The sequence below is a fragment of the Amblyomma americanum genome, chromosome 3 (genome assembly GCF_052857255.1).
Source record: "Amblyomma americanum isolate KBUSLIRL-KWMA chromosome 3, ASM5285725v1, whole genome shotgun sequence".
Classification (NCBI taxonomy): Eukaryota; Metazoa; Arthropoda; class Arachnida; order Ixodida; family Ixodidae; genus Amblyomma; species Amblyomma americanum.
Genome location: NC_135499.1, coordinates 110,431,095 through 110,503,183, shown reverse-complemented (window position 1 = coordinate 110,503,183; position 72,089 = coordinate 110,431,095). Strand labels below are relative to the sequence as shown.

The 72,089-nt window shown below is 46.2% G+C and overlaps 1 protein-coding gene across 2 annotated transcripts; it reads right to left on the bottom strand.

Annotated features, from left to right (window-relative positions):
• Nucleotides 1-31,360: 31,360 nt before the first annotated feature.
• Nucleotides 31,361-68,544, bottom strand: LOC144124811 (carbohydrate sulfotransferase 5-like). 2 transcript variants are annotated; one of them, XM_077657707.1, is made up of 4 exons: nucleotides 68,360-68,544; nucleotides 45,629-45,735; nucleotides 44,327-44,886; nucleotides 31,361-32,387 (listed from the first exon to the last, which is right to left on the bottom strand). In XM_077657707.1, the coding sequence occupies exons 1-4, from the start codon at nucleotides 68,413-68,415 to the stop codon at nucleotides 31,890-31,892; spliced, it is 1,221 nt and encodes a 406-aa protein (XP_077513833.1). In that variant the 5' UTR covers nucleotides 68,416-68,544; the 3' UTR covers nucleotides 31,361-31,889. The 2 variants fall into 2 exon arrangements, with proteins under 2 accessions (XP_077513833.1, XP_077513834.1); XM_077657708.1 differs by lacking the exon at nucleotides 68,360-68,544 and adding an exon at nucleotides 47,275-47,470.
• Nucleotides 68,545-72,089: the final 3,545 nt, after the last annotated feature.

The window sequence follows — 72,089 nt, the reverse complement described above, 5'->3', positions numbered from 1 at the left end:
AGGAGGGAGTGAAAGAAGAAAGAGAGAAATAGGTGCCGTAGTGGAGGGCTCCGGAATAATTTCGACCACCTGGGGATCTTTAACGTGCACCGACATCGCACAGCACACGGGCGCCTTAGCGTTTTTCCTCCATAAAAACGCAGCCGCCGTGGTCGGGTTCGAACCCGGGAACTCCGGATCAGTAGCCGAGCGCCCTAACCACTGAGCCACCGCGGCGGGTAGCCTCCACTTCTCTCCGGTCAATTCTCGATAAATTGGCCGGATGGGACGGCTGTTGCAGTGCTGGCAGGTCTTCGCAGGAGGATGTCACCGCCGTGTTCGGAAGGCGGACGAAACGGGGGGAAATGCGACGGTGTTTGGCTTGCTCACACTGCCGGCATACCTGGGGGTCGAAATCCACCGTTGCGCAGTCATTGCAGAGGAGAAGGTTAAAAGCGTCATCAGGGATTCCCTTGGACGACCTCTGCGGAGGTCCAGGCAGTGGTGTAGTATCTCGAACACACGCACACACGCGCACACACGCGCACACACGCGCACACACGCGCACACACACGCACACACGCGCACGCACGCGCACGCACGCACACGCACGCACACACGCACGCACGCGCACGCGCGCGCACACACACACACACACACACACACACACACACACACACACACACACACACACACACACACACACACACACACACACACACACACACACACACACACACACACACACACACACACACACACACACACACACACACACACACGCACGCACGCACGCGCGCACGCACGCACGCACGCACGCACACACACATATATATATATATATGCATGAAGCCATCAATCACCGAAACAAGGTGCACAGGGGAATGCTTTGTTTAAATTTGTAGTGTTGATATATATATATATATATATATATATATATATATATATATATATATATATATATATATATATATATATATATATATATATATATATATAGATTTAAGAGAAGTGGGCACTTCTACAAAGACACTTTTATTTATCAACGTTTCGACCGCGGTGCGGTGTTCTTCAGGACTGTAGTGGTCTCGCGTCAGATGGACGTTTTAAGTTTGTGAGCTCAAGAGGAGGGAGAAAGGAGTGTAACACGCAAATAGCAACAACGGTTCAAAAAATTGAAAAAAAAATAATAAATAATAAAAAAAATAAAGATGGGGGTGCGGGGAGCAGACCGGGACAATATTGGGGGAGGAAGCAAAAAAATAGAAATAAAAGAAAAAAAAGGGGGAAAACTAGTATAGTAAGGAAGGGTGGGGTACAAAAGGAGATGGCGAAACGAGAGAAAGGGAGAGGAAGACGGTGCGGGGGACATGGGCAGCACGGCAACCGCAGGCGTACGAAAGCAAAACGTGCAAACAAAACACACAAACAAAATGCACAAACACAAAGGGCGCCGCTGCAGATGCCTGACCAAAGAGGAGCCGCTGCGCAAATGACACTGGCAGTGACGAACAGGCCAAACCAGGCGCCTTTTGGGGTCTCACTAGTTTTCGGTGAGCAGACGGCTAGAACGTTAAGGAAGGAGTGGGCTACGTTAACGAGCACATGTCTAAGAACTTACTCACGGGGTCTGGGTTTCACTGAACGGTGCACCTCTCTCCGTGGGTGGGTCGTTGAACCGACCTCGCCGGGAAAACTTGTTTGTAGGGGAGGAGGGCTGGGCTAGCTGTGTGCAAAGATTTCAAATTGTCGGAAAATGTAAGGAAAGAACGTCAAAAGCTTATCAATACTGCACGAGGCAGGATAGTGTAAGTAAGGAGGGGTATGATTGCCTGGGATATACACTAGGAGTGATAAAAGGTATATCTGAGTTAGCCAATTAACGAGAAGTGTAGTATTATTTTGTTTGGAGGTCGTGAATAAAAGAAAGGGTACCAGGCTTTTCGTTAAGACCTTCTTGAATAGTATTAAACTTGTGGATAAAATAGGATTCACGCTGTTCACGTTCTCGCCTGTTTTTGAAGCCCCCTTGAATAATTGTTACTTTTAGTTGGTCAAATGGGTGTCCTTCTGCGTTTACATGCTTGGATAGGGGAAGGTTTGGAAGAGACTTGGCGTGTGCCCGGTGATTGTTAAATCGAATGCGGAATGCAGTGTTTGTCTGTCCTATGTATTGCTGGTTACACAAAGTGCATTCAAGAAGGTAAATAATGTTTGATGAGTCGCAGTCAAAGTTACCGTTGATTGAATGCTGGAAAACTGACCTCGTACTAGTTGCGGAACACGTAGTGTGCATGTGCTTGCAAACTTTGCAGCGACCCTTACCACAGGGCTGGCATCCATATTTTGGGGTTTTGTGTTCCTTGGAGTGGACTAGGTGGTTCTGAATGTTTTTGGCACGCCTGTAAATCACGCGGGGTGCGCATGTAAATATTTTCGATAGTCGTTCACTTTGCTGGAGAATGTTAAAGTGCTTATTAAGAATTCTGTTTATGTTCGGTGCGTTACTGTTAAATGTGAGGATAAGGTTGGTAGTGTAATCATTTCGGTTATCTAATTGGTGCCCCTGGAGTATTTGACTACGGTTAAGATTTGAAGCTCTGCTTATGGCGTCATCAATAAGGGAACGTGGATAGCGCTGCGTTAAGAGCACGTTGCGCATGTGTTCGGAGTTTTCATGAAAGTCTAGGTCGTTAGAGCAGATTCTTCGAAAACGATGGGCCTGCGAATAAGGGATGCTGGTTTTGCAGTGACGGGGGTGGGCGCTTGGAAAATGTAGATATTTTTGTGAGTCGGTTGGTTTTCTATAAACGGTTGTACGAACTGACCCCTTGTCCACCAGGATGTCAACATCAAGAAAATTGATTTGACTGGCTGAGTAGGTGTGCGTAAACTTTATGTTTGGGTGCACGGAGTTGAAACTGTCAATGAAATGGATAAGTTGTTGTTCTGTGTTTGTCCATATTATAAAAATATCATCCAAATAGCGCTTGTAAAAGTACGGCTGAATTGTACAAGAAGAAAGAAATTTTGACTCTATATGATGCATGAAGATATTGGCATAATTTGGGGCCATTCTTGTTCCCATAGCGGTGCCACTTACTTGCAGATAATATTGAAGATCAAATTCGAAGCTATTATATTCTAACACAATTTTGGCTAGTGTTCCTAACACGTTTGGGCTTGGAGATTCATGAGGTTTCTGCTGTTCATAAGATTCTAAAAGGGCTGCAATGCCGTCGGCATGGGGAATGTTTGTGTATAAAGATTTTACATCCATGGTCACAAGAAAGGCTCCTTCTGGTAATGTTATATTGTCTATCTGGCGGAGAAAGTGGTTTGTATCTTTGATGTAGGATGGATGTGTGGCTGGAATGTGGCTAATTAGAGAGTCAATGTACTTTGATATTGGTTCTGTGAGAGTGCCGATTCCTGAAATTATTGGCCGTCCAGGAATACCGGCTTTATGTAATTTAGGGAGCATGTAGAAACGCCCAGGAGAAGGATGGGTAGCCGTGAGTGCCTTGCATAGTTTCGGGGAGATTTCATTGTGTTTTATGAGGTCGAGGAGAATGTCAGATATAGCTTTTGAGTGCTCGTCGGTGGGGTCGCCATGCAGTTGTTTATAAAAATGGTTGTCAGAAAGCTGTCGGATGCCTTCTGCTATATAGTCATCCCTGTTCAAGATAACAATGCCTCCGCCCTTATCAGCTGGCTTTATGACGATGTCGGTACGGTTGCTGAGCGCCTCGAGAGCAGTACGTTCTCTTTTAGAAAGATTGTCTGTTCCTAACCTGCGGTTCTTAAAATTTTCAACAATGTCATTTTGAACTGCCTTAATATAGATATCCAAGTGTTTTTCCCGCCCGATGTAGGGAGTCCAATTTTGGTTTGCTGGGTGGAAGTCCGTGTTTTGGTGGGGGTTTTCGGGCTTATCAAAAAAGTATTCTCTCAGGCGAAGTTTTCTGGCGAAGTCGTCAAGATCTTTCAGGAGTTGGAATATATATATATATATATATATATATATATATATATATATATATATATATATATATATATATATATATATATATATATATATATATATATATATATATAATACGGACAGCGTAAAAAATACCACAGGCTTGGTATGGGGTTGTTTAGTGTTTCTCAACGCGCCCCAGACGAGACCGAAAAATCTCTGTAAATGCATTTAAGTCTCCAGTAGAAAATCTTCAACCGGCTGGCGCCTCTGTTTTTCGGAATTCTGTCTAGCGGCCATAATACCAAGTAGGAATACTTTTCTTAAGAGAACGGCTCCGGAAAAGTAAAACGTTTTGCGAAGGCGGCTAGTGAGCTACCTGGGCCAAGATATTTGACGTGTTCGAGGAACGAGGTGAACAGCAGCCGTTATTGCTTTCATTATCAACAGTTATAATGTGGGTCTTTTTGTTTCCTCCTTTTTGTCCCCTAATTCCTTTTCCCCAGTGCAGGGTAGCCAACCGGAACCTCTTTCTGGTTATATCCCTGCCTTTCCCTCTTTCTCTTTATCTATTCTCTATCAACAGTCATGAAATTATTGCTTTTATCCAATCTTTGCTGCTCCAATCACTGGCTAAATTTGGCAAACCAGTGTCTGGGGTGTTGTTACGAAGATGATGGGCGCGTTTGTTTTCTTTTTTTTTTACTTGAGTGGGATTGATAAAAACCACAGGTGTTGAGTCTGATCAAACCACTGCGACACGATTGCGGTACGGCTCAGCCTGTGACCACACTTTCAATGTTTTCCCGTGGCACCAGTATATGAAAGCGTTGTTTTGTTGTTTGCGCTTAGGATCAAGAGGCCATGTCATAAGGTCAATGATGCGTGTGCAATCTGGGTTGAAAACAGCGTGAGAACATTGCTACAAGATTTACGAACAGAAAAAAAAGTGGCGCTGTCAATGCCATTTTGTCGCACAGACAGGAGGGTATTTTTTTTATATTTTCACAGAAATCACTTCTAAGGTGGAGCAAGATTTCTTCTTAGCATTCAAATAATTGTTTACACACTTATAAAACAACATAATGTCATTGCAAAGGAAATTCCCTGTTCTAGCATTTCCTGGAAGAAAATTGAGTTCTGTGCTAAAGCAAGAATAGCTAGGTTGTCCACAGTCGATATCGGGTTCCACAAAGCTCGAAGGAACCACTCTATGTGAATGACCATCTGACACCTGAACGAAAACGACTTTTTGGTCGTGCACGCGATCTCAAAAAGGAAAAGCAGTGGAAGTACCTGTGGACTGGTAACTGCACAACCAAATTCAGGAAAGCTGTTGAGAGCACGGTCTATCGTATCTCGTATGTTGCGGACCTTGCCATCTTCACGTAGGCGCTAACAGCGGTTCGGTCATCTGTCATATTCACATGAGCATTTATTCTTACCATCAAGCACAATCTATCTTCCAAGACACACAGGTTTCGGTATCATTAATGCACATTAACATCCGCAGCGTACGCAAACATCATGATGACCTTCTAACATTACTTACTTTATTACACCACTCCTTTTCCTTCACCTGTCTGTCTGAGACATGGTTTTCGCAAAATGATGGAAATTTTAATAAGATGAGAAACTATGTCTCAGAATACTGCGATCGTGACAGTTGTCGAGGTGGTGGTGTTTCTGCCATGTTTATCAGATGTGATTTCAGTTATGCCCGTGGCCGCGATATTTCATTTAACGGACTTCGCTGCGAATCCATTTGGCTTGAATTTGATCACTCTGTGCTGGTATTGAACAACCGCAAAACTATAGTTGCCTGCGTTTATCGTTCACTGTCATCTTCTTATATCGAATTTTGTTCGCAGTTGCAAATAATCTTTAATACCTTAGCCTATGCAAAAAAGAATATAATAGTGTGTGGCGGCATAACTATCAATATTCTCAACCCTACCAGCTAATGCTGTTCTGAATATGTACAATGTATGCTGAAGTTTGGCAATTCTTCTCTAATTCTTTCTCCTACTCGATCTGACATAGCTGGCTCGAATACATTAATTGATCACATAATGACAAATACGGATGTTGATTACATAGCAGTAGTAATTGACTACTTAATTACTGATCATAATCTCATTTTTGTATGCCTAGGTTCAAAAAACAGAAAAACTGTGAATAATTATAACAAACCATTATTTAACTACGAACAATTTGTCGAATTTATTCGCTGGATCGATTGGAATTTTGAGTTGGAGGAGGAATGCCCAAGTAAAGCGTTTGAACAATTCTCAAGTAAAATTGCTACATGCACTGAAGAATGCACCACATATACCCCTGCTGTTCGGTGGTTCCTAACACCGAGGAATCCTTGGATTACTAACTGGTTGATCCGTTCCATTAATAAAAAAAATAATTTCCGCAAAAAGCTAAAACCCACCCTTTTAACAACGCTTTGAGATCTCGGTTTAAAAATTATTCCAGTATACTTTCGGCGGTACTGAAACTTGCAAGGCGTAATTATTATCAAGATCGCATTATTAAAATAAACGGAAATGACACTAGACGAAATTGGGAACTTATTAAGCAATTTCTTAACAATGATATTAGTGAAACGTGTCGCACATAGATAAGATGTGAAAATGCAACATATAATAATCCAAGTTACATTGCCAGTGCCTTTAGCCAGCACTTTAATTTTTTCCCAGTGTTTACAGGACGTAACCTCTTAACTTTCCTTGCGACGACGCTCTCGCTTTTTTTACTTACGTCCTACCTCCGCAGAAGAAGTCCATGAAGTCATTAAATCGCTCAAAACAACCGGTGCAGGATTATATTCGAATCATCCTTCTAAAGTTAAGCTTATTTCAGAAGACATATCCCCCGTTCTGGCCATTATAATTAACAAAATGTTCAAGGCAGGAGTCTTTCCATGTTGTCTTAAGACTGGTAAAATTATCCCGATCTTTAAGCCGGGCGATCGTAACTACATCAATAATTACCGTCCCATCTGCATTCTCTTTTTCAGCAATGTAATTGAGAAGCTTTTTCGCACGCGGATAATGAACTACCTTACTACATTTAAACTTTCATCTTCTCAACAGTTTTGCTTTATACCCGGTTATTCAACCGCACTAGCACTAATATATTTCATTGAAAATGTCAGACAAGCCATTGATAATAGTTCAATTATTGGAGCAACCTTCATAGATCTAACAAAAGCTTTTGACTCAATTAACCACAGCATACTTGTTCATAAACTAGAATCTTTTGGTATTTCCGGCCCACCTCTTCAGTTCATACGCAGTTATTTAAGTAACCGATAAAAAGTTATTGCTATAAATGACACTTTTTCTACCCCTCAGGCTGTAAAGTAGAGTGTCACGGAAGCATCAATACTAGGCCGGTTACTGTTCTTAATGTTCATTGATGACCTACCTGTCGCACAAAATCACACAAAATGCTTGTTACATGCGGATGATACAACCATTTACACTTCAGACAAATCCACCACCACACTTCGGCATAAACTTTACATAGACCTAAATAATTTTAGCCAGTGGTGCAAAAACAACATGTTGCAAATGAACCCCAAGAAAAACAACTTCCTTGAAATTTCACTCTCCTCTCAGGATCATAAATATTCCACCATCACTAACACTCGATAACTATGCACTGCCAATTTCCGAAACTTTCAGATTCCTTGGAGTCACTTTAGACAAGCACTTTAAATTTCATCTCCATAGTCAATCACTAATGTCTATGGTTTCCTTCGGCATTCATATCATAATTGGAACACGTGCGTATATTCAACCGCACATCATACGTTCATTATATTATGCATACGTCCACAGTCACCTTCGTTACTGTTTTTATCCTGCTGGGGAAACGCAAATTTCACTCACTTCGTAAGGCTTCAGAGCCTTCAGAATCAGGCCATCAGGCTCATGTCATTCAGTTCATTCCAAACACACAATTTACCAATTTATCACATTATTATTATTATTATTATTATAGCTTGCGCATACTTACACTTCAACAATTATTCACTGTGAAATATCTATCCATATGTGCAAGCTAATTAATCATCACACTCATGTTGATGGCTGTTCTGATCAGCTTATAAGTACTAATCCTACCAGGTTTCAACACTGTAATAATCTTTTTTTGCTAAAGTGAGGACTAATTATCGAAAATTTACTGAAATATTTTCCGGCATATACTGCTGGAATAGTTTATCATGGGAAATTAAAGCGTCGTTTTCTGTTCACTGATTTCATCATCGCATTAGAGAGTATTTAATTCATTTACTTTATACTTCACAAGCCTAAACAGTAGTAATCCTTCTTTATATAGTTTCATTTTCTTTGCATTGCGTTTCAGAGTTGTTACTGCATACAATTTTTGTTCCGTTTTTCACACATAATATTGTTTACGCGTCGCTTTTTTGTAGGTTGTATATTTATGCTAATTTATACCCTGACTTCCATTTTTTGCGATTTTACGCCACTTTCTTTGCTCTAGGAGGTCCCCCCGACAGTCGTGTACTACAGGAACTCCTTCTGTGCTGATTTTATTGTATTCACTATTACTCTGTGCATCACTCAATAAACTTGAAACTTGAACACGCAACGTTAGCTGCATCTCATAACGCCGCTGTCATGCACCTTCATTGAAGCGTAAACGCTTTGTTTGGTTTAAGCAATCGTTAGTAAATATTGTTACGTAGTAAATAGGCACTTCCATGCAATAATAGAGGCAACGCGTGGAAGTCCCCGACATGCGGCCATTCCTCCTGTTCTCGGTGCTGCGTGCTCGCTCGCACTTCGTCTCCTTTCGTGAGTCCCGCCGCCTTCGCCTTTAGCCGTTCATCACCATCACATCTTCGACACGTGATGATGCCTAGCACAAAATCAAGTTCCGTTCCTGAGGTGAGACTGGGTCCCTAATTCCCAGTGGCTCACCTCGGAGAGCTCGATGTCTTTGCCTGGAAGGGACCGCCGCGCAATATGCCATTACCGCACGGAGCTCCTCGTACCCATGGAGAGACGTCCACTCCTTCAATGGACGCCGGGTCGAGGGGAACTGGCTCAGCTAGTCCACACGCTTCTCCGCCGCAAGAGTCCTCGTCTCCCTCGCTGTATCGGTGTCGAGAGCGATGGACCTGGGATGCAATTACTTGAGCAAAAACTGACTGTCTGTCGGCCGCCCCGGATATAGAATCGGATTCGGTCTGTCCTGCTTGAGTGCACACGAACTGAACGTCCTGTATGAACTTCTCAGCGATTCTCCTGCCCACCTTCTCCGCCCTTCTGTAGAAACTTGTAACGGTTAAAGACGAAGGGGGCCCGCCGTACTAAAAACGAACACTAAGTGCGAGTGATCGCGCAGGCCGGAGAACAGGCAAAATGGCCGCCGCTCGGGGACTTAGCCGTGTGCCTCGTGTTTTGAGTGACAGTGCTCATTTACCCCGTAACATTATGTGCTTCCCACTGCGATGTGGTCTTCTAATTGCCGCAGACACCACAGTTGGTAATAGCACAGTCACCAGTTCACCAGTGCAGGTTTTGACGTGATAGCTTTAGGGATACAGTTGCGCAGAAATTCCAGCGTTGTCGGGGGCAGGGTGTCCCAGAGTGCCACCCTGTCCACCCGGGCTGGCCAACTTGCGGCCAACCTGAGGTTTAAGATTCTGCTAAGCCTCTAGCAACTCGGAGAAGCAACTAATGTGGACCACCTAGGTCACGCGACCTCGTGGCGTCATCACAACCTATTCATCTAAATACGGCGCACAAAAAAACAAGAAAAACAGAGGCAGAACTGGGCGGACAAGAGCGCACTAGCAACTGATGCGTGGTCGAAGAAACATGTCTCACTCAGTGAGCTTGGTTAGCGACTACCCCTCCTTTCTGCTTTACTGATTATCGCAGCCTGCCTTCTGGATATTGAGCAGTGGCCTTTAGGGTAAATTAATGACTTACTGGACGCGAGAGCTTGCTCAGGAAGAGCAACTTTGGTTGCATAAACCCAACCGGAGGCAGCACCTGCCGTCGCTGGTCAGTGCTCATCCCTTAACCGCTGCACCATTGCGCAAGAAGTAGAGCGAGGACTCCCAGGGACTAATGAATTTAAAGCTGAAATGACCAATTTCGAACATATGGGCATTAACTCAATAACGCTATCGCGTCATATCTTTAAGGTAGAGCTTAAGGGTCCCCTACAATTTTTCTGCAATGATTGTTCGCAGATTTTTCTTACAAAAGCTGTTCCGATCACTACCGCTGGACTACAATCTCTCGTGGTGCATATTTCCTGCCGCTCATTTCACTCACCTTTTTATAGCATATAACTCAGTGAGAAGCGCCCCGCAGTCTGAGTATGCAGTCGATCTGTTGGAGAGCACCAGCGTAAGGAGTCGCACTCTTGTATCCAATCCCGCTCGCTTCCGTTCACTCAAAATGCTCGGCAGTTCTCAGTTTTACGCTGTACATGCAGTTCGAGCATCGAAATCGCTGCGCACATGCGAGGCTAATTTTTTTGTTTTTGCCTGAGTTCTGCGTGACGTACGCGCATTGTTTCCAGCACATTGATCAAGAGGAACAGGCCATAAGCCGTTGCGAAGCACGATCTAGTCAAGGCAGTTAGGAGGCGGTTTCGACGACTACAGACTGACATTATACTAACATCTCTTGGGTAAATTATGAGACCGGTTGGAAGCCCGCTGTGCTGTGTCGCAAATTCCACCCCAGGCTGAAAGGTACGCGCTGGACGTACGCAAAAAAGCGACGCTGTGTTGCTTGTTTCGACAATTAAAGAAGTCGGTCTAAATAAGTCAAACCAGGTTATACCTAATTCAAAGGGAATCGTGAAACAGCTCGATTTATCGATAATTCGATGTAGCAGGTGTTTCAGGGAAGACTTTCTTAAATAGTCAATGACTGGCTTTTTGGGATTAAAATATGGCTTTTGCGGCATAATATTACCAGTTTTAGCGGACACCGGAATGCCAATGAATTGTCTTAAGAAGTAAGCTAGTTAACTTGTTTCTGATGACTAAAGTTTTATCTACCACAGATAGGCTACTGGTTACAATTAAAGATTTGCTGCCGGTCGTTAGTATTAGTCATATACTCTTTTTCCTGGTGCTTTCTTCTTGGGATATTTTGCCTAACTCATGTGTGTGTTTTGTAAAAGTGTTCTTTCTTAGCCGCCCGCTTCTATGCTGCCCCGTGTGCTAGGGGGTCAGGGCTCCCCAAACTGTTTCGCACAGCTTTTGCTTGTCCTGCTTGTAACTTTTTTGTTGCGGAATAAAATTTGATTTGATTTGATTTGATATCTGTTTTTTAGAATTTCGGAAACGCGATTTCTCTCACGGTTGTAACTGGACAAACTTTGGTTGCATCGTGCAGAAATACATGCACTTTCGAAAGCATGCAGGCAAAGCAACCCTTCATAGCACGTAGCTAGTCGAAAAAGCCAAATTTTGTCGAGCCACAACGCCAAGGGTTTTCGCGTTTTCGAAATTATAAAAACTGATTTGGCTATTACTATCGACCGGTTACAAATCTCTAATTGAAACTAGGCGCCCAACTCTATTTTATAAAAAGTTACTTATTAAAAATTAGTTAACCACCTTACAACTTAAGACCATTCCCTGGTTTTCTGGTGTGCGTCAACACTGGTAGTACTGCGCCGCAAAATCCTATTTTTGAAAAGTTTTGACTGTGTTCGCTGAAACAAACACCCAGTTTAAAAACGTGGCAGTGGGTAAGCTTATGTGCAACCTACAAGCAAGAGTACATTGTGCCGAGGATAGTGGCACGCTCCTTGCACTGCGTGTCGCCTTCCCGAGTGACATGCCGCCTGCCGCATGTCGGTTCATACATATTTTCGGAATTGAGGTGCTTGCGCTGCGGCTAACAGCGCTATTTATGCAGCGCTTCAGCCGAATTCGTCTGCGCAGCCATCTTCGTTTTCCATCCTTCGTGTGAAGGAATTGAGCCGGCAGATGGTCTACGAATTGGTGTGACGTACCGTTTTCGTGCCTGACCTCGTCCGCTGTCAAGGGCACACCCACGTTTAAGTGTCAGCGAAGGCGGAAGCCATCGTTGGGTGGGATCGGTTGGTGTGTTTGTGCATACTACCAGAGCGCGCCAGTTCTGCTGCTAAAGGGGTGGACGCCAGACACCTGCAAATAGTTCGGAACGAGTCAATTTGTCAGATAGCCCATGTGCCGGTGCCCCAGCATAGACTGGAACCCACTAAATAGTGTGGGCGATGCGGACACCTAGGCTGTGCTGAAAGAGAGGTTATGGAATATTTTGTTGGTAAATACTTGGTTAAAACAAGCTCAAATTATGTACATAATATTTATTGCTGACCCATAAAAGTGTGGCATAGTATGGCGGAGTCTCCAGCCGGTGCCTTGAAGCGAAGAAAGATAGAAGAAAGAAAAAACTTCCAATTTAACCACGGAATCACCCGTTGCCCATTGTGCTTGGAGAGTAGGATAAAGGGAAAGCGAAGGTGAATTCAAGATCAGTTCTGGTCGCACACGGAGGAAGGTGAGACAAAGTGAACAAGGGAGGATCCTGAGGGAGCTGAATCAATGGCGATAGCTACATGGCCCTAGAATAAGCCCTGTGAGGTGAAATGATCGCTGCGCACGAACACCCGGGCACATTCTTTACAAATCTATATCTTAAAATCGATCGCCTGAGTTGTTTCTTATCTTTATGCAACATCAGAAGACTTGCTTTCTCTCTTATCGCACAGCATGAACATCTTACCGTTTTTCACTTTCTTCTTGTTTGTATCTCCTTCTATAGTAGGCCAGAAGCTCACCGCGCAGGTGGTGCCTATCATCAGCATGCTGCTACGAAAGATGCCAGCACGTCAGCCTCGGGGTAGGTGCTAGGCGAACTCGTAATTAACTACGCGTCAGTCCTTTCCTCTGCATGATGCTTGATGACCCTTGTTTGTCTTTCACCTCACTGTGTATCCATTCTCACTCACTTAAATGGTGCATCTTGACATCGGTGGACACCTGTCACATGTATTTTTCCCAGCTGCAGCACATCGAAAATGAAGCCATTCGCATAAAAGCCTTCTACCAACTGCCCCTCCCCCTTTCCACTTTCTTTGGCTCTTTCTCTGCACCCGACTTCTTTTTTTCTTCCCTTAGAACTATTTCGTTCTGTCTTGCTCCACATTTGTGTTCTTCGAGTATTTCGAGGTCAGCCCAACCAGTCGTACCACGCCACCTGCCGCTGCCCGCCATATGTGGACACACATCCTTTCAAGCCCACGTTCTTAACTCCCCATTTTCCCCAGCCCCGGTATTCCTTTCTGCTGAGCTGGCGTATTTCTCTTGACAGTTTTGCAGATCAACAAGTTAATCGTCCTTAGCAGCCATCATGCCTGGACACGATCCATGCTTTTCATCCTGACAGCCTTCCCAGTTCAAGCCCTCCTCCCCCTAACCGGGGTTTCCTTCTTGGACTGAAAGCCCTATGTAAACCCAGTAATGATGAATGCTTTGGCCAGACGAAGGAAAGACCTCCTGTCGAAAAGATGAAGGGGGAGCTCACTGCTCAGGAATAATTTCCGGAGCCCTCCACTACGGCGCCTCTTTCTTCCTTTCTTCTTTCACTCTGTCCTTTATCCCTTCACTTGCGGCGCGGTTCAGGCGTCCGCCGATATATGAGACAGATAGTGCACCATTTCCTTTACGCCAAAACCAATTAAAATTATTATTATTGTTAGCTCACTGCGGCTCCCCCTTCTCTGTTCACTTGTTTTTGCAAGAAACCTGTCTACCTTCCATCTCTATACGAAGGAGGAAGAAAAACATTGGAGATGCTCCGGCTACCCGAGCTCCTGGGTTGCGTAAAACGTGGTAGAAGTTACGAGCTTTTTTGCAAAGAGCCCTGAAGTGAAGGCCAGTTCTTTTGCAGTTGCCCTCTTCTTCTTCAGACGTGCAGTATTTTGTGGAAACATGAGGCAGTATCTACAGAGCATTAACTAGGACTTGTGGCGGGCAACTTTCAAGCCGCCCCGCAGAAACTCTCCGCGGCTACTCCAGCGTGGGATATGCCACATAGCTCCAAACGAATGACCCGCGAAAAGCCGTGCGGCGGCAATTAAACAGAAAAATATCCCCCACCCTCTCCGTACAAACAAAACGTAACAGAGATGAATTCAAAGTGTTGCTGACGTTGAAAGCGGCGTCATTGTTTCTTGCTCTCCCTACAGTTGTTACCGGCGGATTGCACAACGTAACGTAGCAGACATGCCGCCCGCCGCTACTCCGGATTGCGCAGCATGGTGTAGCCCACACGCAACGTGCACGACTACGCACGTAAAGTGCTAGAAGGAACGCTGTGCATCGCCATATAACGGAAAATAAGGCTTGGGTTTCTGTCCAATCCCATGATGACCAGTTAGGAAGGAAACAAATGAAAAAAAACGACGGCATCGAACCTTACACATGGAATTGTTCGGCCTGTAGCCAAGGCAAGGGCGGCACCTACAGCATGCTCGCCCGAAAGGTTTTTCGTAGAAGTTGTGGCCTCCGAGATGCATGATTCCTGCTTCGGCGTTACTGTAGCAAAGGAGACGATAGTCCTCTTGGCTGCCTCAATGGTCGGATTGGTAGCCGAGTGCTAACACAGGCTTTCGCTTATGGCTTGAAAAAAGGGGACGCAAGCGTAACTCCAAAATTGTTCCTTTCCTTCATGAGATGGCAATAGGAAGCGCGGTTAATTTTTTCCTCACTATGGCAGCACAGTTACCTTGATAGAGTGTACCGTGTAGCACTCAAGCCTACCCTTAACTCCTCTCACCATTTCGCTGAGGCTTCCACTTAAAACACATGACGCTGCCGACCTTTGGAAATGGTTGTTCCACTGCTACTACAGTAAAAATATTGGCTTCTCATGGAGCAACAAAACGCCTATGCTTGAATGAACTGAGATGCGTAGGGTGACCGTATCATCAACGTGCAGAATACGTATTAGGGAAGCCAGCAGTCAATCGAAACTGAAGAATGCAGGCAGAAATGTCCCTAATTTTTTTTTGTCGTTTATCAATGGGAAAATTCTTCAGTATTTTTTATGGCTAAAAGATAATTGATTATCAACTAAAAACACACCCACATATCGCAGGTGATATTCGAGCCGTATGCAATATTTGGAGGGCGTGGGATCGGATCCCATTAGCAGCATGTGGTTAGTCTTTCTTCGATTTCCTCGTTAAATATGTATAAGCTAATTAATTATTCTATTGTTTCCGAGTGAGTAACAGAGAAATTAAAAAAGAACAATTTTCCATGCTTTGCTATAGAGACTATAAATGCTTACTCGAAATCAATGCCACAATCAGCCTCTCCTTTCCCCCACCTTTGTCAGCTCACATGTAGAATTGGTAGTTTTTACACAGTTATTTATTGACCACCTATCGCCATCGACAGCGAGTGTCTCTATACCGCTGCGAGGGAGAGAATTGGATCTAGGACATCACGGTACTCCCAGCCACCATGCTCTCAGCTCCCGCGCACTCGTCTCTTCTAGGAGGGAAAACCATGGAAACCTGGAGCTGGGCGAGGTTGTGTAATGTTCGCATAGATGGCGCTCGTGGAGCGATCACGTGCACACACGCGGCGCCTACAATTTTAATGGCACCTACGTCACTTCTTTCACTTCACAGACTATATCGAGGGGCCCTCGACCACATAATTTGGGAGTGCCCAAATTCTCCTAGGGCGGGCAAAAATATTGATAGTGGAGAAGCCGGGGAGACCCTGCTAAGAAGCCCGGACTCTGAGCTCCAGCGCACCACCATCCATCTGGCGGAAGAGGCCACTACCAGTCAAGAACCGCCAGCCAGCTTCTAACCGCGCACGCGCAACTCCCCCTCTCCCAGGCCTACGTGCCGCGGCGGAGAGAAGCTTCTTTTTCTGGTGGAAATTAAAGTTGTTCAATCAATTAATGACAGACTAGACAAGTTGCATCCCACGCGTCGTGATCGAGGGGTTGAACGTCAGCTCAGCACATGTGGAGCATATGCGCGCTGTGTTGTCAGAAAAATCAAGCGACGTCGCAGAAACAATCTACACAGCGCGCACACCGAGCTCAGCTTTTGCTCTGTTCAGCACATTATGCGACATGGCGTAAAAATGTCACTATTGGCGCTGAACCGCTTAAAAGCAGCTCATGATGACTGACATAACTGTGCCGGATAGCGAAAGGAATTAGCGTCACTCTAAAAACCAGATGACACGCTGGTGGACTTCAGCTCTGTAATCTTCCGATTTTGAAATTGCCTTTTAATGTACTCTTATGACCAATACCTGAACAAATTTCACATTTTGGCGGGCGAGTTCCTGTCAGCGCGTGTGCCTGTAACTTTTTAAATATAGAATCACTTCCTTCCTGGAGAACGTTTAGCAAAAGAGAAATCGCACTGGTGTTTGGCTCTAATAGCCCTTCATTTTTAGTAAAATATCCCCACATTCTTTTTATTTGCGCCCCAAATAGAGGTTCATTTTGCTGGATTTGCATGATACATTTGCTTCCTCATACTCGCATGGCTACAACCTATAGCGTCGCTACCCGTAATAGGCTGCATTAGATCACATTACGTGAAACATTGCATACCTCCAAGTGAAAAGAAAAGGTCGGTAAATTCAATACCACTTTGAATGAGTCATCGTCATCGCCACCTTGCAATGTTACAAAATTTCCTCTCCTGCTGGAATCATGAAAACCGGATTTTTCTGGCGTAGGCATCTAACCAGGTCACGGGGTTCCCCTAGGATTTTTTCCCTGGTGTGAACGTTGTTGCCGCCCACTGTGTAAGCAGAACCAGGTGATGCTGCATTTTCGTGCATTTCACCATGCACCCGCTGCAGAAATTCTGCTTACGGGCACGCCGCACAGAGACCGTTTTGACGCTTACCTGCGCTCTTCGACGAGTCTTGGCAAAATTTCATGTCTGCACCACATGTGAAATAAACATCGAGCAAAAATTGAGCACTAGCGTCTTACTGTCAAGCTACGATTAAAGATAAAATATTCTTGCGTTTGCTGATTCCCTTTCGTATCAACAAAAAGCGACCAGTACGCGCTTCATGTTTTACTCTAAAACTTGAAACTACGTGTCACTTTCGCGCAAAAGCTAAAGTAGCCCAGCATCTCGGACTCAGTATAATAAGCCTGAAAATAATAATTACTATGCCCATGTGAAGGCGAATACATTAAACATCAAGAGCACTTCATGCGAACAGCAACAGCCCACCAACTCGATGTTTCAGTTCTGACCCTCCCATCAAACTGCCACTCCTTTATCTATTTAGGATAGTTGCTTGCTGGGCTCTGGTTCTTGATCTGCGCTGAGAATCGGAACAAGTCCATTTTTTCCTCCCTCATTTTCCACTTTTCCATCTTGAACATAACGAGCCCCTAACAGGGTTGGATAACTTGCCTACGTGGCATTCGCAGTATTACACGACGTACTGCGTCCGCCACTATGGACGAGGTTGCCCCTAGTGAACACTCTCAAGGTTCGGTTGCACTGCACATAAATACTCCCGACAGCAGAAGATTGGACAGGAGTCGCCTTAGCGCAGTTTGTAGAGCACCGGACGCGAAATTCGGAGGTCGCGGGTTCGGATCTCCCGGCAGCATGTGATAGTTTTTCTTCTGCTTTATAATCGATAGTCTTTAAAAAGGAAGAATAGGAATAATTACCTTATGAATCTCCACTTGATTAACACCACCAATTAAGAATGAAAGACATCCCCTAAGCTCCTTGGTTTCGGCGACTGTTGGCTTCCGTCATGTATGTCGTAACGAGCCCCTCGTTTCCCTTCCCTTTTCTACTCATTACCAACACAGTAATCCAGCGGAAAGGAACGAGGACACAAGAATACATTGTGCTTTGTGTTTGTGCGCTTTATCTTGCGTTCGTTCCTTCGCACTGGATTAGTCCGTTGTTAGCAGTGAACCAACTACCACAGAACAAAATCCTGAATCGACGCATTGCACCTGAGCATAGATAACAGTGTTGTCTGCTCCCGACCATAGACGTGACTATCAACAAACTTTTCGCAGTTTACAGAGGCATTTTAGCACTGCTTTCGGAGCCACCACGTCTATTACACATTAGACTTCTCCATAATTGCTTACGGCAAAGCGCAGACGCCAGCAAACATGTTTGGTCTTAGTGGCAAGGGTGCATTGCCCGAACGATACAGCTGCTCGCAGCGCCTCGAATTTTAATGTTGCGCCTTGTAGCTCTTATTGTAGTCGACTACAAGACTTTGGCAGATGGTGGACAAAAGACATAGTCTTAGTTTATCGAACCGAATAAATGAGTTCCAGGCGTCTCACATGCTCTTGCGATTTGGGTATTGTTCCCGGTGTTGTTGCCATTCAGAGGAGTGGAGTGATCTAACAGCGCTTGCAGGCCGGAAAATGTGATAGCACGGAGTTGTTTCCGGCTACCTGCCCCCCAATTCCAACCCAACACCCGCTCACAAAGAGCACCGTCGCCCTCAACGGCCAATGATGGCTACTCTATAGGGCCCACCTGCCCAGGACTCTAAATGAAAAAATGACACTCTTACAGCAACATCTGGTAATGGTGTCTTATACTAGAAGCAGAGGGGAGTGACACCGCATGCGGCGCTACAGATTGCCTCGATCCAGCTTCTTTAAACTGCTTTGAGGCACCTTATAGCTGATGATTATTTATTAAATATTACGCTGTGGATTTTGGGCGTTATCTATGAGTTGCGATTTGAACTTGCGGTTTCGCCGTTTGCGTCTTGGCGCAGAGAGAGAGGGCACCACGCAATGGTACAGTGAGCGGCTCATTCAGCACCGTAAAAAGCGCTGCTCACTACAGCCGTACAGCTAGTACGACCGGTCGTAGTTAGCTAGTATAGCTAACTGCGACCGTACGGCCGTAGCTGCCATATTTACCGTATGTCGGTGCCAAAACTCTCTCATAGCTTTTGCTGCATTGCGCATTACTCAGCCGTAATCGACTGTGAGGCTTTTATGTATAGTAATAAAAGTCTTTCGTCCTTAATGTCATTTTCGCTTCCATCAGGCATATTACTTTTTAATATTTTTCGAGCTTTGACAACCAAACATTTGTGTTTTGTTCCATGGAACAAAATTTTGTCCCATACCCGATGTTGCGCAACACAAAGCGGGACTCACTGCGCGCAGGATGTGTGGAGGATAATAGAAATTCTCGTATGGGGCTGAAAGCTTCACATTCGTGCCTTTTCAACCTTTCTGGTTTAGCTATATTTAAAATACAGGACTCACTACAGGACGTACTCCGTACCCCTCTATGGACGAGGGTGGCGCTGGTGAACACTCTCAAGATTACGTTACACCATATAAATACCCCTCCCCCCCCCCCCCCCCCCCTCCTGAAAGCCGACTCCGCGGAGCCCAGTTCTTAGAGCAATGGATGCGAAATTCGGAGGTCGTCTGTTCGTATCTCACTGGCGGCAGGTGGTTGTTTTTCCTTCCGCTTTCTGAACAATTGTCTTATAAAAAAAAAACTACTCTATTAGCATTCATTGATGAAAACCCAAAATAAATAAAAATTGTCCCCTATGCTCCTTGGTTTCGGCGCTTGGTGGCTGCCGTCAATGAAATGCATAGTCGCCTTCGTAAAAAAGAAAGATGTGTATAACTTAGTGCTTGTGGGTTGTTTTCCTAAAGAGTACTTGCGAACCAAACTTAAAAATTAAGTTTTACAGTCTCTTCTGTATTTCTGTAGCACTGAAAAAACAAGCTGAAAACCGACAGTTCGAAGAATGTACTCCTTAGCGCAGTCAGGAGCCTCTTTGCCGACCGTCATTCAGAAATTTCTTGAAACCGATCCCTTGATTGTTTTGGCACGTAGCGGTGCACAACCCAAGAAAATGAGAAGACCAGCGTTGAAAGCTGTGTATTCGACTTCCTAGAATAACACTGCTACAAACTAGTTATTACTCTCGTCTCTTTAGTCGCACTCCCGACGTCCTCAACCATGCCTCTCAACTCACAGCAGCTGATTGATCATTTTATTCACCTTAAGTTTTCATCACAATACCGCACGAAACAGTTCTCGGAACCTCCCCTTCGACTGCTGACGCACAAAGTTTCAAAATGCCATGACAAAGAAGCCAAGTTTTTGCTTCTGCAGTTAGCGCAAGTGCGAAATGCACTGCAAGCCGAGCGTTTTACGAATTGAAAACTACGCAAGAAGCTGACGAGTTCTGCCGATTTTCCGGTTCCGTGCGTGGCTGATCTTGGAGCGAAAGCATTCATGCTGAAAAAATGTGACGTCGAACATTTAGCAAAACCCTTTTGATTCCGATTACGATTGTATCTGGCTAAATATATAGCATGGGCAATAACTCAAACGCTTGGTATGAGCATAAAAAGCAGGAATTTCCAGCGATAGCCGCTTACCTGCTACTTTTACCAAGCTGGATAGCACACCCGCCGTAGTATGCCATTATGAAAACGTGCAGGGCTTAACTGCTTCTTCTTGATATTGTGCGATAGTTGAACTAGACAGGCCGCGTTTTCGGAAAGTGCCTCTCCTGTCATCAGGCCTAACTAAGAATGGTTCACGTCTGTTGTGGTGCGCATGCTATGCAATAAGCTGGATTGTACAGCTTGCGCCAGGGACCTCACACAACACCGGACTCCAGCTATACTGCCCGGGCGAAGTCTCAAGCAGGCACGTCCAAGTCCGCGCAAGGCGCCACCAAGGCTTCCCTGCCATCTCTGCAAAAGGGCCCAACGGCCCTCGAGCCGGCAGCACCCAACGATTGCGCTCATCCAGGGAGGCTGAATCACGTACACCCGCGGCTTTCCCGCAGACTTTAAGCAGCTCCAGTTAAGCGATGGACACAGCCCCCGGCATATGCACGGTACAGGTGCGGCACAGTTTTCTTGAGCGTGACAACAATGTAACCGCCTATTGACAAACGCCAACCTCCCACCCAAAAAAGAACAAACTTAGGCTTCAACCACGCACTTAAAAGGCCACTATGAATGTCATTCACAACCCAAGAAAATGAGAAAATCAGCGTTGAAAGCTGTGTATTCGACTTACTGGAATACCACTGCTACAAACTAGTTTTACTCTCGTCTGTTTAGTAGCACTCCCGACATCCTCATCTAAGCCTCGAAACTCATAGCAGATGATTGATCTTTTTATCCACCTTTTAGCTGTCATCACAATACCGCACAAAACAGCTCTGAGAATCTGCTCTTCCATGGCTGACGCACGGAGTTTCAAAATGCCTTGATAAAGAATCCAATATCTTGCTTCTGCAGTTAGCGCCAGTGCGAAATGCACTGCATGCCGAGCGTTTTACGAATTGAGAACTATGCAAGAAGCAGACGAGTTCCGCCGATCTTCCGGTGCCGTGCGTCTTTGATCTTGCAGCGAAAGCATTTATGTTGGGAAAATGTCACGTCGAACATTTAGCAAAACCCTTTTGATTGCATTACATTTTCCAGTGAGGCGATGGACACAGACCCCGGCACATGCACGGTACAGGTGCGGCACAGTTGTCTTGAGCGTGACAACAATGTAACCGCCTAATGACCAACGCCAACCTCCGACCCAAAAAATAACAAACTTAGGCTTCACCACACACTTAAAAAGCCATTAAGAACCTCATTCTTAATTCATTTCAACTGCCCCATTCTGTGGAAAGAAACAAGAGCGATGTAATAGCTTTTTAAACTCTTTTGCCCTGACTTTATACAAGCAAGAAACGAAATCAGTATCTCAATACAAGGGCATTTTGACCGCAGCGGTGGCCTAGTGGTAGATTACTTGCTTCGCATGCGGGAGGTGCAAGGTTCGATTCCCAGTGCCACCGGGTACCCACTGGTGATACAATTGGTACAAGATTCCCCTGCCTGGTGCTCGGCTTCTTTAGGGTGAAATGCTTGGGAATTGGGTCTTTGACCCGAACTTGTGCAAACGAAAATACTTTGCGCCTTGGCGCTCTTTGGCCCCAGATGCCCTTTCACCATAAAAAAATACAAGGGCATTTTGAAGAAGTATAAAGTATTTTGGTTTGAGTGAGAGCATGCAAGTTGGCTATGTAGATGAGTTGCTGTTGTAGTTCAGATTGGTGTTTCAACTCGCGAAATTGAAATTCAGACTAAATATAAAGCTGCTGCACACACTGTTAATCATTATAAAATGATGAAAATATTCGCACGAATGGGACGGCCTTGTTTACAACGGAATGTTAGGAAGACCATGAAAAACGGAGCAGGAATCCAAAAGAACGTGCCTCGCACCTCTCTCTCGTCTTATTTATCCAATGCGGCCGCTGTGCGTCGTGACAGTTGCACAGGTGGCATAGAAACTTATCACCGAGCAAGGCCGGGTGGCCAGGGCTTGAGGCCACTCACATGGACTACTTGGGTGCTGCGAGAACGGCGCTTGTAGGTACTAATTCTGGCGATGACGTAACTGACGTTGCTTAACTGGCTCAGGAAAATGCATGGTTCACAGTACCTGAACCAAAATTTCTGGTGCAAACTTCGCTTGCGCATTGGGGTCCCAAGCGAAACGAACTCCGTGGAGCACCTCTTTCAAGCGAAGTCCAGAGGTAACGGTGAGTAAGCGGGCCAGTCGATCAGGTTTTTCAGCACGACATAACAACAGGGAGAGTGAAAGGTCGTCTTGAAGCGAGAACGGGAAGATAGTGTGCGGATAGTGTTTAGATAGTTAGAGCAATTGTAGAGAAGTTGATACCCGGCGACAGGAGGTTTCGCGGAGAATAGCAGCACGGCGTCCAAGTTCTGGTGGTCCGATACGACTTAAATCGACGTCACGTTGGGGAGGGTGCGCTTTGTGAGCTCAGTGAGACTGTTGGTCTCTGGGTAGCAAGACGTGCAGTTGCGGTAGTGGGACTCGCACAGTCGAAGTATTTTTTTCTACGAAGTCAGCAGTAAACTGCCGTCCACTCTCGGCGAAATAACATCTTGAGGACCATGACGGGAAAATAATTGGGTGCAGCACAGAAGTTGACACACACGGTATTGCAGAAACGACCGCTGCAGTTTTCATATATCTCATAAAATAGTCCGCATAGAGGATATCCCAGCGGTGCCCGTATGAAGACTTGTGAATTGAGCCAAGCAGGCCGACATGAACCTTTTCAAACAGCGACGATGGTGCATTTACCGGTTGCAGAAGGCCTGTAGAAGGAGTAGTGCGGGACTTTAGACACTGACATTGGTTACAACTAGCGACATATTGTCTTGTAGTCTTATGCAGTTTCGGCTAGTAGAAACAATGACGGAGTCTGCGCAGCAAACTGGAAAACCTGAGGTGACCCAATGTATTTCATCGCGCATGACTTGGAGCACATCATTGCGGACGCTTTCTACGACAGCCAAAGGAAAGCAGGCATCATCAACAGAACCGTTCGCATTGTAGAGGATCCATCTTGAACGATGAACGGCGCAAAACGTGCACCACTGTGGGCCGCATCAAGCAATTGTCGTAATGCGAGGTCGTCCTCTCGCCGAAATCCGTTATATCTGTAAAGGCAGGGAAGCGCAGGTAAACACCCCTCGAGGCTATGATCCACGCTGGCTGTAGTCGGCAATGGATGGCGCGACAAGCAGTCGGCATCACTTTGGCGGCGGCCACGTTTGTAGGAGAAAGCAAGGTCGTGTACCTGCAGGTTAATGACGAAGGAGCCAGATACTCACATGAATCACGTAGCTCAATCAGCCAGTACAGAGAATGATGATCGGCCACGTTTGTGAACAGGTGTTCCTACTGGTAGGGTAGCACTCTGTGCAGAGCGAACACAACAGTCAGGCATCTCAGTTCATGTACGGTGTAAATGCTCTCGGACTTCGTTAATATGCCGCTAGGATATAGAATACCGTAGTAGGCACCGATTTGACCTGGACGAGCACCGCCCCAAGATTAACGCCACTAGCATCGAAGTGAATCTCAGTGGGAGCGGTACGATCAAAATGGCGCTATAAAGTTGCGCCGAGGCTTAGGCAAATTTCAACTAGCTGAAGGATGACTCACATTTGGGTGCCCACACAACCAGCGAGTCCTGGTGCAGAAAGGAAGCATGTGAGCGGGTTTGCAAGCTGCGTGAAACCAGAAATGAAGCGGCGGAAATATGGGGACCGTCCCAGGAAACTGCGAAGACTGTTTAACGTGCCTGGTTTTGCAAAACCAAAAGACCGAACAGGTTTTCGTAAAGGGTACTCGGCAATAGACCACATTTACACTACAAATCAGGTGACAGAGAATTATGCAGAATATAAACAGGTTCTGTATACAGCCTTCATAGATTACGATAAAGCGTTTGCCTCAGTCGAAACCTCGGCAGTCATGCAGGCATTGCGGGAATCAGGGTGTAGAAGAGTCGTATGCAAAATTCCTGAGGATATCTATGGCGGCTGCACAGCCAGTATAGTCCTCCATAAACAAAGCAATAAAATCTCAACAACGAAGGGAGCTAGGTAGGCAAACACGACCTCCTGAGTGATATTCACCGGTTTTTTACAAGACGTATTTAGCGACTTGGATCAGAAATTGTTAGCCGTAAGAGTTAACGAAGAATACCTCAGAATCTGCGATTCACTGATGAGATTGTCTTTGCTATTAATTAAGCCAGAGTACTAACTGCAAAACATGATCAATTCTTAGACAAGTAAATCGCAACAGTGGGTTTTAAAAATATGAGGAAAAATAAATTAATGGTCGAAAGGTAACAGCACTTTGCGACAAATATCAAGGCGTTGGGAGGGGTAAAATATTGTACCTATTTAAGGCCGAGAATGACTGCAAATCCGGAGCATGAGAATTAAACAACCAGTAGAATAAGAAAGCAGAGCGTTGTTTGGAAGGTATTCTCAGATCAGGAATTAATGGCAGTGTACCAATATCCCTCAAGCGAAAAGTACATAACAGCTATATCTCACCTGATGGGCAGATACGTGGAGGCTAACGAAAAGGATTCAGCTTAATTGAAGACAACGCAGCGAGCTATGCAAAGAAAAATGATAGCTGTAACGTGAAGGTACACAAAGAAAGCAGAGTAAATCAAGCAAACAAAAAACGCGGGTCAATCGCTTCCTAGATGAAATCACGAAGAAAAGGGCATGGGCACAGGCAAGCATGTAAGTTTGCAATTGGGAAGATTTAAAGGATCCCAGAATTCAAGCCAAAAGTAGCCATGTGATTTAATCTCAGCGCCATACTTGTAGCAAAATAGAAGAGACCATGTAAAGATGACAATTTCTATTAATTAACAATAAATAACAGCATTTTTAGACAGCACAAAAAGGAGAATAAGGGGGACAAAAATTTCGCCTGTTTGTTTGGTCTTCAAGCTGCTGGTTGCAGATAAATAAATTATTAAAAGTTCAGTTTTCGTGCGCATACTTTGTGCACGTAATTTGTATGTGTAGTGTTGTTGGTCGATTATTTAGGGAAATCCCTCAATGTGGAGTAGATTGGTAATAAGGCAGTAGTTACTGATTAGCATTACCAAAGATGTGCCTTGCGGCTGAAGAAGACAGCCATGCAGCTTTCACATTAACTTCGTAGTTGAAGAAAAATTTTTTCTGGGCCGAGGTTCGAACCCGACACACCGCCTGTCTGGGGCAATCGCTCCACCAACAGCGTTAACAAGGATGGCTAGCAGATGGTAGAGCGAGAGCTAATTGATCAACAACTAGAAGTTGGAACGGTGTTGCTCCAATGTTTAGGGGGATCAGCCAAGGCGAAGTAGACTTGCAATAATTGATTATTTACTAGTTAGCATCCACCCGAGCACATTCAACGGTTACATTAGCATTTGCAGAAGTTTCTTGTCCTTTCGCCATTCTTTTTGCAAAGTGCGCTTTGCACTTGCGTGCTTTCGCTTAGGAGACGGCGTTCTCGGCACGCTGAAGGCATAACAGAGAAGCTCTGCCACCAAATAATTTCTCGCTGGTTTTGTGCACATCGTGTTCTAGCCTTACATAGCATTACGCCATTCACATGGCTGTAACAATGGCTGCACCTTCGCCCATGGCGTCTCGTGCTTCGATACGCACCATCCCCGTCGGCAAGCAGGACGCGTACACGCATCGGCCACCGTGACAGCAAAGCTCAGAAATAATGGGTCGGCTTTAAGCTTGCTTGACATCGCATATGAAATTGCAAAAAAAAATAGCTAGTAAATGCGCTAAATTAAGTTTCCAAGTAGCCAGAAAGTAGCCAAGGTTGAAATTTTCATCGCAAGGTAGATTCTTAAAGTAGCCGATTTAGCGCAATGAAGCCATCAAAGGCAACCCTCACGGCTTGTAATGCGAAGGCGAGATAAACGATGGTCGTTAAAGGTAACAGATTGGATTCCAAGAGAAGGCAGGTGTATCAGAGGGCAGCAGAAAGTGAGGTGGGCGGATGAGAATACGAAGATTTTGAGAATAAGACGGCCGCAGCTGGCATTGAGCAGGGTCAATTGAAGAGACATGGGACAGGCCGTTGCCGTGCAATGAGCCTAGTGAGGCTGATGACTATGATGATGATGATCCAAGAACGAGAGTTCGCCGCTCTCCGAAGCGGCAATTCTTATAATTTCAAATGAATCCAGCTTTTTTGGTGCTGTCGAGAACATACCGAGTCGTTCATTGTGCTCTTGAAAGATGTTTAGAAAAATAAAGACGTCATCTAAATACAGCATGTATGTATCCCAATTTAGTCCGAGAAGGACTGTATCCGTAAATAGCTCGTACATCGGAGGCGCATTGCACAATTTGAGCGGCGTTGCACTGAATTGAAAGAGACCGTTGTGGGTCACGAGATAGGTCTTCTACCAATAGATAGACGCCTCGGTACTTGCCACTATGAAGGTTGGAGATCATTGGAAGGGATGTGTGACGCCGAATGAGTACAATCGGCAGCGCATAAATGCATGGTGAGTGGTAAACGCCCCTCTTCGCGACCGCCATCAAGCGTGATAATCGACCCAAAATATCTATGAATTGTCTGCTACGTAGTTCTTGAGGCGAAAATGTGCTACTCACTTTCCTAGCTTTGTTAGAAATTATGTGAGCAAGATAGTTCTTAAGTTGTCAAGATTTGTTTTTTGGCCGGCTCTTGGTTGAGTATTCTTTCAGCGTGTTCCCACTTCGATGGACTTTCCCGTTTTACCATAGTTCGTTAAAATAGTCGGTTATGTAGGTGACCTCTTGGGATCCCAAGTTACGGTTGGTGTTCTTGCTCATTCGGTCTCCACCTATGGCTGTATATTTTGCTGTTATGGGAACTGCTGCATAGACTACTTCCTCTATGATAGGTCGGTCTTGTCTTTCATTTTCAGCTGCCTGTAAGCCGACCTCGCATCGAGTGGGTCTGAGAGTTCTGCTCTGTTCCTGCGGAACTCTTCGTCATGCCCTATAGTAGACGTGGGTGATCGGATGTAGGGTTTTGCTGATCAAGTGCTGTCCATCATGTATCGTTACATGGCCTTTTCCCTGACTTCACTGAGTCGTCATTGCTGTGAGGTGCAAGGCGTTGACTCCAATGTTGTGTTGGCCAGGGCGGCGGCGTATTTCTCGGTCTGAGTAGTTAAATGCGATATTTTGTGCTTGAACCTCTTGTTTTACTTTTGCTGCTTTCATATTTCGGTGAGACTTGTACGTGCCTTCGATAGGAATATATACGGATCGATTTTTAGAGCTTCTGCAGGTTCTTGCTTCTGTTTTGGAGTTTTGATTGTGGGCATTACGCAGCATGCCACTCCGGTCTGAGATGTTCTCTATGAGGTCTTGCGTGCATGCTCTGCGAAAGACATCTCCTAAGTTTTGTCCGACCAAGCTGCTTTCGGATGTTGACTTTGGTAACGGTTACTGATAGGATACAGTTATCGCTACTGAAGGTTTCCTCCATATTCGACCATTTTATATACTTTGCATTTTTACCTGAGGACAGGTCGGGCAGGTATCTCAGATACATAGTTGCCAATACGGGAAAGTTTGGTATGATCAGTGATTATCTGAAGCTTCATGACGGCCGCAGCTTGAGCCAAGGCCCTCCCTTATGCTGCTTCATTGTCGCCTAGCATCAAGAGAACATGTTGCTTGACTTTCTTGGTGACTTCACGAATGTGCTCAAGGAAATTTATATTTCTGCGTGTGGATGGACTGTATACACTGAGATGGATGCTCCTCCTTTGTTTCCTCTTGAGCGGGAGGATTTGCAGGCGCACGTGCTTCACTTCGGTATGAGCCATGTGGGGATGTAACGGCGTGAGCTCTTTGGATACCACAGTCACTACCTTACCCTCAGTTTAACCATGCAGCGTACCGAGCGTGTCCCCCTAATTTGAGAACACAGCTGGTCTCCTGCAGAGCGAGTGTGTATCGTACAATTAAATATCCCGATATCTATACTGTGGTAGGTTATCCTGTTTTGTTTATAGCCGCGGAAGTTTCACTACCAGATATCTAACTGTTGTGTTTAGTTGTTTCTCTGGTATTGTCTAGCCATTATGCTAAATCTGTACCACTGGCGATGGAACGTTTGCTATTGCTGCGACTACTGCTTAAGGCCGGGCAGTTGTAAGCTGTCATGCGCTGTTTCTTATGTTCCTTCGCAAATTTGTTAGCTCTGCCGTATGGCGTTTCTCTTTGGTCTCCCTTAGCTTCTTCATTTTGGTTATCCGAATGCCCATCGTGGCTTGAAGCTCGAGCGTCTGAGTGCTCATGCGTTGCATGATTTGTTGGTTTGCTGGAGGAAGAAAAACGTGGGCGTTATCTTTTTTCCGGGATCCAATCGGTCAGCTAATCTACGCCGAGATAGCTCTCAACAAAGCTTGTATTGTGGCCGTTAAAAGTCACGCTTATGGAACCGTTTTATAAGCTCTTCAACTTCCTATTCCTCAATACGACCTTCCTCCTTACGCGGGAGTTTGTCTTCCTAGCAGTGGATATAAACACACTTTATTCGTCCGAGGACCTGAATGATAGTGAAAAGTCGGTGGGGGAGGGGTCTGTGCTGAATATTCATGTTTTACCTCTCTATATCTTTAGTATATCTTTAATGACCAAAAGGAACCAAGACTACCTGTATTCTGGTGTGGCAACATATGACATTTTCTTTTTTATGTAAATTCCTTTCTCGGTCAAAAAAAAGGCAGCATCACCTGACGGGGAATGACCCATACCTTGTAACTCGAACAAGGCTTCCCAGTAACAAAATAAATGCATGAATTTGCCGCGGTCGCATTCATTTTAACCACGGCAAGACTTTACTAAAGGCGGGTGGACCCGTGTTTTGTTTAAGCTTCCTTGAAAAGGTTTACAAAGACTTCCTCTGCAATTCTAAGTTTTCTTTCGGATAATTTTTTTCTGCAATTGCGTAGAGTGTTCGAACAAAAACACAATGTAATTGTAACTGTATTAAGCACCCTGTCAGTGTCCGTATGGCGAGCGCTTCTTGGGATGCGACTGACCAATCGTGCTTAGCATTGCACCCGTATCTGTTCTCACTGCGTTGCACCTGCAACGCAGGTGCAACTGCAAGCAGGCAGAACCAGGAAAAATAATATCAGAAAGCATTTATTCAGAAGGGCAAACGCCTATCACGTGGTTATTTGCTGATGAATAGAAGCGTAAGCAAAACGGTGTTATGTTAAGGTCCTCCTTCTAACCTTCCTCTTGTTAACTGCCATGGGATTAAAAGCAATGCAGAAAATTCACAGTAAAGGAAGGATGCACGATAGGCAAGCGACGCTAGTTTTTAATTTTTTAATTGGTTTTTTGAGGAAAGGAAATGGCGCAGTGTCTGTCTCATATATCGTTGGACACCTGAACCGCACCGTAAGGAAAGGGAAAAAGGAGGGAGTTAAAGAAGAAAGGAAGAAGAGGTGCCGTAGTGGAGGGCTGCCGGAATAATTTCGACCACCTGGGGATCTTTAACGTGCACTGACATCGCACAGCACACGGGCGCCTTAGCGTTTTTCCCTCATAAAAACGCAGCCGCCGCGGTCGGGTTCGAACCCGGGAACTCCGGATCAGTAGTCGAGCGCTCTAATCACTGAGCCACCGCGGCGGGGCAGAAACGCTAGTGAAAAACACATGTTCCATTGTGTCGATATGTGCATGATGCGTCTGCGAGAAAACTGGGCACAGAGTGTGAAGTAATGTATCACATTTTAACACCAAACATGGCAGACTATGTTACACGAAGCAATGATGTTTGCGGCCGTTTATTGGCCTCTTGGCACCGAACAATCCTGGCGCTGAACACTACCTTAGGTGCGAAGTCTCTAAGCAGAGCCACCGCCACGATGCGTTCCGTACTTTCAGGGACAAAAGTAACAGACCCCCCGCCCTCTCTCCAAGTTCCGAACTTTGGGAGGGGTTAGTCACTTTTGTCCGCGATAGTACATCATGCGCCTACTTTAAAAACTTAGCAGCTATAATTTACTCAGATTTGCTACACCTCATCGCGTGCAGGTTGTATGCTCATAAACAACACTGCCACTGACATTTTTAATGTGCCATTTTGCGGCTGCATTTCGATGGAGGCGAAACGCTAAGGCGTTCGTGTGCTGTGCGATGTCAGTGCAAGTTAAAGATCCCCAGGTGTTCAAAATTATTCCGGAGCCCTCCACTGCGGCACCTCTGTCTTCCTTTCTTCTTTCCCTCTCTCCTTTATCCCTTACCTTTCAGCGCGGTTCAGGTTTCCGCCGATATGTGAGAGAGATACTGCGCCATCCCCTTTGTCCAAAACCCATTTCATTTAATTCAATCTTGCGCTGAGATATGGTCCTTCGCGTCCACAACACAACCAAAAAAACATTATTTTAGCTCTGGTTAAACCCGGAGTGACGCGATAGCTACAGCTGGCCGAGGGGTTTCGTTTATGGGGGGTTTAACGTCCCAAAGTGACTCAGGCTATGAGGGATGCCGTGGTGACCGGATCCGGAAATTTCGATCACCTGGCGTTGTTTTACGCGCGCTGACATCGCACAGCACACGGACCTCTAGAATTTCGCCTCCATCGAAATTCGACCCGAAATTCGGGATCGAACCTGCGTCTTTCGGTCTGGCAGCCGGGCGCCATAACCACTCAGCCACCGCGGCGGCCAAACTGGCCGAGTGGAACTCACTCAGTCGAATTGCAAAGTTAGTCTTTCGCCGCTCTTTTTCGCTCGGGGCCGCCGAGGTGGCTGAGTGGTTATGGCGCTCGGCTGCCGGCCCGAAATACGCGGGTTCGATCCCGGGCGCGGCGGGCGAATTTCGATAAAGGGGAAATTCTAGAGGCCCGTGTACTGTGCAATGTCAGTGAAGGTAAAGAACCCCAGGTGGTCGAAATTCCCGGAGCCCTTCACTACGACGCCTCTCATAACCTGAGTCGCTTTGGGACGTTGCACCCTCATAAACCAAACCAAACCAAACCTTCTCGCTGCGGGTTCCTTGCATCTTCGTCTCACTTGACACGGCGCATGCGCACAGGTGTTGCAGCTACTGCGCGCCGCGCCGCCGGCAGCAGCAGCAGCAGCTCCGCACCACGTGACCAACCCAGGTGACCGACTACGTGACAAACAGCCGCACCACGTTATCAACCCACGTGACGAACCACGTGACCAGCGTCACCACCCCGGTGGCCACGGCGCCACCACGCTGAAGGGTCGAAATAGTAGCGTAATGCAGCTATCGCCACAAAAGAATCCTCAGTATTGACTGCCAATAAACCGCCATTCCTATAGCATCATTGTCCTCCTCGACTTCGCAGAATATTTAAAGTGACCGCTCTTAGGCCCAACGCTTTTACTGCCACATGTTAATTTTATCCCCTAACGCCTGTTTAATTTCTTATTTATTCCTCATGATACCTCTACCTAGCGTTTCTAGTGCTTCTACGTCCTCACTCATAAGGGATAAAACTTGTAACCGAGCCTTTGCAGCACGTCACCGCACACTTCCTCTATTCTAGCTACAGTTCTCCTTGGCAGTTTCTTCATCCATTCGTTGGCCACATCGGCCGTGTTGCGTTTCGTTGAGTGAAATCTCCGGAGATCTTCCTTGGTCGCCGTTGTGTGGCTCAGCAGGTACTGGGACACAGAGGACGTGTAGTCCAATCCAAGCTTGGCGTACAGTCGCACCGTCTCGTTGGCGGCGTCGGTAGCGAGGTCTTCGAAGCGGATGCGGTGCGTCCTCTTGGGAGGCATTTGTCCCACCAACTGGTCGAAGGCGTCGAGGTCGGCTCGCATCTGTGCGCACAGTTCGCCGGCGTCCCCGCACGATTTGTCACTTCTGCACCAATAAAGTTTTTGACGCGAGGCGTACATGGCACGCGGGTCGCGCACCAGGTGAAGCACCCGAACCGAGGGTGCGACTTCTGGGTTTCTTCTGAGCCAGGCTGCAACCTGCAGAATGAATAAGATCCGGCAAGAGCTGTTGCCCATAATACTATTCGCATATATATATATATATATATATATATATATATATATATATATATATATATATATATATATATATATATATATATATATATATATATATATATATATATATTTATATATATTTATATAAGAGCTTATGCCTTAAATAACACGTTTAGGATGACATTAAAAGCACTGGGGATTCACTGCTAGTGTCTAGTGTTCTATGCAGTTAGGTAGAGCGTGTCTAAAAATAAATTCGTCTTTGAGAATTACGAACACCCAATTCTGAACATCCTACGATGGCCTAGAGGAAATTTAGCACTTCCTGCTACACCAGTATTCACACGAGTTTTTTTTATAGTTTCGACGCCATATTTCTGGGGGGGGGGGGGGGGGGGGAAGGCTCATTCGTAGCGCTCATATAAAGTTAACCTGCTTTTTTTTCAGTTCACTGCTCCTCAGCTGCTCCTCACGCAATCGAAGGTGCCATTTAACTTTTCTTGCATCGTTCATCATTGGCGAGCGTGCGCTTCCGAAGTTACTCGGCCGTTGCATTGTCAGTGAAACTCATTTTATTCGTGGTGTTGATCAAAGAGAGATTGGTAGTGTAGTAACTTTATAGACTGAACACACTACTAATTTCTCACTGATCAACATCTCATATCAAAACTAACAAGCCGCATGTGATTTTTTTTGGTTCCGGTGACTATTGGCTTCATGTCACAACGAGCCCCGCATTTCGCTACCCTTTTATGTTGAATGCCTTAATGAAGGCCTCCGTTGCGGCAGTCTTGATGCCATCGGTAGCATAATAGTGTTATTGCGCAGCTTCTGCCCTCACTGTTTGATCACGCTCCACGTAACGCTTGCGGGAATGCAGGACATTCTACGTCCGTATGCGAGTTTTGCAGAACGTGTTTATAAGCGGCGGATTCTCAGACATCAGTAAGGTGATCTGGCATGGTATGTGGGGCACAGGATTTGTTCCCAGGCGACTTAGAGGTTATCAGAGGCACCGCAATGGAATGCTCCCGATTAATTTCGACCACTTAGTGTTCCTAAGCGACCATCGACGGCATAGAACCCACGGCCATTTGATAGGTGCTTTAAAAGGTCGCTCCAACAGTAGCTGAAACTAACAGTAGGAGTCGTATGATCGCTGGAAATGAACAGGCTTGACATGAATCCATATCAATCTAAGCGCTCATTAGTAATTTACAAGTGCAGTACAGTGAAATACCACCTGAACGGAGGCCATGGGAATGAAAGTCTCATTTAAAGAACGTGAACGCCTTTCAGTGGAATCAGCTAAGCACATTGCCACTTTTTGTCGAACGAACACTAGAGGGGCATTTACATTTTGCTTTCAGGTTTTTGTTTTCAGGGATACATGGTATTGGCAAGCAGCAAATTTTCAACTCACGACTACTGACACTGAAGCTCGAAACCTTCACAGCTTCCTGAGCCTTAACAGCGCAAGATTTAACCTAAAATCACGCAGAATTGCAGATCTGCTTAACTTTGGTGTGTGTGCATAGGTAGTATGTTCATTGGGCGGGAGCTGAATGATCAGGCTAGAGATATTGGATTATATCGATTCTCCAGAAGGACGGGAGGAAAAACATTTTTTTTCCAAATCCAACAAGGTGGCCGTTTGGCCGAAGGTGACGTGACAATGCGACATTGCAACTTAGAATCTCAGCAAGAGGGGGGTATTAATGTACGTACGGAAAGCAAATGCCGATCCCATTCTGCAAGGATTCTTCACTAAAACAAGTGCATGACTGCACAGACGAAGTCGCCCAGTTTACTTACTTTTCAGTGCTGATTGCAAATCGACAGAAAATTGCGGTGCTTTACCGAAAGCGATAAGTGTCCAATAAATGCGAATATTTTCACTCTAGTGAAAATAACTACCATTCAGAACCGTTTCAATGGGTGAAATTCACTTTTGTTTATGAAGCGAGCAGCTGCGTGCTTTTTAATACACCGAACTTCAGTTAAAACGAAAAAAGGGGTGAGCTCCTTGACTCTAGTTGAATTAGCAATACAGTGTTGTCAGTATTTGGAAGAAGTCTCTACGGTAGCTCAAAGTACCATTCAGTCCTCAATGGCAGCTGCAGTGCGCTACAGTTTAGGATTTCTGCTTGTTGCGAGGCTGCGCTTTGGGTCTGGTGCTGTTAGCCTAATTCCATAGAATGACTGATGAAAAAAGCAGCACCTTTTGTATCAATTCAAGAAAACCCGCGATTGGTGAAATAATTCTCAAGTGCTACGCTGACAAGCCGCTCATGTTCAACATTCTCGAACAAAAGTTTCGAAAATTGAAAAATTGTAAGCTACTCTTATGCAAATATTGAAGGTAATGGTGCATTGTTCTCATATCTAGCAAAATCTTTCTTTTAAAGTGTTTCAATCGTTAGTATCGAACTGTTAAGACTGCCACAGAAAACCAATGTGGAACGCTTTTGACGATAGCAAAAACGTTACTAGAAAAAAGAGTGCAAGACTGCCGTCGGGTCAATTGCGGGTATATTGATTTTCGTAGTGAAATCATATATAAAAAATTGAGTTCTATCAAGGGTTGCCCACTCAAAAATTTTGTCCAGAATTGTAGGGTATGATTCCTAGGCAGTCTTCTTAAATTTGTGAGCTCAGTTATTTTCTTCATGCCGGTTTTAACGTCCCAGAGCAGCGCGTGAGCTGTGAAGAACGCCGTATTGGAGGACTCCGGAATAGTTTGTCCCCCTGGAGCTCGTTACCGTAAAGCACAAGTGCGTTCTTGCCTTCCGCCTCTGCCCTACCAAGCATTCGGTCTTGCTAGCCTAGGGTCGACAACCGAACGGCAATACCACTCAGCAACAGTCACGGGCTCTGGACGATTGATGCATACTTTATTGTTAGTTTTTCTTGGCCATCCTTATATTTTTTTCTGCTCTTCGTAATAGTTTCAACTGATCCCCTCTATGTGCTTGTGCCTTTTCTGTCAAATGGTCTCTTGTGTCTCACAAGCTTCGTCTTATTGTAAAATCGCTTATACGCGGCGTTATTTGTAACGCAATATGAATCAGTATAATACTCGTAATTCGCATTCTAAACCAGGTCACAAAACAGCAAGCCTGATCTGTATCAAAGCCTCAACTTCTTGCCGCTGTCCTGACACTTTTTTTTGGTGACGCTGTTGGACAAACGATGGTTTATAAATCAGCCATGCGGGCTAGACTACGCGATGGCTTGCTGCACAGTCTTATTGAAAATTAATTACAAGTTTTGTTTCGTGAACCGCCTTGTTGCGAATAGGCTTTCTTTAAGCTCACCCGAAAACTTGGTCCTCTGTGTTCTGTAAAAAAATGCTCAGATTACTACAGTCACTACAGAGCCTGGAGAAGTTTCCCTCAATCTGCTTCGCTCGCATTATGAGGGTGATATATAATGTCGATCAATTTCCGAGCATCAGATTTGCCGCACCCAAGCAAATACGCAGCTGAATTTGTAATTAACACTGTGCAAGACTACGTATGGCATTTCTGATTGCTCGCTGACGACTGAAGTTGAGAGCGCCGAAGTATTATCACTTAGGCATCTCCGAGTCTTGAAATGCAGCCCTGCACGAAATGTCAATGACAAAATCAATTAGTACAAGATAGCTGCCTCGCTTTGAATGCATGCTGAGAAAGAACCGACAGTCTAGACGCTCTCGTGCGTCATCTACACGTCGTGGGCACTGCTAGCGAGAGAACGGCGCGAAATACCGAGACAAGCAGTCCGTACGCGGCTACGGCGCGTCACGAAATTTCTAGAGGTATTTCGTGTGACACGTTACTAGCTTGGGTTGTCGCGTTCCGCCCTAGCAAACAAGGTCGCACGCGGTGGTAGTGTGATGTGCTCTTCGGATACGCTAAAAACTGGTCTGCCCGGCTGAATGTCGTCGGCTACGGCGCACGGGGTGGAGAATGCCACCACGCGTTCGCGGAGGTCGACGACAGCACCATTTCCCCGAATAAAATCGAGGTTGAGATTGATTACATTGAAGCTATGAGCCAACACAGCGATTCCGCGGCGAAGATTATGCCTCGAATTTGTATCTTAGCGGTGCAGACTCCAAGCAGCATCACCACAATGCCGCCAGCTGTTCGTTTTTGCGTGCCATGGCATGCAGGATGTCAGGACGGGTGCTTATTATGTTTAAGCAGCATTTCGACTTCATTTGGACCGCCGGGAAAAAAAATCATAAAGCTTGGAGCCGAGCGGACTTCAACATAAAATACGAACTACAAGACATGAGTGCATGAACAAGCTGGATATTTTTTTTATATTTCGAAGATTACTGCGAACAGCTTTGTGTGATTGACGATTAACGAATAATAATAATAATAATAATAATTGGTTTTGAGGGGGAAGGAAATGGCGAAGTCTCTGTCTCATATATCGTTGGACACCTGAACCGCGCCATAAGGGAAGGGTAAAGCAGGGAGTGAAAGAAGAAAGGAAGAGAGAGGTGCCGTAGTGGAGGGCTCCGGAATAATTTCGACCACCTGGGGATCTTTAACGTGCACTGACATCGCACAGCACACGGGCGCCTTAGCGTTTTTCCTCCATAAAAACGCAGCCGCCGCGGTCGGGTCCGAACCCGGGAACTCCGGATCAGTAGTCGAGCGCCCTTACCATTGAGCCACCGCGGCGGGGACGATTAACGAAACGCCGTTTTGCGATTCGGTATGACTCACTGCGCGTAGTTCGGTAAGGTGCCTTTATCCCCGGCTTCTTCATTTTACAGCGGCAGTAGGAGATAAACATGGCACATGTACAGGGCGAGAAGCACACGTCGCGTGAACAAAAAGGAGAAAGTTTTCTTCCGTTACCACCGTTCGTGGAGCGTGCACCGTTCGGGCACAAGATGGCGTGCATGGTTGCTACTTTCGGCGAACTTGAGCACGAGCGCACACACCACCACCGGCTCCGTCCTTGTTGCGCTGCACTTTTCCGCGTGTCCAAAGCCGCCTTACACGAGTGCATGGACGCGACCTCTTCTTGCATCACATCGTCCTGTGCGTCCAAAAATGAAGCGAGCACGGTGCGACCATCATCATAGTAACAGCGCGGGAGAGCGGACGACAACGAAAAAGTGCGCGGAAACAGCTGCTCACCCGCCCAATATCGTTCGGAGGGGAAGATTTCGGAATGCGAGTCGAAAATTTCACTCGGCTCTATACACGCTGCATGTCGCCCGTCGCCGGTCGATCAGAAGAAGCCGCGCGACCACCGTGACAAGTCAGTGTGAAATTTTGGAAAATTGGTTTTTAAGGGAAGGAAATGGCACAGTATCTGTCTCACATATCGGCGGACGCCTGAACCACGCCGTAAGGGAAGGGATAAAGGAGGTTGTGAATGACAAAAGGAAGAAACAGGAGCCGTAGTAGAGGGCTCTGGAATACTTTCGGCCACCTGGGGATCTTAACCCGCCTCGGTGTCTCAGTGGTTAGGGCCCTCGGCTCCTGATCCGAAGTTCCCGGGATTGAACCCGAACGCTGCGGCTGCGTTTCGATGGAGGCGAAACGCTAAGGCGCTCGTGTGCTGTGCGATGTCAGTGCACGTTAAAGATCCACTCAGTGTGAACGAGCGTTTCTAAGTTACGGTATGCAGAATTACAACGTTCATCAACTGATGTCCTTCAAGCTATTGCATGTCTGCCTGTTGCGGTAGCAGTAGATTTCTCTTCCGACAAAATGCCGCTGTGTATGTGTCTTTCTGGGCGTGTTTGTGTATGCGGATGTGTGAGGAGGGGGCACAAACCGGTGACACTGGCTCTCCCACTTGATGTGAGCTCCATGGCTCTGCTACAAAAACTGATTAAGCTTTTCTTTCGGAATATCTGATATCTTGTATGTACTATTTGCAAATGTTGCCTTTTTTTCTTTTTGCCAGCTCTAGGTTGAACATATATCCTGCAAACACAATTTTTTGTTCTAGAGTGCAGCATTATTTTTGAGATGACGCTGCACCGTCCTCACTCTATTTTCTTTAGCAGGAGAGAAAGCGCGTCAAGCCGATCTTTGGCCTTTTCTTTAACTCGTTTTCGCGTCATTGGCATGCAAAATAAATGCATTATTATTGCTTTTAAGATCAGTCTGTTGATTTTCAAGGCAAAATAAATCGATATTCTTTTTTAGGTTTGTGGGAGGAGTAGGTGTTTCACCCATAGTCATTGCTACTGCATCCGGCTGATTTTTTGGAAACCTAAAGAGTTGAACATATAAAAGTCGATCTCAGGAACCATGACGTAGACGAACATTGCTAAAACCTACAGTCCAACCCATACTTCACAATATTATATTGATTCGCAGTGTTACGTTACCTGAAAAGAACAGAATGCATGACGCTGACAGATGGAATAACAGAACCTGGCTAAAAGCAAGCGAAAAAACCAACAGAAGGATTTTGTTGTGCTGTTTTGCCATAGAATTCAGGAAAAAAAGTCGTTCCGCTGGTGAAGCCAGGCGCCGAGCTGATTCCCGTAGCCCAAGCGCATCTCAATGCCCTAAAAGCGCCGGGAAAAGGCCCGAACATGCCTGGGGCAGGCGCCAAACTGCGCGATGCGTTAAGTGAGTCACCCTCCCAGCCAGTGTCCCATTGAAGTGGCGGGACGTGTGATGCAACCGTCGGTAAACCTCCTAGGGCATAAAAGCGAGCCCGGAGGTCAGCGGTGAAGCAATAAAGAGAGACGCGTGCCGTGACCGGGCCTTTGCCGTTCGTTACAGGAGGTCTCGAGAAGCCATTGTGCTGTCGGCCCCTGTGCCGAACCTTTGCACTGCTATATTGTAAACATTGGAGATGAAGCCCTTTTCTTTCGCTCCGCCGTATAACCTTTCTTAGGCTAGCCGGCCCCTTCCGTGGAAGCCGCGCCGACTGGCAGGCATATCGGCCGCAATGCCGTGACGACCACAACTTCATTAACAACGGTCGCAACGGCGGGATACACATGTCACAACAGTGCTCCATTTGTTCAGTCGTCCATGAATTCTTGACTGCAGCTCAAGTGAAAATATGGCCAACAATTATACATAAACGACAGATTCAGGTGTTTAATTTGAGCGAATGTGTTTGTCGTTTATGCGCCTCTCTTTGTCGTGCTTTAATTTCCGCTAACAATAATAAAAAGATATCCACGACACTTTGCACCGACGTCATGACAAATATTTTGCGGTGTCGAGAGCGTAGCAGCAAGGGTGAGTTTCCATGAGCGAAACGAAATCGTGGCAGTCACTGAGGTTATACACGTAAGCCACAGTCCGTGCCCTTACTCAGTGCTCTTGGCTACTTGCCCTTCAACGCAGGGTAAATGTCACGACTTGACGCCACCTTTACGTGGGAAGCAATCCATGCTACTCATGTCACAGAGCAACAAAACATTCAGTCTTACTTGGCACCCCTGCTCTCCAGCTTGTAAAAGAGCACGATGTTTTGCCAGGATACGCAGCGAAAAAGTAGAACTCTCGTTTGCGAACACAGCCTTTGACCGGCGTGTTTGAAACCACGACCTGACAGACGACTGAAGGAGGTCATGAGGCGTAAAAAAGTCCCTAGAAGAAGCTGCGTAGGATATGATGTAAGACAAGGGTATGAAATATTATACTAGAGATAAAATTTCAGGAGCAGATTTGTTACTTTTTGGCGTAAAGGCTTTAATTCTACAAAAAAGTCAGTGTTTGATTTAAAAAAAAACGAAAAGTTCAAAGTATTGCAAAGGTTCCAAAGACAAGTCAGAGGACCCAGTGTGCTGTGCTGTTCCAGTGACCCCCGAGTGCCCGATAGTCACGAAATTAGAGTTGTAGTGCAAGCGCAGTGGGTCGAGCTATTTGCTGAAAACTTGAGCTTTTAATATCTCGCTTTTTTTCGATAGGTCATTTTCACTATACATTAAAGTTTTCGTTCTTACTGCCTCCCGTCTGTCGCTAAGGGGTGAGAGCAATAGTCAATGCGATCAAAGCGCATCTTAACCGTAGTTGACTAGTCGGCCTAGTTGATTGTTAGGAAGTGCAGCTTTTTTAGGCATCAATTTTAAATTTGAGGCAAGTTTGGGATATCGTAAGGTACTCATAAGGAAATATTGAAGACAGTGGTCTATTCTTCCGATGCGGAGCGAAATCTCTTATTTTGGCCTCCACCAAGTTTCTCCCCCACTCGTATTGACTAGTTAAGTCTGCGGTATGAAACCAATGAGGAAAGTTTTTGACGATAGCAAAAAACATTAACAGCAGTAAAATTCCAGTCTGCCGAGGGGAGATGTGTGGATGTATTCATCATGGAAACCGGCAGCGCGAAGCAACAAGGGCGAAGGAGAGACACGGCAACACTGGACAAGCGCTAAACTGCCAACTGAATTTTTACTGAAAACAGGACAAATTATATGCAGTCCAATGCATCATGTGCCCGGTGACGTGAGCAACCATTAATGTGCAACCGGTGCAGTCCCAGCACTCTACTTTATCTCTGGAGGCCAGATACCGGCAACCATCTCAAGGGCGTGCCACCAAACGCGGAAAGAAAGAGCCGATGTGCGTAAGTACAGAACGCGCCTTTACGTCATAGCAAAAGCAGAGTCAACAGGTCGTAGCGAAAGCAGAATCAGAACGTCAAGGAATAGCAAAAGCAGAGTCAAAGAAAGCCCTCAACGAAAACAAAATAAAATACAGGCAACAACAATAACCAGTGTGGGGGGGGTAAAACGAGAAAGGCAATTTCTTTACCGGATAAGGAAACTGATGACGTACTGTTGCCCCGCCGCGGTGGCTCAGTGGTTAGGGCGCTCGACTACTGATCCGGAGTTCCCTGGTTCGAACCCGACCGCGGCGGCTGCGTTTTTATGGCGGAAAAACGCTAAGGCGCCCGTGTGCTGTGCGATGTCAGTGCACGTTAAAGATCCCCAGGTGGTCGAAATTATTCCGGAGCCCTCCACTACGGCACCTATTCTTCCTTTCTTCTTTCACTCCCTCCTTTATCCCTTCCCTTACGGCGCGATTCAGGTGTCCAAAGATATATGAGACAGATACTGCGCTATTTCCTTTCCCCGAAAAACCAATTAAAAAAATTAAAAATGACGTACTGACGAACCATTCACCGCCCCTAGATATAAGCCAGGCCTCAATCCCTTCCAATTGACGCGTTTCTTTTTCGAACGTGCCCTTATCTCTGACTCATGCAACAACAGTTCACACTGGAAAGTGCCTTCGGGTCCACAAGCAAAAACGCAGTCACATTTCCACATCGCCATCAATTTCCTTATCCAGTAAAGAAATTGCCTTTCTGGATGTCGGCATCAAACGGTATCATAGTTTTTATTTCCTATGACCTTCTGGTTTTGATGGTATTTTTGAATTCCTTTTACCCCTTGACAATGGCTATTGTTGTTGCCTGTATTTTATTTTGTGTCCGTTGAGGTTCTCCTGTGACTCTGTTTTTGCTACGACCTGTTGACTCTGCTTTTTCTATGACGTAAAGACGCGTTCTGTTTTTATGCACTTCGACCCTCCCTTTCCGCGTTTGGTGGCGCGCCCTTGATACGGTTACCGCTATCTGGCCTCCAGTGATGAAGTTGAAGGCTGCGACGACACCGGTTGCACATTCATGGTTGCTCATGCCACCGGGCACGTGATGTATTGGATTGTATATAATTTGTCCTGTTTTCAAGAAGAATTGAGTTGGTAGTTCAGCGCTTCCCTTGTGTTCCCGTGTCTCTCATTCGCCTTGTTGCTTCGCGCTGCCGCTTTCCATAATGATTCCCCAACTAGCCCACACAAGATATTAATAGGCGGATGCATTAATTATTATAGTGAAATCTTGGGATATATGAAAAATTGCGTTCTTATACTTTTTACCGTTGAAAAATGCACTTGTCCAGCATCTCTAGCGATGGCTACATCAAGAAGGTCCGGAATGAAGGAAAAAACACGGGAAATTGCGTATTGCTGTCTTTCTGCACAGGTACACAAGGATCGTCTCCGTTTGTTTTCTTCTGTTAAAACTTCTTGCTTTTGCCGAGAGGCAGAGCTACGAACAAAGTGCCTGCTATATTGCGGACAGAAAGCCTCAGAGAGGTATTTTGCTTCTATGCACTCATGACTCACTTTAACATTGTCTCGTTCTCACCGTTTATCTTGCAAAAAACAAACACAAAGGCGCGCGTGTACGTGCGCGCACGTACGCAGAACAAAAAAATATGGCTGTGGAGTGACGCGATTAAACCTGGAGTGACGCGATAGCTACAGCTGGCCGAGTGGAACTCGTTCAGTCGAATTTTAAAGTCAGTCTTTCGCCGCTGCGTTTTGCCAGGCGTTCTTTCTTCACCTTCGTCCCTGGGCGTGGATTCACACTCTCCCCCCTCTCCACTCCTCCCCCACTCGGTTTCGCCGGCAGCTTCCACGGCGGCCACGGCACCGCCACGCTGGAGGCTAGAAATGCTAGCGTAATGTAGACGCGCGGCGCGCACACCAGATGCGTGCTCTGACGTCACTCCACGCATGCGCACAACTGACGAGGCGCCGGAGGGTCGGCTCGCAGCCGTGTAGGGACACTACGCCCTGCGAGGCACGCCACCCCTGCAGGGTGTCGTCTGATCTGGCCGCAGTCTGCGCTTGGAAGCGGCGGACGCCTCCGTAACGCCGCCGGTTTCCAGGAACAAGCCGACATGCTTCCTTATACGTGTCCACACAGTTGTCACTTTAAGGCAGCCTAGGCGGGTGCCGATTGGGTCGGCGCCGAATGCCGTGCAGCTTCATGCTCGGACACTCTGCCCTAAATGCTTAAAATATCTCAGAAGTACCGTACGCAGGCATCTCCTCGCGTTTGGCTCGCTAAAAATATAAAGAGAAGAATTGCCCAGTGCGGATCATCATGCAAGCACACGTGGTACGTGAGGTGCCGACACGCAAGGCTAGATTGTAGCATTTTTCATTCGAATTAGAGCCCTCTACAGTAAAGCTGTAGCATTACAGATAACATATGCAGTTTAATTTGTACAGCACACCCGCTTGCTCTAGATTACCGTCCAACCAGCTGATATGCGCTTTTGTCGGGATTATACGTGCATCTCTTGTGTCCGTGTATCCCGATTCTTTTCTGATTACAGCCCACAGGAAGCAGGTCATGAACGTAGAAATCGCAACGACCAAAGCAGAATCAATCACCATGCAGGGTTGATTGCCTGCGGTCATACTAGTCATACTCACTTACTGCATAGTAAACAACCACGTGATAATCCGAGAGTACGGCGTGTCATTTCATGAGCAACGCACGGGGAATTTTTCCCTCCGATGTGGCGTCGACTGGAAGACGTCAAGTTACAATTGCCCATCGCATGCTTTTGAGGATTTCTCGACGCGTACACAGCACGTGCACGGTGCACCGAAAGCAGAAGCTCGTATTGTTGGCGCCAATTTATACGGGTGAGAGCGCGATAAGCTGTTTGTTCTGCAGTCTGCTGCAGCCCTCAATAACTTCAGGTCATTGTTTTTCATTCTAACTGTCGTACGCATGCGTAGCAACGACACAGCAGAACGCGGAGCTGAGAAAGCGTCTGCACTCCGTAATCCGTGGCTGGTTTGCCGTCGTGTTGCCGGCAGACTGGTTCCGGTGGCCGCCAGCCAATGCGACCATTATGCGCTTTCCTGTCAGGGGCGAACGTTCTGGCAGCCAGTGGGCTGCCCGAGTACGGTGAATCAAAGAATCCTAGTACAGGCGATATCTGGCAGCTCCGTAATATGGAAGCTGGTGATGCCTACCGTCATCTCAATTGTCTCGTTCTGCGCAACAAGCAGAGCGCAGCGCCAATTTCAAGCACTGATTGCCCCATGCACAGTGTGCGCGCGCAGAACACAGCGGTGCGTAATGTACGATGTCACGGTGCGCAAGGTGTGTCTAACCTGAGTAATGGAAAGCCTTGTAAACTTGAACACTTGCGACGTGGCCCTTGAGCAGAGCGCCGACATATGAGGCGGGGATGAGCAGGACTGCCCGCCTCCGCAGAGGTCGGCCAAGAAGCGGTTATACTTGACGTAGACGTTGTTCTCGAACCACACTGTGTAAAGCGGCACTTTGTGCATCCGGCACCTCACCAGTTCGTCAAGAACCTCGAATGCGTGGCGTTCTCTGCCCTTGCGCAGGCGGCCGCCAACGGTGAACATTATGAGCGGCTCGAAGTGGAAAAACGTCCGGGGTCCTGACGACAGCAGCTCGCCCAGGAAAGACGAGCCTGCCCGATAGTAGGTCACCAGCAGCACTATTTTAACGTCGCCCGGTGGAACGATGGAATAGTTGTTCAGGGCAGCTTGAAAAGCGGCTGGCAGGGTTCCCTCAATGGTCGAGTCTGAGAAGTCGGTCGAGTTGAAGAGGTCGGCCTGCGTAGTCACGCTCACAGCGGTGGAGTGAGAACCGATGACTTCTGTGGTCCTACGGCTGCCTGGCTCGAACGAACACCGAAAACCTGTAAAAAGAGCAAAAAAAAAAACAGACGCAATGATGGACATATTCCCAAGCGGCCACAACACGGCATCTTCATCTCTCCCTTCACCAAACACCCGAAAGGTTTATGGTTTATGGTTTATGTGGGTTTAACGTCCCAAAGCGACTCAGGCTATGAGAGACGCCGTAGTGAAGGGCTCCGGGAATTTCGACCACCTGGGGTTCTTTAACGTGCACTGACATCGCACAGTACACGGGCCTCTATAATTCCGCCTCCATCGAAATTCGACCGCCACGGCCCGGATCGACCCCGCGTATTTCGGGCCAGCAGCCGAGCGCCATAACCACTCAGCCACCGAGGCGGCCAAACACCCGAAAGAGAAACGTTTTGGGCCAAGACAAGATTTATTTCGTGAAGCACTCATCTTCGAACATTACTACAGCACCTCCTCCCAATGCGTACAGTAGCACGCACAGAAAGTTCCGACTTATAGTTTTGTTACAGCCAAAAAGAGCGCGACTACGCAGAAAGAGGACATGATAGACGAGGCCTCTTCTTATACAGTAGAATTCTTGCACTGCCCTGACTCACCTCTCACCGTAAAGAACTTTGTGCACTGTGCATGACGAGAGAAACACAGACGCGCCTGAGCTACACTTAGTCATGTTTCTTCTAAAGTACCCAGAACAAAATGTAAGAAAACCTATCATTCATCAGCACTGATTATGTTTTGCCGGACATGTTATAAAATTTATGCACTTACCACCATTGGCCAAGATGAAGAGAGACCATGAATACGTCACGTATAGAAATAGTACGCACAGTCCGACTACCATGCAAAGCAGAACTCTCTGTCTTATCATTACAGACCTGTAAAGCAAGATTTTGTATATGCATAAATATGCATTTAAGCTCGAAACGAATATGCAGAGCAGACACTTTTTAGATTATAGCAGCATGATTATTCTATAAAAACAAAACAAAGCAGTACGTACCTACGCCAGCATATTCAACGAATAGTAAGACGACGTTCGGAAACTTCTGCGCTACTTCCAACCACCATGAAAACTTTTTCTTATTGAAAAACAGTAGTTACTTTAAAACACGAAGAGTGAACATCATGACTGTTATGTGCAATGACAGATTCCAGATAAACCACGAAAAAGGTCAGTACCGTAAATTTAGAAGTTATCCTCGATACTTTTCCTTTCCCTCGCGTATTTTGGCCCAACCAAATGTGGCGATCGTTCTTCTGGAGCGCCTATGATTTTTTTTATTTTTTTAGTGTTCAGCCAAATTTCAGAACGCGACCGTTATTCAGACCTCTAAGCCACCGTGTTGCGACCCCAGCGGTCTAAATCCTATCCGCGTTCTTGTGTTCAGTGCATGAGTGCGTTAGTTACCGAGCCACAAAGGCATCTGCGATTTTACAAAAGAAAACAAAGGCAGGCAGGGGACTTCATAGTCCTCAAGTCGACTAGAAAAGTGCCATGTAAACTCTCTTTCTAAAGTACCGCACATAACTGTAAACGAGCTAGTTGGTGGCATCAATAGCTGGCCGGCACTTCACTCTTCTGCAGAAGTAAAAAACTAAGGTAATTATTTTCCGATAACCTCGTGACTTGCTGTGAGCAGTCACTTTATCTTTTTCTTTTTACCAGTGCTGAATATTTTTGTTAGGTTCCTGTACAATGCATGCTTGCCCTTATAGCTTGTCGACGCTAGCCTGTCAACGATAACGACGCTGCAAATAGCAAACACCGCTTCGTGTAACACCAGCAAGGAAACTCGTTATTAGACTCAAATTAACCTTCGGACAAAGCAATCTGAGTTGAAGTAATCTGTGACATGCCGTCTTATCTTTATGAAACTCCCGGCGAACGTTTCGCTACCTCGTGGAAGCTCGCTGCTCTCAACCAGCTCTCTATCGCTGGCACCAAACTGTAAGCTTGTAACACTTTTCAGCTATTATATTGCAGTACATATGATAACGTACACCAAACAGCGCTGTTTAATTTTTTTTACCGCGAAATTCTAAATATTACACACTTACACGCCTGCGAACTGCTCGAACAAAAGTACTTACGATGACCTAGCATGCGCATCGATACTTCATTAGTTCGCAGCGTTACAGCAGTATATCGCCAGTAAAATTCAGTGCATTACAAAGACAAAGTTTATAATCGTCGGATTTGTCCCTTCCCAGCCGCGCGCTCTCAGTCAGGCTCACTGAGCATTTCTAAGACATTATCGCTGATCTCGTGTGCAACAGCGTAAGTTAAAGGAATATTGCTCTTCTGATTACTGGAATAATTTTTTTTCTTTTGCTGCAGTCTCCAAGAAAAAAGAACATTACAACGCTCTAGCTGGCATTCATGCACGTTTAAAGGCTAGAGAAGCAGCACTTACGTGAGTGTCATATAAAATACAGCCAGAAATTCTGTGCTCCCTTGTGGCGCGCCTTAACCACGTGCGGACATCAGCCCCTCTTGTCTCGATATTTCTCACCCTTGTATCGCGTGCAGTGTTCACGACGTGTAGAAGACGCACGAGATCGGCTAGACTGCCCGTTTATTCACAGCATGCGTTTAAAGCAAAGCAGCTGGCTTGTACTAATCGATTTGCTTCTTGACATTTTGTGCAGCGCTGCATTTCAACACTCAGGAATGCGCAAGTGAAAAGGCTTCGTTGCTCTCAGTTTCAATTGTAAGCGAGCAATTGAAGTGAGCGAATTACATTAAGAGAAACTTCTCCAGGCTCTGTGGTGACTGTAGTAATCTCAGCAGTTACAACAGAAAAAAATGGACAAGGTTTCAGGTGAGCATGAAAAAATGCACATTGGCAATAAGGCTGTTAACAAAACCAAAGTAAGGATTCCTTCTCATTGAGACTTAGTTGCCTGCCAGTGAGTAGTCTAACCCACATGGCTGATTTAAAAAGCTTCGTTTGTGCAACAGCGTCACCAAACGGAAAATTGCCATGACAGCGGTAAGGACTTGAGTCTTTGGTATAGAGCAGGCTTGCTGTTTTGTGACGAATTGTACAACGCTGGTCACAAACATTATACTGCTTCATATTGCGTTACAATTAACATCAAGATAAAGCTATTTTGCAAGATAAGACGAGGCTTGTGACACACAAGACAGCAGTTGACAGAAAAGACATAAGCACACATTGGAGATCAGTTGAAGCTATAAAAAAATTCTCAAAAACATGTCCGTGTGTTATAAGCAACGTCAGAAAGCGCCAGCCTTGTCCATAGCAGGGTACAGAGAACATTCGGTATTATCGGTAGTGTCAGTTGGAACGTGATTGAACGGTGAAGGCGGCAAGTGTGCGAGAACCGTCTTATGTTACCTGCGGCATGAAGACTACAGATTGGAAACCCTCGTTAAGCTATTGAGCAGACAACATTAGGAAACATGAGAGCGTCGCCATACCACACACAAAAAGGAAGGTAACAGCCATGGAAGCCAAGGAAAGCGTAGAGAAATTGCTTTATTTTTTCATGTATGCTATCTTCATGTATGCCATAACGTGCCACTTATTTTGTCTACACCTGTCTGCTCAACTGCCTCACCGTGTTGCACCTACAAAGTAGTAGTTAAAGGTATTTGCCGCATCAAGTTTTATCTATTCATCGCGCATTTTTAGAGACAATTACCAAACCGTCTTTGTTACTGTGCAATCTATCAAAATCTTGGTGTGGGCTAGTCATTGGTTCAACTTAACTTAGTGCAGAACAAAAAAAAGGGACAAAAGGAGAGGACACAAACAGGCCAGTCCTGTTGTTTGTGTCTCTTCTCCTTCTGTCCCTGTTTGTTTTTTGCGCTGCCCTACTCTTATTTGTTACTGTGCGTGTAAAACGTATGCAAACCATGGTTTTTCAGCGAGGCTAATCTGTCTTGAGCGAGAGCCATGCACACCGAATTCTCTTTTGTAGCAATTTTTATAATTATTTTACTTCCTTGTTAGCCTTTCTGTGCTACCACAGATACGAGACGCTGGGTGTGCGGGCTGCTACGATGTATAGGCTATGCAGGTTTTACTACAAAGTACAAAGACACAATTTCGAGGAACAAAGGAGCGAATTCGACAACTGATAATCACAAGCTTGAAGTGATGCCAGCTCCCTCCGGTTCAGCATGTGCCGCTGTATCACTGACGCTAATGGCTCTCTATTCGCCAGCTGTTTATGTAATATTATTCATTTCGTTTCACGGGGTTTAACGCCCCAATGCGACTCAGGCAATGAGGGACACCTTAGTGGAGGGCTCCGGAAATTTCGACCACTGAGGGCTCTTAAACATGCACTGAAGTCGCACAGTATAGGGGCCTCTAGAATTTCGTTCCCATCGAAATGCGACCGCCGTAGCCCAGATCGAACCCACGTCTTTCAGGTCAGAAGCTGAGCACCGTAACCACTTAGCTACCACGGCGGCTTTTTACCTAATATCTGTCTTGTTGCGAACATGTGCGTATAATTTCTCTAAAAAGTGTCTGCCGCATTCCCAGGTGCGAAGCGTTCAGTGACCAAGGCGTGTGAAAAAAAAGCTAGAAAACATGCGCCGCCATAGTTATATGTTTACGGGTGCGGACACATTAAAGCAGCGGTGATTTGCGCCCCGGAGAATTTCCACGCCACGAAGTGCGCAAAAAAAAAAAACTCCCGACAACGCTCTTCCGTGATTTTTACGTGCCTAGCAAAGCTTTAGTATCGCAGGCATGACTTTGGATATAATGAATCAGAAGTTACTGGTGGTGCCTTTGGTCATTTAAGTGCAGCATGTGCCTTTGTTTTCTTTAACCTACGCATGAGTTCTGCTCAGCAGTGTCAAGACAGAGATTTAATTATAAATCTCAGTAAATTGCAAAAACACCCTTATAATACGAGCACATCCGTAAGAAGGTGAAATCCCGCTCCAAGACAGCAATCATAAAAGCATCCCATCGTGCCACACGCCTACGACGCCAGCTGTTTCCCGAGCAGCAGACAACCTGGAAGTAGCTGTTGTTTGCCGTACAGTTAACGTCATGGAATCACGCTCCACACAAGAAAAGTTCTTTTGGGGCAGCGTCGCTCCCTGCGGTCTGTGTCTTGACCTTGCACACAAAATAAGTAAAAAGCTCACGATAACAGGTACCCGCTGCGGTGGCTCAGTGGTTAGGGTGCTCAACTACTCAGCCGAAGTTCCCGGGTCCGAACCCGACCACGGCGGCCCAGTTTCGATGGAAGTGAAACGCAAAGGCGCCCGTGTGCTGTGCTATGTCAGTGCACCTTAAAGATCCCCCCCAAGTGGGGAAATTACTGTGGAGCCGTCCACTACGGCTCCTCTTTCTTTCATCCTTCAATTCCAACTTCATTTCTTCCCTTACGGCGCGGTTCGCATGTCCGCCGACTGAGACAATTACTGAGCCATTTCCTTTCTCTAAAAACTAGTTTTCAATTACACGATAACAGGATCTTATACTCAGCATGTCAGACACATTCCATATGTGTTAGAAATGTGTCTCGCATGAACACAGACGAGATATATGTGTCGAGAACGTGCCTCTTATGAACACATGTATCATACGAGTTAATATGTGTCATAGATGTGCTTCGTATGAACTCATATAGGCTCAATACAAGTTCATACAAGTTGCGAATATCTCGGGTGGACACATATGTCTTGGATGAACATGTCTCGGGTTAACACACGTACGCGGCACACGTGCGCAGACAGGAGCTCTGGTGTGCATCTCATCAGCCTACATGTACTTCCTGGAAACATTGTATTTCCTGAATGCTTCGTATATAGTCGCGCGTGCTTCGTGAAACGCGCGAAATGTAGCGACCAAAAAGCAAATAACAAATGCCAACCCGAGCACGAAAAACGCAAAAAAAAAACGCTTGGCTTGTTTCACAAAACTTTATCTTTGTTTCTCTGTTTGTGCCCTCTATCTTGCTTTGAACACCGGTTACGCAATCTGTCTCTCGTTCGGCGTTTTCAATGTTCTTGAATACACGTTTAGTGGGCGTGTAAATATCGCATTCCCTGCTTTGTTGAGCCGCTGTAAAGCTACGCAACGAATAACAGGGTATATCCTTTGCAGAGCTCCGGGTGTAGCAAAAAATACTTGCGCAGTGAGAAAAACATGTTTCAGTCCTTATCGCAGTATACATAAATATTCACAGTATCAGAGCAATACCAGTTCTCTAGTTCCTTTCCTTAAACGAGGCAAATAACCAGTTCACCTTTCGTCTTAAACACCAATTTCAAAGTAATGGAAAGGACAGCACGAGTTTTGTCATACAAAAATATCGCAACAGTTCCATGGGGCAGTCACGGAGTAGTGGTTCACGACTGCCACATGGAACTTTTGCGCTAAAAGAAAACAAAAAGTCGTGAAGTAGTGGTCAGTGTTGTGCGCTGCGGTTGTAGAAGTTACTGGTCCTAATCCTATTGGGCACGGCGGAATGCTTGGCTTGAAGAATTCTGGCACAGGTCGGCCCGGTATTTGACTGCCTCCGGGATCGACCTGGGGCATATTAGCGCTGCACCTTTTCTTTCTATCTTTGCTCTCCTATCGTTTCACTCTTCTACTTTAAGCACGCGGCAGCGAGCGTGGCTCGGCTTGAACCAGTAGGCAGGCCCGTGCACTTTCCTTTTCTTCCTTCCTATCGGCAACAGCAGTAGCAGCAATAGCCTATTGCGCGTGGCGTTTTTGTAGCGTAAGCTACACTGGCCGAGGTTTACCAGTTTCGCATGCATTCTGGAGAGCCATGCTGCGCATGCGCGAGGAGCAGTGACTGTGTCGAGGCTGGGAACCGAACCAGGGCCATTGGCGTTTGAGGCGGAGACACAACCACTCCGCCACGACGGCTCGATGCTTAACCGTGAATAAATGCGCAAAATAAATAAGCGCAAGGTATCCGAGGTAAGGAAGTTAAATATGGAGAGAATAGAGCATGCTCTAAAGAACGGAGGTAGCCTAAAAACGATGAAGAGGAAACTTGGCATAGGGAAAACCAGATGTATGCGTTAAGAGATAAGGAGGGCAATGTCATTAGCAATATGGATAAGAATGTTAAAGTAGCCGAATAGGGTGGATTGCATATGGCAGGTACTCTCAGATTATGAATAGGAGGCTACCAATACCCCTTTGAAGAAAAGTGTACAACAGCTGTATCTTACCGGTACTCACCTACGGGGCAGAAACGTGGAGGCTAACGAAAAGGGTTCAGCTTAAGTTAAGGACAGCACAGCGAGCCATGGAAAGGAAAATGATAGGTGTAACGTTATGAGATCGGAAGTGGGCAGAGTGGGTGAGGGAATAAACGCGTGTTAGTGACATCCTAGTCGAAATAAAGAGAAAGAAATGGGCTTGGGCAGGGCATGTAATGCGAAGGCAAGATAACCGCTGGTCCTTAAGGGTAACGGAGTGGGTTCCAAGATAAAGTAAGCGTAGCAGGGGGCGGCAGAAGGTTAGGTGGGCGGATGAGATTAAGAAGTTTGCAGGCATAGGGTGGGCGCAGCTGGCAAATGACAGGGTTAATTGTAGAGACACGGGAGAGGCCTTTGCCTTGCAGTCCGTGTAGTCAGGCTGATGATGATGATGAGTGAATGCGCGGCTTTCATATATTAACTCTTCCGAACCAGATGTCGCCGCGCTTATGCTACGTATATCCTGGCCTAGAAGGACTAGGCCACCATCAATTTTTTTTTGCCTAGTAGCTTTCTTTTTCTTTCTTTATTTTCCTAAATTGTATGGCAGCTAAATTGTCGTTCCCATCTTTTGAATTCTAGCACAGCGTTTCTACCTACCATTAGCTTTACATGCGAGACACATGTGACACGTATGACATATGGGCACATGTCGCAAATGTGGGCACGTCTGACGCACATTCCATAATCTCGTAGGGGCTAGACACATGTGAAACATACATACGCGACTTTTTGATAGGGTTACGGCGTTTAAGAAAATGAAGCAGATCATAGGTGAATATAAAGCAATTACAAGTTAGAAGTCGCTCAATCTGCTTCCTCGGATTAAGTTTTCCTATTATTTTGTAGCTGGGGGCACTATGACCACCTTCCCAAGAGAGTTGCTTCGCCTAATTCATGTTCTTGCTCACAGCGCATTATTGCAACTGCCAAGTTTGCTGCGCTTCACAGTGATACTTTCTGCAATTCCGATTTACACATTTATACTGCCGCGTATGAAAGTAATGTTTGCGCCATAATAATAATAATAATAATAATAATAATAATAATAATAATATTAATTGGTTTTTGGGGAAATGAAATGGCGCAGTATCTGTCTCATATATCGTTGGACACCTGAACCGCGCCGTAAGGGAAGGGATACAGGAGGGAGTGAAAGAAGAAAGGAAGAATGGGTACCGTAGTGGAGGGCTTCGGAATAATTTCGACCACCTGGGGATCTTTAACGTGCACTGACATCGCACAGCACACGGGCGCCTTAGCGTTTTTCCTCCATAAAAACGCAGCCGCCGTGGTCGGGTTCGAACCCGGGAGCTCCGGATCAGTATTCGAGCGCCCTAACCACTGAGCCACCGCGGCGGGGCACCGCCATAAGTGGAAAACTTGCTCAGCGCCATAAGTGGCTGAGCAAGTTTTCGAAAGCATGGTGGTCAGTAGTATAAAGCATGAGAAAGATCATAGAGAAAGGACCGTCGAACCTACAACGGCAAAGATTTTGACTGTGTTCATAGGAACGCCCACCCGTACTTAAAAAATATATCTTCATAAACATTGAAAAACTCGACTTTTACTCATGTTGCCAGAGGATATAACCGAAAGAAGTGATCAGCCATGGCGCCGAGCAAGCCGGCAGTTTCTCCGCATCATATAGCGCTTAACCGTTTGGTAGTAATTTCCAAACTTTAGAGGTTGATCGCTGCATGCAATATCAATTATAGGTGCGAAGAAACGCAATTGGCTTCGGTGCTACAGCGACAGAAATTCTGTCTCTCCATACGCATTCAACGCTCTCTAATTTCTAATGCCATTTGCCGAGGAGTTTTATCGACTACAGAGAAACCCCAATTACGTGTCCCTAATTTATGCATCCACTGAGAGTTTAGTAGGAATTAGCGCGGACCCGGGGAACATCTGTGAAGCAAATTTATTAGTATTCCGAATGATGCGACGCTGTATTATACGACGGCAGCTGGCGGGTAACGCACAAAATTAAGCAAACTTGCAGGAGAGTTCTTCATGTGTAGACGCCACGTTGCCGTAAGTAATTCAGAAGATAAAGTGAGGCGGAGATATCTGCGTATAATAGCGCGATCTGATGCTCTACAGACGGAGCTATACTATTTGAACGACAGGTTGGGACAACCCTCTTCGCGTGCAGCTCTCGCGTGTCCTACTTTTCCGCTCACAACGCTGCTGAAGGTGCTGCGGAAACTATTCGTGCCTTCATTTTAGTATGACGGTATTACAAATTGTTGAAAAGACTGATAACCAGCTTATCCCTTTCACGAAAAGTGGTGGCTAGCTCCAACGCCCATCGCACTGTAGCTTCGATGCGAAGAACGCCAAGTATATGGCGAAACAAAATCAGCGATTTGCTACCAGGAAGCTGCCTCCCGACGGAATGGAAGAGCGCAGATATTCGCGAATTAAGCAATCCATGTGCCACCTGCCGGAGCAGGCAATAAACGAAGAGTGGAGGTCCAGTAGCATACGCCCCGGTCCAGCCTAATGGCAACACGCTAACACGACACTTATAGAGCCGCAAAAAACGACAAAAGGGAACGGGAAAGCAAATCTGCATTATTCCACAGTCCCTGTGAACGCAGGGACACATAGTTTCATAAATCTTCTTCGTGTCTCGGCGCCCCAGGATTGGACGTATTTCGATTCTCCGTGGGCCTGTAAGAAGTCACACCGACAGTGCTACTTTCGCCAGTTCTGGTGGTGCGATATCGTCTTTCCTGATACCTAATATCTCCTCCTAAATTTACCAAGGTGCGAAACTCCTGCGCAGCTATGTGCTCGCAGGAGCTGTGTGCTTGATATCGCCGCTTCGCCCGCTGAAACAACTGCAACAGCTGGGATCAGAGCGCACTTCCAGCCCTTGATATTCAATTAATTCTATCATTAAATGCGTGTAGGGGAGCAAACAGCGCATAAAAAGCGTCTCAGCGACAAAGCAGCACAGCGAAAAAAACAGCACGACGAAAGAAGAGCGCAGGGGAAAAACAACACATCGGAGTAGGGTGCAGCGCTGCTGGAGGGGTGAACAATCATAGCAATTAAGGAACGATAAATCACAACACATACGGCCGCAACCTTTCGAGTTAGGGACTGCTCGTTTCACAGACTCGATAAGGAAAAGGTAAAGGGTAATGTTCATGATCTCAGATATCCCCTTTTCTTCACGCTGGTAAAAGAATAAACGACGCTGAGGAAATTGTTCTGGAAGCATCGATTTCGCGGGTTGACCATGATGATGCTGAATTCTGGGATATACGCCCAACATAGGGCTGTGGGTGTACCAAAGGTTCTTATTCTTCAAAACTCTCGCTGTCGGCAATTGAATCTTCAGTAATATTGTTTGGAGCGAGCTACAGGGCCTTCATACACTGAAAATATTCAGTATGCGATGCTTACTTTACACGACGGCAGGATTGCCCGAGCGGACATTTCCAGGTTGTTTGGTGTTCTAACCCGGACGCTGCAGAGTGGCTGTCTGAGGATGACCGGGGGTTATTGTACTTTGTGAAATGGGCCACACATCCGACCTAAAATTCATGCATCAGAGTGCATTTGTTGAGTGTAATTTTATATTGAAGCTGTTTGTTTCACTTCGAAGAGAATTATCACGAAACATCCATTTTCACGACATTTGACCAAAGCTACTTTTTTCGCTTAGAAGCCAGTTGTATTAAAACCTCAATTTCCGGCTAATTTGACCCTTTTGCTCAGGAATTACAAGGCGCACCTAACACATAGACACCTAATCTCACAGTGTTAGTTCAACCCAGCTCCGCACCGTACTCCGCTGTGCTGTTTATTTGTTGTCGTGCTGTCTTTGTCGCTGCGCTATTTTGTCGCTGTGCCATTTCGAGCGGCGTGCTGTTTTGACGCGTGCTACTTTCCCGGAGCTGTTCTGTCGCTGTTTCGTGTTTTCCCCGTGCTGTTTTGAAGCTGTGCTGTGTTCTGTGCGCTGTTTTGACGCATGCTGTTTCGACGTGTGCTGTTCTTTCGTGTGCCCAATGGCAACGGGTTCGATACTGGACAGCGCGCGTTACTGCGACAAGTGTCAGTTGTGCGATCATTTGCCTGTTGGGCGCCGCTCGCTGGACAGTAAATTTATGCATTTGGAGCGTGAGCCCTGTGTTTATATTGCAAGGACTGTGAGGAAGCGACGACTAGTCGACACAGCAACGGTTAAACAAATGCTTTTATTCTGAATAAGGCCCGCGAAGTATGCGCGCCTTGCAGCGATGTCCACATACACAGCGGCGGGTAAGCGGAGACGCGCGCGGGAAGGAATGCGTTGCTCTTTCCCAAGGAGGTGCCAAGTTGGCATAGAGGAGCTCCTCTTAGACCTGACATGCGTCCACATCCATCATCCACGTGCAGAGGAGTTTCAACATTCATGCTCCGTCGCAGATGGTGTTAAAACCTGCTAAGCAATGAATAATAAGCCACACAGGCTAAGCAGCGAATTAACTGAGAAGGCTGTGAGGAATTCCTTTCAGTTGGTTTGCAGGCTCTTGTGACAAGGTACTAAGTGTCTCTTTGATAGGGACGTACTGTACATAACGATAAAATATGCGCCTGCATCCGACGTAGTTCTCTTGATATTGCTTCTTGCTCTAGTCACTTTTATTGGGGGGTTTACTCCTCCCTAAGGCTTAGCAGGCAACAGCAGCAAGTGTAGCAACGTTCGAGCTGTGCAGAATAATAAAATGGTATCGTGAAGGAAAAACAGGATATAGGAGGCTCACAAGCATGTGTTATGGCTTTCTCTACTATGGAGCTTACATGAAGTGCAAAACTTTACCTCACACAGAGACATTCTCATTAACATAGCTATTGGGTGCTGTATACCCACATAGTGTTTGCATTTCCACAGAAGCTGCACTTCATGTCTTATGCCTTCACTTCGAGTATACGCGAACTACAATATTATATTTGAATTTTCAATTTTTAGAGCAGTGTTCGCCTGCCTCAAACACAGCATCATTATGATTTGATTGCACCGAAAAGGAATTGCGTTGTTTTTTCACGAATATACATACTGAGATACGCACTATGCATCGAATATATTTATTATAAACCATTGAAGAAGTTTTCACTCCAAACAACTGTGTCAATCACATCATCGCCCTCCCCTAGTTTTCAGCAGGGAGAGAACAGTATCAGTCAGTGTCAGTGATGTCATTCGCAGGAAACACAAGTGTAGATAAACAAATAAATGACGCTAGGGTTCATGCTAGGTGCGCAGTGGTAGTTATTATTGGAAAACGACACTGCCGTCTTATGGCACTCGCCCATCTTAACCTTTCCAACCACTACTTCACAGTAATCACACACATTCACTTACAAAACATTATGACCCTTATTAAAGTCCAGCCTAGAAAATTCATACCAATCTCAAACAGTAGTATGCGCACAACACTGGTCAGTATCGACGCACTGTGAAACTTTAAGTGAATGATTTACAGAGCGCCTCACAGAAATATTGTTCATGCTGATCCTTGCAGAGCGACAGAGTACAAACAGCAACTGGTCTGAAAGCGATAATCTAAATATCTAAATGATGTATGAAATGTGGGTGGCAATAAGGTCCTATGGGCTTTCATAAACCCGCCTGAAGCGTTCTTGACAGCATAAGTCATTCTGAAGTTATGAAACCAAACCAAAGCCTACTAGACCCAATCCTTGGTTGACATGAGGTTCCAGAAAACGTTTCAAAACTGATGAATTGGCATTCGTTCTGGTGTCGTTCCGCGGTATGCTGTACAGATTTAATTTTTACGGGGAGTTTGGCCCTAATTTACTGTTTACGTACATCAGGGAAAATTTATGCATTATTCACCAGTGTGGATGTACACTCAACTAAGCTGCGGAATTGTTAGTGACGATTTAATAGTTTATGAACTACCTGTGTGAAAGCCAAAGTCAACTAGGAATGTCCAGCACCTTACTTTCTGAAGGAACTGTAACATGACTTCTGCCATGTATGTACATTTCATGCCTCGAATGCAGTGGCCCCATAATGCGCTCTAATACAGCAAGAAGAATCGCAACTCCAAAGGAGAAGTGGCCTCTTTTAGATGGTGTTAAGGCAAGCTGCGTCACCTGCATGCCGTTCAAGTCGTGTTTCATAATTTTTAAAGAAATTTTGCAGTTTCATTGGGCACATGTTCTCTAGACCACTTCTCGACCCCCATAGCATTTACATAAGGAATGGGCAATGCATTCAGAAGTGCACCATGTGAAAGAGAACTGGTCTGAAGTGACACCCGTCTTGCACGTCTCAAGTCCTAGGCTGTATTTATTGCCATTTTTGCATGAAACAGACACGTTGTTATCTTTTGTGGTTCAAACAACCAGGCCAGGGTGTATGTAGATAGATTTGCTTCGCGGAATTTGAGTAACGATTAAACCTGTTATTTGAATTTTGCATGAACAGCATTTGCACGTACTACAGATGTATAAGCAATACTTGCATACATTCCCAGGAATTGTGTTTGACTCCGCATAACTTTAAAAGTTACATCAGGTCCACTAGGCAGGGAGGTTGGTCATAAACGCACAACAGAGTGTGCAGCTTGAGTACTTTAGACGAGTGTGTGGACGACTGTACACTGGTTTACCACTTACATTTCCACTGGTATCAGCGTGGTCTTTTGATAAATCATTGCAATATTATGCCTTTTAATGTTTCACATTCATTTCAAGCTACAGTGAGCTCCAACAGTATATGCTCTCTTTGCATTAATTTGTCTTATTATTAGCTACAAATTGTGCTCTTACCACTTATTTTGATCGTTTCATGCTGTTCCTATTATTTTTTTTTTGTGAAGAAGAAGAAGGGCATTATCCTAGCCTCACTGCCATCGCTCAGAGCGAGAGACTGCGGACCTGGACAGACAAGAGACTAAGACGCCGCCGTGCTTTCGCCGCCGCTTGAACACTGACCCAAGCCCCTGTTACATTTGGTGGAGGTTCAGTTTAACATCCTCGTACCGCCCTGGACCTCCGCAGCCGCACTCTACGGACCCCCTATGCCCCTATCCCCGAAGACGCAAACCACCAAGCTGTGCGGTGGGCTCCCCAGTCCTCGGTTCCGGCTCCCTGCGGCAGCGGGACCCCGCCTTCCTCAGCGGTACTGACGATCATGACGCTGAAAACTGGTTCACATAATGAGAGCGGGTGAGCACATATATTAAGTTGGACGATACTACTTAGCTGAACAACGTCATCTTTTATTTGACCGGCATTGCCAACCTGTGATTTCGAAACCAGGAAGCAGGCACGTGGATTGCTTTCAAGGCGAACCTCACCGAAGTGTTCGGACGTCATTCTGTGTGCAAGCTGCGCTCCAAAAACCGCTTGCGCGAGAGCTCTCAGCTGGCGGGAGAGACGTTCGCCAGCTACGTTGAAGATGTGGTAAACCTTTGCTCGCGCGTCAACGCCCAGATGTCTGAAGCTGATAAGATCAAGATATTATAAAAGACATCGAAGATGCCGTCATTCAGATGCTGCTGTCGCGAGATCTCCGCACCGTTGCCGAAGCTGTCATTATCTGCCAGAGTTGCGACGAGCTGCGCAAGCTGAGGCTAATCACTCGCCAGCGCCCAGCACCTGTCGAGTCGCTTTCCGGCCTGTCGGCTGCATCCGACCACTCGCAACTCTTGGTACACATCAAAGATTTTGTGCGTGAGGTCTTTGCACGTCAACTATCGCTTCTGCCATCCCACTCCGTGCAACCTCCGTACCTGGCGCCTGATATTCGCACTGTTATCAGCGAACAAGGGGCTGAGGCCCTTCCACCGGTCCTTGTGCCCACACGAGCACAGCCGCCCGCACCTGTCGCTGCACACCTGACCTACGCTACCGCCGTCGCACGGCCGCGGCCGCCTAATTGGCGCCACATCTACACTTCACCTCAATCGTCTGTGCCTCAAGTCCCACACGCTCCGACGCCTTTTCAGACCACTTCGGCAATTCGGCAGTCTCTGGCGTACTAATGACAATCGGCCTATGTGTTACTCTTGTGGATTGCCTGGTCATGTGGCCCGGCTTTGCCGTCGTCGAGTGCAAATCTCCCAAGTTGCCGGTTGCTGGCCTCTTCCCAGTTAATACTTACCGCCAGCCCAGCTGCCACAGAGTCACCCTCTTTCACCTGGACCCACAGATCACACTACCTTCTCCATCCGGCGCTCGCCTTCTCCTCGTCGCCGCTCCCTTTCTCCCATGTGTCGGCGCCCGGATATATCGCAAGGGGAAAAGCAGATGCCGCAGTTACTGAGGCGAGAACTGCGGCACCAGCGAAATGTCAAAAGCCTCAATTATCTTCTGCAAATCTGATCGCCGTTTCCGTAGAGGGCGCTTCTGTTCCGGCGCTTGGACTAATACCAAATTAACTCGATTACTGGAGCTACAGCTAGCTAAAGTGCGAGTAAAGCTAAAAGGGAAAAAGACGCAAACCCAAGAGTTGGTGGGATTAGGAGGTCAAGAGGGCGATACAGAAACGTCAGGAAGCGTCTTGGGAACACAGATATTCCAAGAAGAGGGGGGAACCAGAAGTTGAAGTAGACAGAAAACGGGATACCTTCATAAACTGTAGAAGGAAAGCATCCTATTTGATTAATGAGAAAATTAGAAGAAATGGTGCCCAATGGATGTCAAAAGTAAATAAAAAGGATAGAAAAGCAGCTCAAACATTCTGGAAACATCTAAATGCAATGAGTATTAAGACAGGGCTAGAGCAAAGGTTTATCGTTGCAGATCAGGGTATTCGACTAGAATGGGATGAAGCGATAAAACATATAGGAACAAGGATGACAGAAAAAATTAAAGAAATGTTGCACATAATTTATCGGAGGATAGACCGGTTACTGCAATAGCTTCACTTGAGAAAAGAGAGTGGGAAAGGCCAGAGAAGAAGGTTCTTAGTGGCACATCAACAGGACCAGATGGTATTCCGATTATGTTGATAAATAATCTGGGACCAAAATCCAAGCAAACATTAATACAGGTAGTGAATAAAATGAAAGTGGATGGCAAAGTCCCCGATGAATGGCGATTAAGTAGAATGAACATGATATATAAGGGAAAGGGGGACAAAGCTGACGTACGTAACAACCATCCTATAACAGTGACATCTGTGGTTTACAGGGTGGTGATGTAGATAATAAAGGACAGATTGCAGGCTTGGGTGGAGAACGAGAGGGTGCTAGGGGAGCTACAAAATGGGTTCTGGAAACAAAGGAGGTTTGAGGACAATCTGTTTTCATTGAGGCAGTGTATATAGATTGCAGAAAAGGAACACAGGCCCCTATGACTAGCATTTCTGCATATTAAGCGAGCCTACGACAACGTTATTCAAGAGTATCTGTGGGACATACTGGGCACATTGAATGTGGAAGATGGAGTAATTAATCTTTTAAAATATATATATAAATGTAACAGAGTGCTTATTAAACGGAAAAAAATGTATCAGAGCCTGTAGAGATACAACGGGGGTTTAGGCAAGGATGTCCTCTGTCTCCTTTGTTGTTCATGTTGTACCTGCAAGAGTTGGAGACCAAGCTAGAGAGGAGCGGACTAGGCTTCAACCTTTCTTTTTTCAAGCAAGGAGAATGGATTAAACAGTCATCACCGGGACTAACATACGCCGATGATATAGTGCTAATTCCTGACAACAAGGAAGATTTACAGAAGTTGATAGACATATGTAGTACAGAGGGAGATAGATTAGGTTTCAAGTTTAGGAAGGAAAAATCTGCATTCATGGTATTTAATGATGAGGACGGCGAGCATAGAATACAGGAGTTCAGGATAGAAGTTTTGGATGAGTACAAGTATCTTGGGATGTGGATAAATAACGGTGCTGAGTATCTGACAGAGCATGAAAAATATGCAATGAATACAGCTAGTAGGAATGCAGCTGTCATGAAAAATAGGGCACTGTGGAATTACAATAGGTATGCAGCGGTAAGAGGGATCTGGCAAGGGGTGATGGTTCCTCGCCTGACTTTCGGTAATGCGGTCCTGTGCATGAGACAAGATGTTCAAGCAAGGTTAAAAATTAAACAACGTGAGGTAGGGAGGCTAGCTTTAGGAGCACATGGAAATACACCAAATCAGGAGGTACAGGGTGATATGGGATGGGCGTCGTTCGAGAGCAGCGAAGCTAGCAGTAAGATAGCATTTGAGGACCGATTGTGAAAAATGAGTTAACGGCAGTGGGCTAGGAAAGTTTTCAGAAACCTGTATATATGGAATGTTGACACGAAATGAAGAAAGCGAACTAGAAAATTGACAAGCAAATATCTGGAAAGCAGTAGAAACCGAGAGAGCTCTGTGGAAAACAGGGATGCTGACGAAATCAGCACTGGGAACATTCAGGATTTTTAAGCAGGAAATTGCCAAAGAAAATATCTATGATAATTGTAGGGAAAGCTCTTTGTTGTTTGAGGCCAGGACGGGAGTTTTGCGGACTAAGACGTATAGAGACAGTTACTAAGAGATAGACACTTCGTGCGTTGCGTGCGGAGAGGAGGAGGAAACGGCTGTACACTTGATACTCTTCTGTAAAGGGCTTCACGCTACAGTGGAAAGCAGCGGGGATGATTCATCCAAGGCATTGGGATTTAAGGACTGTGAAGGAAAAGTAGATTTTAAGCGGGCAGAAGTAACCAAGAGAAGGTTATCTGATTGTGTTCTAAAATCAAGACAAGAGTAAGATTTCATAAGTCATGGCTAGGTGGCTTGAGCCATCACCCGATATAAAGGGTTCAGCCGTATCCATTCATCCCATGACAAGAGTAAAATTTCATAAGTCATGGCTAGGTGGCCTGAGCCATCGCCCGATTTGAAGAGTTCAGCCGTATCCATCCATCCATCCATCCATCCATCCATCCATCCATCCATCCATCCATCCGTCCGTCCGTCCGTCCGTCCGTCCGTCCGTTCATCCATCCATCCATCCGTCCGTCCGTCCGTCCGTCCGTCCGTCCGTCCGTCCGTTCATCCATCCGTCCATCCGTCCGTCCGTCCGTCCGTCCGTCCGTCCGTCCATCCATCCATCCATCCATCCATCCATCCATCCATCCATCCATCCATCCATCCATCCATCCATCCATCCATCCATCCATCCATCCATCCATCCATCCATCCATCCATCCATCCATCCATCCATCCATCCATCCATCCATCCATCCATCCATCCATCCATCCATCCATCCATTCATTGTCGACACCGGTGCTGCTGTTTCTGCCATGGCCTCCACCTTTTGCCAATCCTTACGAAAAGTGACGACACCACTTTCTGGATTCTCCCTGCGTGCCGTAAGCGCGCAGCGTGTTGCGCCATTAGCGACGTGTACGGCTCGAGCCGTTATTCAGGAGATCCTGTACGGTATTGAATTCGTCATTTTTCCAACCTGCTCTCATGAAATCATTTTTAGTCGGGGCTTCCTGTCGCGCCATAACGCTGTCATCGATTTTGCTCGTGCTGAACTCGAGTTCTTTGCGCTCAGCGGTTCCTCGTCGCCCGATGTTCCTTCTGCTGCTCCTGCCAAAACCGTCGTTGCCGAAGGCAGTGAATTGCCTGCCTACCCTTCTGTTACTTGTGGCCATCACTTCTGACCTTGTTCACGAAGGCAACGTACATTTTACACTAACGCCCCTATTTCTGTGCCGCAAGTATCAGCCCATACCCTACGCCGTCCTCACTCTGTCAGCTGGCCCTAGCGCGTTGTTCATGACCAAACCGTTTGCATATGCTTCCGGAGTGCGTCGTGGTGAGTGCGTCGGTACCGTCCAGATCATATATTTTATTTTCTATCACCGTGAAACTGACGATACGCCGCCCCTAAACGTAGATGCCCCCAGCCCGCCGATTCCTGCCCACGACACATCGCCTCAAGATGTTTTTCTTCCCTCCATCGACGCCTCTCTCTCTGCAACTCAACGCACTGAACTTCTCGCGCTGCTTCATAAATTTCGTTCCTCCCACATCACACCAACCCGCTTTGACCCGCACGTCAACCATCGCCCACCACATCGACACCGGTGACCACACCCCTCTGCGGCAGCGCCCATATCGTATCTCCGCCAGTGAGCGCCAAGTTATTTAAGAACAAGCTGACACCATGCTTCAGAGCGGCATGATTCAGGCCTCACATAGTCCATGGGCCTCACTCGTGGTAGTCGTGAAGAAGAAAGATGGCTCTATTCATTTCTGCGTTGATTACCACAGCCTGAATAAGGTCACGCGAAAGTATGTTTACCCTCTTCCCCACAATGATGATGCTCTGCACTGCCTTCAAGAAGCGGAACTCTTCTCTTTTCTCGATTTACGCTCTGGGTACTGGCAGGTCCCCATGGCAGCCGACGATCGCCAAAAACCGCATTTGTGACCCCTGATAGCCTGTATCAAATTGACGTCATGCCTTTTGGCCTCTGTAATGCTCCGGCTACTTTCTAATTCATGATGGACACCATTCTGCGCGGCCTGAAATAGAAATCGTTCTTCTTTGATCTCGAAAACATCGTGATCTTCGCGCCCGACTTTGCGACTCACCTGTCCCGGCTAATGCACGTCTTAACATACCTTACGGTCACAGGCCCTCAGCTCAGCTTAAAAAAGTGTCAATTTGCTGCTGGTGAACTGACAATTTTAGGCCACGTTGTGTCAACAGAGGGCGTCCGCCCCGACACCGCCAAACTACGTGCTGTGACTGCGTTTCCAAAACATACTTGCATTAAGGAACTGCGCCCCTTCCTAGGCCGCTGTTCCTATTTTCGGCGTTTTATTCGCAACTTTCCGGCCATTGTTACCCCTTTAACTCATCATCTCGGCAGCAACGTTGGTTTTTCCAGTTGGTCGCCTGCCTGCTACGACGCCTACAACACCTTGCGCAGTCTCCTCACGGCACCACCCATATTGAGGCACTTCGACCCGCAAGCCCCAACCGAAGTACACACGGACGCCAGTGTCATTGGCCTCGGAGCAGTGCTCTCCCAACGCAAGTCTGGATTCGAGCAATATGCGGTTGCTTACGCCAGCTGCTGCCTCAGGAAAGCTGAGTCCAACTACTCCGTGACAGAAAAAGAGTGTTTGGCCATTCTCTGGGCCCTTGGAATGTTTTGACCTTATCTCTATGGCCGTCCTTTTGACGTGGTCACCGACTACTATGCCCTATGTTGGATGTCTTCTCTAAAAGATCCCTCCGGTGGCCTGGCTCGATGGGCTCTCTATCTACAGGAATATAACATACGTGTCGTATATCGGTCGGGCCGCAAGCATCAGGATGCCGATGCCCTGTCCCGCTCCCCGCTACCAGTGGCCTTGTCTACAGCTGCTGTTTTTTTTTCTTACATGATGACGTCACCGCGTCGAGAGACCTGCAACGCGCTATTTAAGTACGTCAATTTTAGTGCAAAAGCTCGAATTCGCGAGCTCTAACTGGCTCACCGAATACCAAACGCAACATGGCAACAGCCGATTCAGATATAAAATAAATATTGCCGCGACTTGGTTTCGAACCCACGGCGGCGCGAAGTGGTCACCTTCGCTAGCTACTGCACGAGAGGCACTATTCTATCGCCGCAGCCGATAACATCTCGTGTTAAACCGCAAAACTCTCGCGCTGTGCATTGCACATCGCCGTGTTTATCAAGTAATACCACTATCAAACTAATATCGTCGCCAAACGCGCCGATGACCCAGAAAAGCATAACCATGCGCCAACCAGGCTAAACACATGCATTCCTTCTCGGTTTAACTATGTTAAAAGTCTACCACTTTTTTTTTCCGTCCGGGATATTGGTAAGAAGCAATTCATGACCTGAGTGTACCTGCCAAATGCACTCCATCCAATCATATTCTAGTGTGATGATGGAAGGCACGTTTGTGGAAGGCAAATGAGCGACAAATTGTAACTTTCATCTCTGTCTTTCAATTAATCTCGCAGTAATTATATACAGCAAAACTGTCATCGGTGGTATTAGTGAACCATTAAGCCTCAAGCTTGCGATGTAAGTGCAAGATAAAGAACCCTAGATGGTCGAAGTTTCAGGAATCCTGCAAGTTGTATCTGGCCAAAGATTATCACGCGTGTTATCACTTTGTTGCCGTGCGCCGCGTATCTGATGTACGCGGTTAGTGCGCACGTGTGCTATTATATCGCTAACCAATGGGCTGTCTCGATTGCACCTAGGCTTCCTTTATAAGGCGAGGCCCCTGAATCTTTTGGCTGTTATGTTCGTATTGCTGTCCGAATAAATACTTGACTTCAAGGCGTCTCTGGTCAACACTTCACTACGGCGTCCCTCATAGGCTGAGTCGCTTTGGGACGTTAAACCCCCATACACCAAACCATTAAGGCTCAAGCATAGGCTTAGGCTGTGAACGGATTACAGTTCTTAGACATCAGATTACAGGCTTCCATAAACTTCGGAAGGCGGGTGTACGTATGCGAACAGAACTAAATATAGCGCGCTATGACAGTCTAATCTTAGTCACACGTTGCATGAAGGGAAGTGGGAAGAATGCCATTTGCAGACTGGCGATGACCGTTGCTATATATTATGGACACATGATGCTTCTAGATTTCTAGTAGAGCAGGAATAACTGCGCTTAGCACTGAACAACGTGCTCCGCTTATCACGGCACGTGCACGCTTCGCCCAGTCTGACAATTTCGACTGCCTCTGTAATATCCCTTGTGGTCATTTCATCATTTTCGCAAATTACAATGCAGTTCGCGAGCAATGGTTCAGAGCCGCAATTACTACGGTGACCTGCGAACAGGCCAGCTACGCTAGGGAGCGTAATGCTATAGTGCTCTTTGCTCTGCGTTCTTGCCGGTGTCTTGACCGCCGCACCAACTCGTGCGAAACCACATCCTTCTAACCCAAAGTCACCACAAGCTGCAAAATTTGTTTTCAAAAGAACATTACTCAATACACAGGGTGAACTGAACGCACGTAAGTTTTTAATTGATCTTTTTTTGAACATTCAATGTTCCATGCATTCGGGTGTAGAGAAGCAAGCTGTTATAGCCGTCTGGTCGCGTTCTCCCCACCTTCAGAAACTTTTCTTGCTTCGCCTGCATTGCACGTAACCCCTCACTCACAGTACCCTTTGAGGTTAATTTGCGGCCTCCTTGTTCATCACCCGCGCTTTTTTGAACGCCATCTTCGAACGCTGCTTTCACCTGTGCTTGTGATGGTCTGGGCTCCCCTCGCAATCTTAATGGCTTAAGAGTGACTCTGGCAGTACTCAAGATGATTGCGAAACTGAATTGATGAAGTTCATCGTGACAGAACAACACTGTGGCTGATGAGGCATGTGATAAGGAGGCGTCAGCATTACTTTCAACTGTGTCGAGCTCTTTAACAGCCGCCGTAATTGCAGTACTCGGGCGTTCTTTGCGCTCCACCTTCGTCAAAATGAGCCCGCCGAGGGCCCAGGATGCAAAGAGTGACGCCGCATTCAGTAGCCTAACACAATAACCGACGCGGCAAGTCACGAAATTTTTGTTGTCCTTAATAAATCATCACAGTTTCCACATTTGGAGGCGTATGCGTGAGTGGAAAAATTCAATTCAGCTGAATAGTAATGGATGTCAGAAGAAAATATCGTACTTTCCATGCTATAGTCCGCACCGTTTGTCCAGTCCGCAGGGATCAATTGCGGCGGAAAACAAGATTTTAGGTTTACCACAGTTGCTTCAGGCAGGCAACCCGGATTTCCTTCAGAGGTTTCAGGGGAGCAGCTCACTCCCGCGCACTTTTTCATCTACGTGAGATTCTTTCGTGGCTTCTCGGTTCGACTTCACAGGTTGCGCATGCTCGACCTCTCAGCTTCAACGCTGCCCCGAAGGCTCTTTCTATTTTCGGAGCTATGGCATCCGTTCATCAATTACTACGATGACCCTGGCGTTGCTCAAAGAGGTTTAGAGGCTTGTGCTAACAAATCCAAGCACTAAGAACATCTATTCTAAGTGCTGCCAGCAGCGTTTGCCTGCAAAACGAAAATGACTCCATATCGGAGCTAACTTTGGAGTGTTATTTTGCTTGGCAAACTGCTGCTGGTGTAGCCGGGTTTCGTTTTTTTTTTTAACTTGACAGACGCTACGCTTCTTCCGCTTTGGCAGAAGATCTTAAAAGACTGAATCGTGTACAGTCCACGCCAACAGATAATCTGTAGCACTTGAAATTTCAGCTTTTATACATGTACAGACCACGAAGTATAAGCCGGCAAATGCGGAAGTTAAGATTACTCACTTTACAGTAGAACAGCGACACTCGGAACAGAGGTTATCTTGCGCGGCGTACAGCATATGCACCGAAGATTCAGTGCTATTTCAGCTCGAACACATTTCTCTGCGCACTGCCAGAAGTTGCTGGAGCGCCGTCGCTGCCGCCAATGCATCAACTCATGTGGCTGCCAACAGAATGCATTGTTGAAGAAATGTCATGTACCCGCTAACGTAGCGCCGCGGATCTGCTTTTCTAAATTTATTTTCTTACTCGTTGAAATAGGGCGCAGGTGTTTAAATATGTTCCGCCCGTCATTCTATGATTGGGCGAATCGACGTGTGCTACGTGTGATAGCCTATGCCCATGCGTCCCACACGGGGCAAGAAATTAGCATGGTTATAATTCACATATGTTTTCTGGAGACATATTGAGAACTTTTTGCTCGCAACTGGCTAATACCCCTGTCACACGGGACTTCTTCTCGGCCTTTGCCGTAAAGTTGTCTTATTGCACTAAAGGAGGAAAACCGAAAAGGAGCAGCGACGCTGCTACACGGCAAATCCAAAGGAGCTAGAACGCGGCCTCTGTGAATGCCAAAAGTCACCGCTGTGTGTGAAGCGGCGCTAGTAACATTATGAAATTAAAGCCGACGGTAGCACTTCAGCTAAGAGTGCATTCGTTTATGTTGGAAAAAGTAGCTATTACGATAATAAACGAGCGATCTGACAGTGAGAAACGGATATTTTGAAACAAAGTTTCTTTTTTTTTCATCGTTCTCGGTCCGACCATGGTAGGCGCACTTTTCCGTTCGGCTCCTTGTTGTGTTCGAGAAGCGTGCTTTGTTGCTTGTGTCTTTGTGCACACAAGAAAACTCAAAACACGCACTCCACAAAGAGCAAACGAAGAAAAAACAGCAAAGCGAGATGCGCAAGCACGTGTGTGTCGATGCGGCTGCTGAAAAGCGTTCAAGTCCTTTCTTAGCAGTGTGGATGTCTTTAGTCATAGCCGGTTCTACGGTTAAGTGCACTGTAACTCAAAACTAACCATTGAATAAGATAAATTAGATATTTTTTTACGGTTTCAAAACTAAAAATTGCGTCAATTTTTTATTCTTTGAGCTCGCTAGCTGGCGCTGCCGTCTGGGTTGCTCCTTTAAGCAACTTTAAGGCCGCTGACGGCCGCGTTTATTGCTACGGAACTTTATCGCAAAGGTCTCGACGCTTTGCTGTGTAGATGCGCGTCACGCGCCTTTGGGGCAAATGACCTTAATTTCTAAGGCCTTACAAGTGCCCGTGTGACAGGGTGTATAAGACATGAGCCCATATATTCTAACCCTAGCCACATTAAAAAAAAACACTGTTCAAATGCACCGTGATTAGAAATAGTGTTATATATTTTACAGTGTGCTTTCTTTCCTGCATAGAGTGCGTACAAATTTTTGTCAGGCATTCTTAAAAAAAATTGCGAATCTGTAAGAGACTCTGAACACCGCAGCTCTGGCAGACGACGGACGAAGGGAAGACGAGACACAATCAGAGCACTGTGTGTCTCGTCTACCCTTCTGTAGCACTGGCAGACCACGGACGAAGGGAAGGCGAGACACACAGTCAGCGCACTGTGTGTTCATCGTTCATCGTGAGACCAGGAATATAGGCCTATAAATGGGCTTGGAAGTGCCAAACAAAAGCAGGGAAATACGAGGAGCTGGTGTCGGAAAATGTTTTCTACGAGATGGCACGAATTTTAGTGGAAAGGAAGAAGCAGAAATCAAATCGGCTAGCGCTAGCGGGTCAGGCCGTAGCTTTTTTAGGGGTTTCGTGGGAACTCCAGGCGTAGGGGTCGCAGCGAGAAATAAAATGTAATAATGAAGGCCGGTGCTGAGAAAACTTCCACTAAGAATATCAGGAAGAAAAATACAAAAAGCAAAGGTAACATCAGGATCAGTTACATAAAAATACAAGGAGGTAGAAAGAGAGCAAAATGGCTAGAAACGGAGAAGCTGTTGAAGGAAGAAACAGGTGCACGCGAACTGTGCGAGACGCATATTAGGAATTAGAAGACTCACCGTTTATTGACGGGATAGCCGTCAATAACGGTTTGAGAGCAGAGACATTCCATTCTACTTCACAGCTGTTATTAAAAGAAGTCGTATCGCTTTAGCTTCACCACGCGAAGCGACGCGTTCGTCAGTAGTTCTAGTTATCGCTCGAGCTACAAGCACTAATCGCGGCTTTCTTCCAACTGAGACTAAGCGTTACATAGTTGAAAAGCTTGCTGCCGAACCGGCGCAACTGCATGGCTCTCAGCCTCAAACGAACGGCTGGATTACGCCTCGCAGCGATTTTCGTCGTCGGACTCGCTGTCTGAGACTTTCATAAACGAGCTTTACAATAGTGTAATTTATTCGGTGGAAACATTTGTCAGTATAGTGCGGAATGCTGATAATGCGTCACTGCCATACCCGCGCGTAGCGTCGGCTAGGCTGTCTCACAGGCTGTCGCTTTTCAGCGCTCAGTAATCACAATATATTCTTTGCAGATGCGATCTGCCGTATACGCAGAAATCGCCATTTGTGAAGCTCTGAAATATACCTCAAACTAATACCCGAGGGAAAATTAAACACAATCCTCGATGATTTGACTCACGCTAGTCCTAATTGGCTGGCTAGTCGGAATTTCTTCGACGAAAGGTAGGTTGCAAATGGATAAAGCCCAGAGGACGTCGATTGCCCTTCATTTCGACGTGTGTGCTTCTCATGTTTTCTACTCGAGGGATATACTGGCGCAGCTCATTGACGCGTGCCAAAACTTTGCCGGACCGAAACTGAATTGCGCACGTATGGAATAAAAAGCATGCTATAGAAGTCCGCCGTGCTGAAACATTTGGCTTTATTAGTCCATTTATTGCAAACTTCAGGACTAAAGGAATGATTGCCGCATACAGTCATGTTAGTTACAAGTAGGCTTCAAAGCACCTTAACATTTTGAAATGGTGGCGACAAGTATTCTCTGTATGGATAGCCGGCGCACGCCACCGCTCAATTCAAAAGCAGCGAGCTTAGAGCAGTTTGACGTAATTTTCCCAAGTTTTATCAGACTAGAGCAGCTTCTCTAGTTCGGCTCGGATTGGCTGATCTGGCGCAAGAGGGTTGTCGCTGTGATAGCCTGTCGGTGCTTATTCAATAGCTCCGGAGGAAAACAGTCTCTGTCTTTAGCCTTCCTGGACATAAGCGGTGCGTACGACAGCGTAAAAAGGGAGCTTCTTCGGAGCAAACTCAATGAAGACACAGTCGGTCATGACACATGAGATAAAAGAATTTAGAGGAAAATATACCGAGATCATTAAGTTTAAATTGCATGGGAAGGAACAAAAAATGCGACAACAGCCGAGGTACACAAAAAACTAAGCCAGGGTTGCCCGCTATTATCTCTGGCCTTCATGATTCATGTGATAAATATAGAAAGAACGTTACAAGAAAGTAATATAGCTTATACCTTCCGGCACAACTTAGGCGGGGTGGTCGTAGACCAGATGATCGCGGGTTTATTGTAGGCGGACGATATTGTACTATTAGCTGAGAGCCAGGAAGATTTGCAGTCTCTGATCAATACTGATGACAAAAAAGACATTACTTTTAGCGTCCTTAGTCAGGTGTGATAATATTTAACGATTCCACAGATCACGTGCTAACAGTGCAAAGACAAGAAACACCAAGTCTGGCAGAATACACGTATTTCGGGGTATGGTTAAATGA

What these genes read in the sequence shown, in the direction of transcription:
- LOC144124811 (XM_077657707.1), bottom strand. Translation starts at nt 68,415, where the DNA reads ATGCTGTACGCCGCGCAAGATAACCTCTGTTCCGAGTGTCGCTGTTCT. An exon ending in TGTCGCTGTTCTACTGTAAA is followed by an intron (nt 45,736 to 68,359) that starts GTGAGTAATCTT and finishes CTTGCTTTACAG; the next exon opens with GTCTGTAATGATAAGACAGA. An exon ending in CAAGGCTTTCCATTACTCAG is followed by an intron (nt 32,388 to 44,326) that starts GTTAGACACACC and finishes TTCATTCTGCAG; the next exon opens with GTTGCAGCCTGGCTCAGAAG.